This window comes from Manis pentadactyla, chromosome 19 (genome assembly GCF_030020395.1).
Source record: "Manis pentadactyla isolate mManPen7 chromosome 19, mManPen7.hap1, whole genome shotgun sequence".
Taxonomy (NCBI): Eukaryota; Metazoa; Chordata; class Mammalia; order Pholidota; family Manidae; genus Manis; species Manis pentadactyla.
In genome coordinates this window covers 18,534,891-18,606,979 of record NC_080037.1, presented here as the reverse complement: position 1 = coordinate 18,606,979, position 72,089 = coordinate 18,534,891, and the positions used below count along the sequence as shown (strand labels likewise).

The 72,089-nt window shown below is 36.5% G+C and overlaps 2 protein-coding genes across 5 annotated transcripts in view; one reads left to right on the top strand and one right to left on the bottom strand.

Annotated features, from left to right (window-relative positions):
* The first annotated feature begins 19,851 nt into the window (after positions 1 to 19,851).
* Positions 19,852 to 65,802, top strand: KCTD3 (potassium channel tetramerization domain containing 3). 4 transcript variants are annotated; one of them, XM_057494909.1, is made up of 18 exons: positions 19,852 to 20,286; positions 27,217 to 27,270; positions 27,521 to 27,566; positions 29,161 to 29,234; positions 33,424 to 33,482; positions 33,760 to 33,840; positions 35,193 to 35,333; positions 35,775 to 35,865; positions 39,760 to 39,950; positions 46,738 to 46,853; positions 53,066 to 53,153; positions 53,280 to 53,396; positions 55,279 to 55,449; positions 58,944 to 59,099; positions 60,334 to 60,430; positions 62,950 to 63,134; positions 63,220 to 63,352; positions 64,076 to 65,802. In XM_057494909.1, the coding sequence occupies exons 1-18, from the start codon at positions 20,204 to 20,206 to the stop codon at positions 64,635 to 64,637; spliced, it is 2,445 nt and encodes an 814-aa protein (XP_057350892.1). In that variant the 5' UTR covers positions 19,852 to 20,203; the 3' UTR covers positions 64,638 to 65,802. The 4 variants fall into 4 exon arrangements, with proteins under 4 accessions (XP_057350892.1, XP_036787565.2, XP_036787570.2 ...); XM_036931670.2 differs by having other exon boundaries at positions 19,857 to 20,286; positions 63,214 to 63,352; XM_036931675.2 differs by lacking the exon at positions 19,852 to 20,286 and adding an exon at positions 20,510 to 20,608 and having other exon boundaries at positions 63,214 to 63,352.
* A 3,748-nt stretch (positions 65,803 to 69,550) lies between these two features.
* USH2A (usherin) overlaps positions 69,551 to 72,089 on the bottom strand; it is a 722,977-nt gene continuing 720,438 nt past the window's right edge. Inside the window, exons 70-71 of the mRNA XM_036931704.2 lie at positions 71,448 to 71,669; positions 69,551 to 69,672 (exon numbers count right to left, since the gene is read on the bottom strand). Of these exons, the coding sequence (XP_036787599.2) occupies positions 69,583 to 69,672; positions 71,448 to 71,669 (312 nt within the window). The 3' untranslated portion in view covers positions 69,551 to 69,582. The remainder of the gene's footprint in view (positions 69,673 to 71,447; positions 71,670 to 72,089) is intronic.

Here is a 72,089-nt window from a genome sequence, read left to right as displayed (position 1 = left end):
CAGGGATGATGAGAGTGTCTCCAGTAAAAGGAGAATTTATTTCCCACTGTCAAGCAGAAAAGGGGGAGCTTTACTTGGATTCACTGCTTCTTAGCTGCCTTCAACCCAAAATCATTTTTATCTGAAAGAGGCCCGCTTTGGGGGACATTCTGGTTTCCTTCACGTATCTCTCATCCAACCAAATCTGAAACTAGATTCATTCACCGTTCAGCAGCCCTAAAATTTCTTTATTTGCTCAATTTATCTAAAGTCCATTCCTGTCATTCTCAACAGTGGGAACTATGTTGAGAACAACTGTGGTGCCTCAGCCCTGGTTTCTGTTTTTACTGTGATATTTTGGTAAAAGTAGTTTTGAGATGTCTCTTGATTATCTTCAGGTTTTTTAATTACAAGAGTATAAAAATCAAAAGAAAGAGTACTTATTAATCACCAGGGGGACTTATTTATTACTGAAGCAATGTCTGGAAAAAAATCAATTTACTGCAAATGTTCCCCCACAGCTTTGCAGATTTTAGTGATCTGCAAAAGCTGCTATAATTCACACAAAGAGAACATTCATTGTGTTGCCAATAACTCATTTTGATAAATTTGGCCTTAATTGTGTTGAATTTCATGAGAAGTGTGAGTTTAAAACTGCAGAGTAGCACAAGTACTATTTCCAGCAGTGACCTGTTGATATAAAAGCTGGCAACATAATAGCATAGTGTCTAGAAGCCGTTTGTATGTGAGGGGGACAGGGAAATGTTTTTGGGAGTTGGTTCTTGCTACTTAACACGATAATATGGATATTGAGAAACAAAAGTAGCACATCTTGCAGGAAATTAAAAATAGTTTTAAAAACTTGCCACTCCCACACTAGAGCATGGACCTGTCCCAGGACTGTGGCTGGGCCCCGCTTATCCCTTGCTGGAGAAATCTACTTCGCCTTGCCAGGGTGGACCTGGAGAGCTGGCCTGGGGACACACTAAAAAAAGACAACTTGAAACCCCGATTGCTTGGAGCAGCCTGAGACCCCATCAGGCAGCCAGTCCAAATGTGGTCTGATTATCACAAGTTAAAAACAGCTACCTCAAAGAGTTATTGGTGGGGTGGGATCCCTCTTCCCAAAGTCCAATTCATGAGTTCAGTCTAGGTCAGAGTGCCCCAAGCCTGGAAGGTCCCAGCTGCCCCAGGCTGGCCTACTGGGTACAGAATGCATTTGCAGGTGCTGCAAAGGTAAGGGAGCCCAAGGCTTGGAACTTGGCAAATATCTGCAGTGTCTGTGTCAGGGGAGTGGGTCAGAGGTCAAAACTGACATCTGCCTAGTTCCATGGTTAACCCACAGGTGGGTGTATTCCCCCTGAACTCAGAGAAGGGGGAACCTGGACTGCCTAACCAAGAAGGGGCTGGAGGGGTGAGTAGTGTACCATCCAGTAAAAGACGCCTGGGAGGCTTGGTTGCTGAAGCCGCCCGTGGCCAGCGAGGCAGCCAGGCCGAATGGAGGCGGCCTGATGCCAGTTTAAACCTCAGAAAGGTTTTTGAAAATGGGCTCACTCTTCCCCAGAGACATTCCAGGGTGGGGGTTTGCTGGCTACCCAGGACAGGAGGGCCCCCAGAAGCCCCAGGTGGGCAGTTAGGGAGTCCTCTGTACATGCACAAGCCACAGAAGTGCAGAGAGCCAGGAACCTGGATTAGGGAAAGTGCCCCATGAGTTTGTGTTTCATAAGTGGGTTATTTTGGGGTAACTGACACCACTACACCCAAGCCTTAACCCACAGATGCACGTACCCCGTGAAGGCCGAGCTGAAGGAATGTGGACATCCTTGTCAGAGTAGGGCCCAGAGGGCTGGCCAGGGACACATGAAGGCCATTATTGCTGGAGCAGCCCAGGCCCTCATGAGGCAGCCCAACAAAATAGCAAGTGACTGTCACTGGTTTACAGGGGCTGCCTCAGAATGGTCTTGGGGTTTCCTGCTGCCCCTCCCCCCATCCCTGCGGCCCCAGAGGTCACTCGAGGGCTTGGTGTCCAGCTGGAAATCTTCAGGTCTGGACGGTCCCGGCATCCTCAAACCAACCTGCCTTAGGAGGAATGTGCATGGGCAAGACGTGTGTCTTACCAATGGGTTTTAGCCCCAGGCAAGTTCACTATGGATTCAATGTGACCAAAGAAATTGACAGCAAAACATTCTTGGGGTAAAAGGGTTTTATACCCAACTTTATTTCCAGGTGGCAGGTCAGTCACTAAAATCCAGTTCACTCACAACGAGTCTGCATGCAGCAAGCCCCTCTCTGCCTCTGGGCCCCTCTGTCTGCACAGCTGTGCTCTGGGCCTCTCTGCACAGTCATCCCGCACAGCCATCCTCTGGGCTTCTGACCTCAGCGCTGCCACCACTCCAGCCTCTGCTCTGCTCTCCTGCAGCCTTGCAGCCGTGCCACCGTGTCATGCCCAGAGAACTGGGCAGAGCTCTTTATGTATAGTCAACAGCGATGTATTGCCCCCAGGTGTGCAGTAAGCTAGTCAACCAGGGCCAGGTGAGAATCCTGGCCACAAGAACTCTCATTCTATCTACAACATGCAGGTCAGTGTCCACAAGGACCTGGCACATGTCAAGTGTCCAGGGAGAGGGTATCATGGGGGCAGGCTACTGGGGCTACTTGGCATGTGCGTAATTCCAAGCTTTACACCGCACAAGTGTGCACATTCTCCCTGAAGACAGAGCTGGAGGAATCTGGATGGTCTTGCCAGGGTGCAGCTGTGAGGGGTTTTTGTCAGGTTACCCTCCAATGAGGGAGGGGCGTGGAGAAAGTGAAGGTTCCTATGGCCAGGATTCCCACCTGACCCTGGGTGGCTATCTCACTGCACATGTGTGGGCAATACATTGCTGTTGACTCTATATAAAGAGCTCCGACCAGTGATCGGGGCTGCGTGGCTGCAGGAGAGCAGGGGCTGGAGTGGTGGCAGCACCCAGGACAGAGACTGAGACGGCTGCAGGGGCAGGGAGGCCCAGAGGCAGAGACCAGCTTGCTGCGTGCAGACTCGCCCTGAGGCAGATGGGATTCTAGCGCCACAAAAATAAAACTGGGTATAAACCCATTTACCCCCAACATTCCATTGTTACTTTTCAGTCTCACCAAATCCAGAGTGAACTTGCTTGGGGCCAATGCCCCTCAAGTGAGACACCGTCTCATAACCTACACAAATGTGCACGGTCTCTGAAAGCAGAGCTGGAGGCATCTGGCCTTTCTACCAGGGTGGGCTGTGTGGGATTGTTGTCGGTCACCACCTAATAAGAGACAGACGGGAGCCTTGACTGCTGGAGAATCCCAGGACCCCTCAGGTTGCAAGTCCAAATGGGGATTGACTGTCACCAGTGTAAAGTTGCTGCATCAGAAAAATTTGTGGCTATGGCTTCCCTCTGCCCTGCAGCCACCCAGTGTTAGGGCACTCCTGGAGCTTCATGGGCCAGGAGCACCCCTTGCAGCTTAAGCCTGGCTAACTGGGTACAGACTACACTTGGCTCCCTGGTCATGAAAGTCAAGGTAACCCGGGTCCTGGAATAGGACAAGCTCAGACAAGGCCAGTTCACAGCTGGGATCTGTTGGGGGAACCTGACATCTGAGTAATTCCACACCTAACCCTATATAACTGTGCATATCCTTGAAGACAGAGCTGAAAACTGCACTGCCTTGCCAGTACTGGACCTTGCCAACTAACCAGGTTATCCTACAATAAGGGACACCTGACAGCCTTGATTTCTGGAGCAACTAAGAGCCCCTTGAGGCAGCCAGGCAAAAATTAGAGTGACTTCAGTCAGTATAAATCTGCTACCTCATAAGGTTTTTGCAGGGAGGGCTCCTTCCTCCCTGGAGATTATTTGAGGGCTTGGGGTCCTGCCAGGGCTCCACAGACCTAGAGAGCCCTAGAGCCCTTGTAGCCTCAAGCCTCTAAGAGTGTGTGGACTGAACATGTCTGTGCAGCTGAGGTCTGGGATGAGGGGGCTGAGCTAAAAGCAGGTAAGAAGAAAACAGTTGACATTTTAGCAAACTTTCATTCCTCTGGTTGGTGCTCTGGGGGAGGAGCAGGAAACCTCCCATCCTCCTGCAGGAACCAGGAAAAGATCTACTGATTCTGGGGAAAAGGTCAAAGTTAAAGCTCTTTGCCTTGCAAGAAGGCAGAAGATCCCCTTGGGCTCAGGATCTTGCATAGTTATAAAGAAAACCTAATAACCCTGGGGAAGGGGTAGGAGTGGGGATGGTCAGGAAACTCTTTCCTGCTCAAGACCTTGCATAGAAACAAAGCAGAATCGGGTGTCATGGAGGAGGTGTGGTAGGAATGCTGAGAAAATCCCACTCCCAAAGTGCACGGGTACAGGACCAGGCTAAGACTGAGGCTGAATCAGGACAACTGAGCATCACTTGCCTTCACACAGACCTACTAGAAGTAACAAACAGTAAGTTATTGCTGGAGGAGGAGTAATACACTGGAGAGAGGCTTCCTCTGAGTGCAGGCAAGCAGGGATTGCTGAAAGTGGAGGGTAGAGAGAAACTGAGAAAAACCTCTGGCGTCCCAGGTTATGTTGTTAGGTTCCTGCCTATGTCATTGCTGCCTGAATCAAGAGCTGCAGGCAGCTCCAGGAATAGCTAATGCTGGAGAAAGCCGTTCCCTGTAGGCACTCTGCATTGGAAAAAATAGGCTCCCTGAGAAGTTGAGTGGGGAGAGAGTGAATTTTCCAGGAACCTGCCCTTTCATCTCGCCATCTCTCTAGTGCCCTCTATTGATACAACTTCACTTTACACCCTTTAGCAAAGAAAAAATATATTAAGAGCCCAAATCTATTTTCACAAAAGAGACAGTAAAGCATAAATTCGGAACTGAAAGCTTATAAATTAATGATTGGTACATATGGTGAATTTTTTTTATTTTTATCTCATCTCTGTGTTTTTATTTAAGTGGGATTCTTATAGACACCATATACTTGGGTCTTGATTTTTTAAAAGCAATTGGATAATCTCTGTCATTTAATTTAAGTATTTATACAATTTATAATAATGTAATTATTGATATGATTTTATTTAACCATACTGTTTTGCTAGTTATTTTCTAGCAAATATTTTCGTAGTTGTTTAGTTGTTTTATTTTTGTTCTCATTGTTCCTTTTCCCCCTTTTCTTCTGCCTTTTTTTATATTAAACTTTATATGATTCAATTTGTGTCAATTTAGAGATATGAACTGGGTGACTACTGAAGTATTCTGTAGCAGTTCAATCAAAATGATTTCAATGTTCTCACGCTTTATCCTTAATAATGAAAAATCTTAGAGCTGGAAACATGTTTCTATTTCACACTAAGAATACTGTTCCAAAGAAATGGTCAAAGATTTGTGTTAGTAAATTGTCTGTCCCTTTGGCTCATCTAGATATATTGCTTGTGATCAATATTTGGAGCTGACTAATGCCTAGTGTTGGGAAAAACCTTGGCACTTATTTTCTACAGGAAATGAAGACTGTATTTCTAGTGTTCTGCAAGATTTACCTAAAGACTCCACCGTCATTCATTGGAGGAAAGAATAGATATAACATCCCTACTGACTCAATTTACAGGTAATCAGTTATAGTCCATTATTCTATTCACAGTATATAGACTATGCTTATCATCTGGTTATTTTTTGGATGGCATGAGAGAAATACCACCAACATATAGGATAAGTGAGATGGTACTGAACAGGAGAGCTTTTGCACTCTGTGACCACAGATCAAGATATGTTGCTAGAACAGCTGTCTGGGTATGATGTAAAATAAATAATGATGTCCACTTTCCCAGAAGTTGAATGTGTCTAGAAATTAGCCTGTGAAGGAAACAGATTTCTAATTGAATAGTTAACTGAATAATAACTAATAGAACACCATTCCCTTCAATAATGCTCTTAATGAGTTTATTATCCCCTCACCCAGGAAAAACTATTGGATATTCTAATTACTGTTGAATATTTTGTCTTTAAAAGTCAGTGGCCAGTTTGGGTAATTAAGGTAAAGAAATGAGTTTGTGTGTAAACTATGATGAACACTAAATACAGCACAACATATGACTGGACAATGAGGCCTAGTAATGTTCCATAATGAAATGACTGCCAGAAATAAAAAGAGAATTAATCATCCCTGAGATGCAAGCTGTTGGGATTGAACAGATAAAGAAACAATATGTCATACTTATGAAAGTATATGGGCCCTATTACATAATGACACCTGGGAGTTGATATCCATAAAAACATTTACTACATATGGGATATGGTTATGTACACAAACTAGATGTAATCCTGAATTCACTGAACAAGGGTGGCCTCTAGTTACCACCTGGGTCAGTGGATCGTGGTATGTGAGAAAGGTCATTCTGCTGAGAAGCAATGGAGAAGCAAGTTATTATTTAAACCTACTTGATGTCATTTATTATTTTAATCTCTGCCACAACTTTATTGTGACCAAATAATTTCCATTTAATTGATAGACTTGTGTAAACAATATCTCCATGGTGAGAAAATATTATTCAGATTAAAATTTACCACTTACTAACACTCTTAGAAAATTTTGGGACAAGTTTCCCTATATGCTATTTGTGAAATGGCTCTTAAATTGCCTTCAGAAACCTCAAAAAAGGAGCTTTGCTCTCATAACATAAAAAATTGTTTTAAAGTGATATTAAGTCTGAGCAATTTGGTCAACCACAAAAGAATAATTAGAATGTGTTTGAATGGATAAAAATTTGAAGTGATACTCTTCTCTATACCAATGGATAACAAGATAATGGTTCTGATTAATTAGAATGAATTTTTTCCAGACCAACCTTCCAGATTCTATGGAAATTTTTGATATTCAAATTGTATTTAGCATTGATATATTTATTCACATAGTCTAATACTTTAGTTGCTATGTTAACAAAAATCTTATTTGTTTTACTCACTTTTTATGTTCATCAGGTGAACTCAGTCTGAGACTCAAAGAAAAAAGATTCTCAATTTAAAAAAAAAGATATTTGGAGCTGACTAATGCCTAGTGACTAATGCCACAGTTTAAACTACAGTGATATTATTTGTTATTTAAACCATAGAATTAGGAAGTGCCTTCTCAAAAATTTCACATACAACTGTACAGATTTCTTGATGCACATGTTTTCTGCTAAATTATAAATAATGTGGATTTTTTAAGTAGTCCTTATTACAGAAACAATTTTAGTTTAAAATCCTACTGAAATGAAGTTCCCCAAGTTATTCTGCCTTATTTTTATTAAGATGCCCACTACACTAAGATTCTTAGACTTCCAGCAAACATATTAAGAAAATGTGGTACCAGTGAAATAGTGGAATTTGTTAATGTTTCTTCCAAGAATGTGAGACAGAACAAAAATTCTCTTAAATGATAATCAAGAAATAGTACCTATTGTAGGGGAAATGTTTCTATATTTTGTGTTTTTGTAGGGCAAGACTGGATCACAGGATATAATGTTAAAATGTGAATGCTTGGAGCATTCTAATTCCTTCCCTTTTTTTCAAAGTTGATTACTTAGTTGTGACAAATGTACCATATTAATATAAAATGTAAACAATAGGGAAATCTCATGAAGGTTACAGGGGAACTCTATGCTAGCTTTGCAACTTTTCTGTAAATCTAAAGCTATTCTAGAATTGAAATTTTACTTTAAATATCTTAGAAGTGCTGCAAGGATGTGGAGAAAAGGGAACCCTCATGCACTGTTGGTGGGAATGTAAACTGGTGCAGCCACCAATGAAAACAGTATGGAGATTCCTCAAAAAATTAGAAATATCTTATGATCCAATAATTCTACTTCTGGGTATTTATGCAAAGAAAACAAAACATTAATTTGAAAAGTCACATGTACTCCTATGTTCACTGAAGTATTATGTACAATAACCAAGATATGGAAGCAACCTAAGTGCCCATCAATAGATTAATGGTTAAAAAAGATGTGGTACATATACACAATGGAATATTACCATTGTGATGATGGGATGGGATTTGATTTATAGTTTTCAAAGCATTTTACATAGTATTGATATATTAATATTTAATGAAAACTCACTATATATTGGCTAGTGATTATGAGAAGTTTCTAATCATTGATAATAAAGGATTTTAAAAGTATTCTACTGAATATATCAATCAATGTCATCATCAGAGAAATAGTTCTAAAATAGAAATGTTATTTTAGCTGAAGTTGTCTAAGTTTTAGCTCTTCCTACACTTTACAGGACTGTTGGTACTCTATTTTGTATACGTAGGGACCACATATTTATATCTGGTTGTATTTAAGGTTTCAAACTTTAATGAGAAGTCCCCTATTTTACTAACTAACCCATAGTCCTCATTTAAGGTCGCACAACATCAGAGGTAGATGGGCAAAACAACCAAGGCCCTGGGAGTTTCCTTTGGACAAGGTGAATGCTTCCTTTTTGCCTATGGTGACAATGTGGGGAGAAAGTCATGTCTAAGAATTTGATGGAAGGTAAAGAAAATTTTATTTACAAAACTTCTGCCAATTATTTGTCTAAAGGTGATGAGAGCTCAGTTCTTTGGAAAGTTGCAATAATGGGCCTGATCTATTAAGCATTATTAGGCACTGGGCATGACCTAGTCCAACAAACTTTTTCTATGAAAGGCCAGGTAACAAATGTCCTGGGTTTCAAAGGCCATATGGTCTCTGTCATGACTACTCATCTCTGCTATTACAGTACAAAAGCAACCATAAACAAATAGGTGTAACTGGGTTCCAATAAAACTTTGTTGCCATAAGCCTTTATTTACAGATAGGGGGTTGGCTCAGATTTGGCCTGTGGGACATAGCTTACCAATGACTGGTTTAGAAATAAGATGAGAAAGAAAGGAGAATTGAAACAGCTTTGCCTAGTAATACAAAGTTCTATCTCCATTGTGGACTTAGGAAATTTTAGTAGATTATATCACAATTGTTATGAGTATCATCACTGAGAATATTTTATTTTACTTTATGAGGTGTATATTCTGAATACGAGTCCTTTTTCAGCTATGTTATCTGCACTGTGTTCTCCAGATCTATAGCTTCTTTCCATCCTCTTAAAAGTGTATTTAAATTTCAGAAGTTTTTAATTTTGATGAAATGCAATTTATAAACTTGTTCTCATGTGGATTTTGCTTTGGTGTTGTATTTTAGAAATCTTTGCCTACATGAAAATCACAAATTTTTTCTCCTATGTTTTCTTTTATTTTTAGGTTACATTTAGGTTTGTGGTCAATTTCAAGGTTTTGTTTTTATAGTGCAAGTTCGGGATCAAAGTTCTTTTTTTGCATATAGATCTCAAATTGTTTTAGTATAATTTGTTTAAAAAAAAGGTCTTTCTTTCTATTGAATTATTCTTATACCTTGCACTTTTGTTGAAATTTGTGTGTCTTTTCCTGGACTATATTCAATTCATTGATAGAACTGTCTATATTTACACCAATACCACACCATCTTTATTTCTATAGTTTTAAAAATCAGCCTTAAAATCAAATAGTGTTAGTCCTCTAACTAGGTTTTGCTTTTTTCTAAGTAATTTTGACTATTCTAGGACTTTTGTATATCCATGTGTATTTTAGAGTCAGTTTATATAGTTTTTATGAACAAGTGTGCTGGGATTTTGGTAAACATTCCATCAAATCTGTAGATCAATATGTGGAAAACTGGCATACAGTATTGAAGGAGATTTGTATAATCTGTCCACTAATTAGGTTCTCTTTAAGTTCTTTACAATACTGTTTTATAATAACTAGTTTAGAAGTCTTTTTTTCAAATTTTTTCAAATTTACCCTATGCCTTGTTTTATGCTATTGAAAATGGAATTTTAAAAAATGTATTAATATCTAAAAAAAATTACTCACATTTTGTGTATTGATCTTTATATACTGCTATCTGGCTATACTCACTGATATGTTCTAGTGCCTTTTTAAAAATAGATTCCATTTTCTCTATAGATCATTGTGTCATTTTTAAATAAAGATTTTTTTCTCTCCAGTCTGGAAGTCTTGTGTGTTTTTCTTACATTATTGCACTGACTGACCTCTTCAGTGCAATGTTGAGTATAAATAGCAAAGAAAGATAATCTTTGTCTTGTTCCCAGTTTTAGGAGGAAAGTTCTCAATTTTTAACTGATCCACATATCATGATGATATGTGGATTTTCAGACATGTCCTTTGTCAAGCTAAGGGTGTTTCCTTTTATTCATAGTTCGCTGAGAGTTTCCTTTTATTAAATCAGAAATGAATATTAGATTTTTTTCAAATATTTTTCTGTATCATAAAAAATGGTTTTAAGTTTTAGTTTCTTACTAAAGCCTTACATTGATTTTCAAATGTTAAGCTAACCTGGCATTCCTGGGATAAACCCAATTTTGTTATAGATATATTATTCTTTTGCATCTTGTTGTACTCAATTTGTTAATATTTTGGTAAGCATTTATATCCTCACATTCATAAAGGATATTGTTCTATAGTTTACTTGTAATGTCTTTTTCTGATTTTGGTCTCAGGTAATGCTGGCCTTAGAGAATGAGTTGGAAATTCCCCTATTCTTAAGTTTTATGAAGGAGTTATGTAAAATTGATATTAATTCTTCCTTAAACATTTGTAGGATTCACCAGTGATGCCATTTATTCCCAGATTTTTCTTTGTGGGAAGATTTTAAACTACAAATTCAAACTTTTTTACAGATATAGAACTTTCCAGGTTATCTCTTTCTTCTTGAGTCTTGGTAGATTTGTCTTTCAAGGAATTTGCCCTGCTTCATGTAAGTTGTCAAATTTATTGGCATAAAGTTGCTCATAACATCTCCTATTTTCTTTTAATATCTGTATAAGCAGTGGTGATATTACCTCTCTCATCCCTGAGATTGGTCATTTATATCTTCCCTTTTTTTTCCTAATCATTCAGGCTAGAGTTTCACCAGTTTAATTGACCTTTTCAGGTTTTAGTTATGTTGTTTTTCTGTTCTCTATTTCATTGATTTCCACTTTGATGTTTATTTATTATTCTTTCCTTCTGCTTGCTTTAAGCTTACTTAGCTCTTCTTTTCCTAGTTTCTTAACACTGACCCTATAGTCATTGATTTTAGACTTCTTTTCTAACATATAAGCTGAGTGCTAAATAATTCCTCTAAATATCATTTTAGTAGCATCTCAAAAATTTTGATATAGTTTCAGAACTCTTCAAACAATTTCTAATTTCCCTAAGATTCATATCTTATTTAGAACTGTGTTATGCAGTTTCCAAATATTTGTGGATATTCCAGATATCTTTGTGTTATTTATTTCTTACAGAATTGCATTGTGGGCAGAGCCTATAATTTGTATTACTTTTTGGATCTTTTTAAATTTACTGAGACTTTTGTTATGGCCCAGAATATAGTCTATCTTGGTAAATGCTCTGTGAGCACTTGAAAAGAATATGTATCTTGATGTTTTTAGGTAGAATGTTTTATAAATATCAACATGTTCTGTTGTTTGATAGTGTTGTTTAATCTTCTATGTTTGTATTGCTTTTCCATCTAGTTTTCAATCAACAATTATTGCAAAAGGGGTATCGAAACATCAACCTATACTGTAGGTTTATCTATTTCTCCCTGCAGTTTCATCAGTTTTTTCCTCCTGCATTTTTAAGTTCAGTTAATAGGTACATGAATGTTTTCAATTGTTATGTTGTCTTAATGACATGATTCTTTCATCATTACGAAAAGATCTTTATCCCTGGTAGTAATTTTCACTCTGAAATCTACCTTGTGAGATTCGGCTTTATTTTTGACTAATGTTAGCATGGTATCTTAGATTAGGCTGCTATGCCAAACTACTATAGAACTGGGTGACTTATAAACAGTAGAAATTATGTCTTACAGTAGTAGAATTTTGAAGTCTGAAATCAGGTTGCCAGCATGATGGGTTTCTGGTGAGAGCTCTCTTTTGGGTTGCAGAATGCCGTATTCTCATTGTATCCTCACAAAGGAAGAAAGAGAGTGAGAGAGCTCTCTGGGGCCCCTTTTATAAGAGCACTAATCCCACTCATGAGGGCTCCAGCCTCATGACCTAATTTCCCCACAAAAGCCACACTTCTTAATATCATATCAGGGCCTGAGAATTCAACATATGCATTTGGAAAGAACACAAACTTTCTGTACATTGCATAGGGTTCATCTTTTCTTATTTTTTTTACTTTTAATTTATTTGTGCCTTTATATTTAAAAAGGATCTCTTTTGGACAGTGGATTGCTAGTCTAGGTCTTGCTTTTTCATCCAGTCTGACAAAGCCTACCTTTTCATTGGAGCATTTAGACCACTTATATTTAATGTGATTATTGATATGGCTGAGTTTAAATCTACCATCTTGTTGATTGTTTTCTATTTGTCTCATCTATTCTTTGTTCTTGCCTTCTTCCTTTTATGCCTTCTTTGGATTAACTGAGTCATGTTTATGATTCTATTTTGTTTGCCTTGTTGACTTAAAAGAATGAAGGACTGAGAAGGTGATAGTTGAAGAGTCTTTAAAGAGTGAGCTCTTTGGCTATGCAGAAAAATCTTCACAAGTAGAGGTAAAAGCAAGGTGCAGGGCCCTGAAGCAGAAGCATATTTGACATGCTGGAATAAAAGCGAGGTGGCCAGTACACCTGGATAGGCAAGAACATAGAAGATAGCAGAGGGAGAGGGAAAGTTGATAGATGGGATATGAGGTCATCTCAGGCCTTGCAGGCCTTGTATTTCTTTATAAAGCCTTTGGAGACATATGTTTTGGGAAGTGTTCATTGAACTTCCTTTACTTCAGGCAAAGGCATCTGTTGTCATTCTCATCCCAAAATTAAATGAAAAATTCTCTGAATTGCCACCACAACCTGCTTAAGAGAATCTCAGGACTAACCTGCTCATGCCTATTTTTCACATTTTTTATTGTTTTGCACAAAAATCCAGCACTCTTAGGTCATTTCTCACTTTCCACTCTCTACCCCCTAAACGTAGACCATCCAATGGGAGCTTTGGAATTCATGGTCCTTCATGAAGACAATCCCTTTCATCCAAGCCCTCTTCTCTAAATGTCTGTGGCACAGACTGAAAGCGGCCACTCCTCTGTAGACAGATTCCCTTCACCTGCAGGCTATCTTTCCCCCATAATCCTCACACACATGGGTAGATGGCATCCTGACTTCCCAGTGCTGCTTCCAGATTATTGTTCTTCCATCTTCCCCTTGAATCACAACTTCTTTGATCCGTATGCCATCAAACTGGGAATGTGTATTTGTACAGGTTTGAGGGATGGGATACAGTGAAATATTAAGTGCTTTCCCTTTTTCTATGGCCTATCTTTATAAATAGTTCTGTGAGAGGAAGTTTTCCCTAATATGTTTGTAATCTCAACCCTGTGTTTTAAAAATCAGATATATAGAGCATATCATCAGGGGCATGCCCAAATAATGGGTGTGTCTACACTTAAAGTGGGTTAGAGGGTATCAGTGATAACAATGGCAAGAGCAAACACTGAGCAAATAACCTATACCTGTTGCTCAGTTTCTTTATCTTTATTTGCCTAGGTATCATCTTTCTTTACCTACCAAAGACATAACTCCAATAATTATTTCCTGCCTCTCTTGAATACCAGTTTTTGCTCTCTGCTGGATGGCTTCCATTAGCATGCTTTTTTATTTTAACTATCTTTGCAAATTCTTCTCTTGATCTTATTTCCCCTGTTTGTTACTGTTCCTTTCTTTACTCTCTTTACAGCCAAATCCCCACCAATCACGCTGTTTCTCCTATCGCTGCAATAGAACTACCCTTATTTACAAGGTCACCGATTTCCTCCATGTTGCTAAATCTAAAATCTAAGTCCATGTTAAAGCTAAATCTCAGCCCTTATTTTACGTGACCTGTTATCTCACTGGACCCCATACTCCTTTGTTTTTTTCCATCCTGCTGCTCCTCTTTCCTAGCACATTGGCTGGATCTTCTTCTTCCCTTCTCCTAATGTGGATTAGTCAAAGACTCCCTCTTGATTCCTATTCTTGTCTTATTCTACACTGACCCCCTTGTGATCTCAGGCAGTCTAAAGGCTCCAAAAGCCATCTCTCTACTGCTAATTCCCAAAGTTTTATTTCAGGACAGTAAGAGTGTTTTCAGTTTGAATCTCTCTCCCAAACTTCTGACTCCTATATACAAATGCCTACTCAACAACTCACTTGAATGTCTAGTGTGCAATTCTGCACACAATTTCACTGTAGGAAGGGGGGATTTCCCCACCAAGAAGCAACTTTAAGGACACCATCTGGGTGCCCTACAATTCAACTCAATTCTGACACTATCTACCTGGAGGCAGCCCCAGATTCTACAGGTTAAGAAATCAGTCCAACAAGACTTGCCTCTACTTTATGTGCCAATCACAAGCCCACATTTCCACCTGTGATTCTGACAGGCTGGCTGTAGATTGGAGGTTTCCAAGTCTCACTCTTGGATGCCAGATGCCAGTTGCATATTCAGGCTGTGACCTGTACTTCTGACTGACTGGCTATACATCAGTGGTTCCCACAAACCCCTACTTGGTTTTGATTAGTTTGCTAGAGCAGCTCACAGAACTCAGAAATTTATTTACTAGATTATGGGTTTATTAAAAAAGGATGTATCTCAGCAACAGCCAAGCGGAAGAGATGCATGGGGCAATGTATAGCGAAAGGGCACTGGCTTTCTATGCCTTCTCTGAGACAGCCTCTCTGAATCTCCACATATCCACCAACCTGGAAGTTCTCTGAACCCTGTCCTTTTGGGGTTTTATGGAAGCTTCATTACTTAGGCATGATTGAGTAAATCATTGGCCATTGGTGACTGACCAACCTGCACTCCTATCCCCTCCCTGGAGGTCAGGGGATTAGGACTGAAAGTCCCAACCCTCTAGCCAGGCAACCAGAACCCCATCCTTAAGTGCTTTCCACAATTCACCTCATTAACATAAACTCAGTTATAGAGGAAAGGGGCTTGCTATGGATATAACAAAACATCCATTTCACCTTTATGGCTCTGAAGTTATTTCAAGAGCTGAGGAAAATAGAAAAATATGATAAAATGTGCTCTTACTGCACTTATCACTTAGGAAACTCCAAGAGTTTTGGAAGCTGTGAGCCAGAAACAGTGGATAAAGACCAAATATATATAGGAAATATATTTTGATCATCTGAATGACCAAATATATATTTCAGTGGTCATATCTCATTGACCAGTTCAGATGTTCTCAAACTTGTGTGATAAGTTGCATATGAGTTCTAATATGCAGTAGGGCCAAATATTTACATCCAGTGAATTGGAAATGAAAAAAAACTTTTCTTTCATCTGAGATAGTTTGAGAAGTACTGGTCAGTAGATCTCTGAAATTCAACATATCCACTAAAAAAAATTATATTATTTAAATAACATTTTATTTATATTTTTACATGCATAAATATTTAAAATAAATTTAAGCTGTCATGGGGACAACCTTCAATACGCTCTATATTTATCTTTACATGCATACATACATACAAGTTATATACAAATGAAACTCACTGTAAGCAATTTAAACAATATGAAAATCCATTAAGTTAAAATGTTCTCTCTCTATTCATGGCTGCTTCCTTTCCAACACTGATTCTAATGACTGCTCTAGTGGTAACACCTCTTCAGTTTCCTAATTCACTTTTATATAGAAATATTAGTGCAGATCTAGACATAAGATTTTAGTTTTGCTTTTTTTTTAAAGAGATTGTACTCATTTTGCACTGTAACCTGATTGTTTATTCCAACAAGCAATCCTTTTCTGAACAGTTCATATAGACTTGGCCCATTATAGTCATAGTATACAACATCATTTTAAAAATCACTCCCCTATTGTTGAGCATTCTCCTTGATTCTAAGTTTTGGTCACATGACACTGGTACAACGAAAATGCATTTCTTGATATATACCTATATAATGTCTGTAAGATATGTCTGCTCACCTGACATGGTAAAGCCAAACATTGACATCAGGATGTAGTGAAAGAAAGTAGGCCTTTATTGCAGGGTGCCATGCAAGGAAAACAGGTAGTTAATGCTTAAATTTCCGAACTCACTGTTGGTTTACAAGTAAGAGTTTTTAAAGGCAAAATTATGGGATAGGGTTGAAGGTTGCATGATCAACTAGTATCCATTCTTCTGACTGGTCAGTGGTGAGGTGACGGGATTGTTTCGGGAATCTTAGCTATCAATCTGGGGTCTACATGCTCATTGTCAGGAGGTGACCCATCTGGTTGGGGATTTCCCACACCACCAAGCAATTCCAAGGTCCTATAAAACAGCTCAAAGATACAGGAGTCAAGAGTTTATCTACAGCCTTAAGGGGGAACTAAGAGTCCTATGCCTGTGTATCTGCCTTACCTTGGTTTGCAAAATCCCATTTTTAAAAAAAATCTAATTACTCAATCTAATTCCCATACTCTGGGTCATAATTGAGTGAACTGGCGTTCCTTTGTTAATGAGAAGTTTGAGGGTTTTCATCAAAAGGAAGGCACATACATGTACTGTTATGTGCCCATTAAACAGTTGAGTGTGACCATTTCAATACAAAACCTCTTAATTTTTGCCAACCTCATGAGGGAAAATTATATCTTTATCTGTTCTTTACATTAGAATTTTAGTGTTTTAATTATTCTATTACTTGCCTGTTGATATACTTTCCTTAGTTTTCACTTTTATTTTCTTGTGTTGTAGAATGATATGCACCATCATATGTTGCTGATTTTTAATCATATCATTTGTCTGATAATGCAAATGTTTTTCATTTTGCTGTTTGTCTTTGAGTTTGTTAATAGTGTTCAAGTTTATTTAGAAAAAATAAATCATCTACAAACTTCCATTTTATCAGTAAAAAGTTCTTTCTGACACGTCTCACATTGGTCTAGACACATCAAGGAGTGATGGCCATTTGTTTTATAAAATAGTGCAAACTCATCCCAACCGTGGGCAACCAGGTGAGTGCAGACTGGCGGCACTGATGAGTTTTATGGTATGTGGGTTACATTTCAATAAATCTCTGTAAAAAAAAAAAACAGTGAGAACTCTTCCATCCCCTGTTGCGATGTCTTGCTAATAGTTAATAATTACTGTGCAATGAGGTTAATGTTTCATTTATTTTAGGAAAAGGTAAGCCTTCTCACAAATATTTCTTTTAATTTATAAGGCCTAAAATTCTGATGACCAGTTTCATTATGGGTGGGGGTTTTCCCACACCACCAAGCAATTCTGAGACACCTGGTCAGTATCCTACAATTCAACTCAATTCTGACACTTTCCACCGGGAGGAAGCATCAGATTCCACAGGTTAAGGGCTCAGTCCCCGAAGACTGTGCTCTACTTCAGATGCCAATGGCAAGTCCGGGCTGTCACCTGTGCTTCTGACTTACTGGCTATAAATCAAAGGTTCTTGTAACCCTCTCCTTGGGTTCAGTGAACTTGTCGGAACTCAAGAAACTAGTTTACTCATTAGATTACTGGCTTATTACAAAGGGGTATGAATCAACAGCCAGATGAGCAACACGATAGAGCAAGGTACTCCCAAGTAAAGAAGCTTCTGACCTTGTGGAGTTCGCAATCCATCACAGGAGCATGTGGGGGAGTGTTCTCGTTCACTAATCTGGTAGCTCTCCAAACATTGTCCTTTTGGGTATTTATGGAGGCTCCATTACTGAAGGATGACTGATTAAATCATTGGCCATTGGTGACTGAATCTCCAGCCCCTCCCCTCTCCAGTACAAGTTTTCTAACCATTTTAAGTCCCAGTCTCCTCTTCCCAGAGATGGGATTTGGGACTGAAAATTCCAACTCTTTAATCACAGGGTTGGGTCCCCTGACAACAAGCCCCCATACTTAGATTACTTGAGTGCGGTCCAAAAGTTGCCCTATTAACATAACAAAAGAAACGTATTGTTCTCGTCACTTAGGACACTCCAGTGGTTTTTTTTTTGGAGCTCTGAACCAAAATTATGAAGAACAAATATATATTTCTTACTGTAAGTCACAATATCACAGGTCTTATTATAACGCCCACTTGCCTCCTGAATTCATTAAAAGCAAAAATCTCTTAGTAAATGTTCTTTTACATTCTTTCAAGGTATGGGTCTATGGAAAATTCAGTGGTCTTTTTGCCACCTAATACTATTGTGCAAATTTGAAAGCGAAGTCTCAGATCCTGATAGAAGCATATATTACCAGTTAGAGCAAAAACAGTTAACAGTTGAAAGAGTGAGGGATTCCTGGTTTTCTGCTACTTTAATCTGAACTGTCACTCATCTTCTCAGTATAAAGAAGATACGAAGTACAATGCAGAATGACCCTGAAATCAAACTGCCTGCCTTCAAATTCCTGCTTTGCCACTTGCCAGCTATGTAATTCTGTGCAAGTTTTCTTAATATCTTAAGTCACAGTTTTCTATTTGAAAAATAATGATACTTGTGAAGAAAAAAATGACATAAAATATATAAATCAACAAGCATATGATAAATCATAAATACAAATTAGCTATTATTGTTATCATTAATTGGCATATATAATATTTATCTTATAAGTGCTACTCTTTTAGGTTGAACTTGGATAAAGTCATCATATCACTTGTATATTTGCCAGAAAAAATAAAATTCTGGCAATGAAAATTAGAGCGTAACATCATATGGATCATTAGTTTGAATGCTTGTAAAACTAAAAATTCATGTCGTTAAAAAACAAAATTCAACTGAGTAAATTTGAAGATCTAATTGGTTTTACTTGATTCATGAATAAAGTAGCATCCCATCTAACAAATAGAAGGGAGCTCTGAGTTGTTTTTATAGGAGCTCTTTGAGGCAGAAGGAGGGTGGGACAAGAAATTTTTAAAAATGGCTTATTTCCAGCAAGGTTACTTCCCCAGAAAAAGCAGGGGAGTCTTACCAGGTAGGTTACCTCACTTGTGCTGACCAAGAAATTCTAGGTTGGATTAAAATACCACTTCTGGGAGATGCTGAAACTGAAATTAGGTTAGGCATTAAATCTTGGTGGGGGTTAGCAAAAGTGACTCCCATTTGAACCTTATGTTTCTTTTAAGCAGAATTTAGTAGCACAAACTAATGACCTCTGAAACATAACGCGCTGTCTTTGTTAGCTGGTGTCAGCTACTGTAGAATTACAACTTCGAAAAATATATTTTAGCAGCCATTAAGGCTTTGGGTTCCAGTTCATATTGTTTAAAGCAAAAACAACCAAATTGTTTAAAAGTGTGTTTGTGTGTCCAACCTTACTTGACCGTTCACTATATTCCAGAAACATGTTGCCCTACACAGCCTAGGGACGTTTTTGTTTTTGCCTGTTTCCTTCGCTGCTTAACAGTTAAGAACAGATAAAATGCTTGGAAGAGTAGGGATGAGGTTGAAGAAGCTAAGTAAGCGCCATGAAGTTTTTAAGTCCCCCAATTTCACTGCATTTGTACTATGTGCATTTAGGCATCACGTCTACTACCTCTAGTAAATTTTCTTTTCATCTCCCAAATCCACGTGGAGAAAAGTCGACACGAAATATGCTTAAGACACAGCCCAGCCTTGCCCTGGGAAATCTCACTCCGGGTACCAAAAAATCTTAAATGGAAAAGGAAAGGGTTGGAGCCGCGTGGGGAGGAAGGAAGAAACAGAACCCCAGCTGAAGAGGCAGCCCGCCAGGCGAACCCTCCCTGGCCGTCCTCCCGCGCCTGCCGGGCCGGACTGGGAAGCTCCTCCCCGGCCCCGCCTTCCTCCTCCTCCTGCGCGCCGGCGCGGGCGAAGGTCTGAGCGCCGCGGTAGTTTGTCCCGAGCGGCGACCCCTCCTCCCGGCGCGCTGTTGCTGCGGCGGCGGCGGCGGCAACGGTCGAAGCCCCGCGCTGAAGAGAGGCCCTGGCCGACCTGGCGGCCTGGAGGCCGCGAGAGGCGGAGGCCGGGCCGCCCTCCCGCGCCGCGGGAGCGGAGGGGAGGAGGCGGACGCCGGAGACCCCCGCCCGGTGGCCGGGAAGGTGGGGGAGGTTCCGTGCACCTCCTGCCCGCCCGCCGCCGCCGCCCCGCTGGCCCTGCGGCCGCCGCCGCCGCCACCGCCGCCGCCTCGGGTTCCCGCCGCGAGCCCGGCGGCCCCGGCCGGGGAGGGAGGGCGGCGTGCGCGCCCCGAGCCGCCCGAGATGGCGGGAGGGCACTGCGGCACCTTCGCTGCGGCGGCGGCCGGCAGCGGCGAGATCGTGCAGCTGAACGTCGGCGGGACCAGGTGAGGCGGCGAAGGGGCTCGGAGCGGGCCTGCCGCGGGCGGCCTCCGGGGGGCGCCGGGGCCCCGGGGCGGGGGTAAAGGGGCGCCCCGAGCGGGGCCCAGTAGGTGAGGAGCCGTCGCGGGAAGGGGGAGGCAGCGTGCCTCGGAATTCCGTTCAGCGCCCGTGCGCCCGAACGCTGCGGTCCTGGAGCGCCGCCCTGGGTCGCTCCCCGTCCCCGAGGTGCCGGGCTCGGAGGAACGGTGTGTAGCCCTCCCTGCACAGCCCTGCTCGTGTCGGAGGAACGTGCACGGTAGGAGCGGGCCTGTGGCACGGCTGTTGGAGGTGAGCAGGCCTGCCTGCCGTTCTCTTCGGTCAGCAAGGTTGCGACTTGCTTGGGCAAGAAAGAGCACGAGTTCTTTTTTACGCTTAATTTAGGGCTGTTTGTGATCTCGCTGATTTCAGGAGCGGGAGTGCAGTAGATTTGCAGTACAGTGTCACTCACTTTCAGACTTTTTGGGTGCGCGACTTTGAAGGATATGTTTTTAAACAGCTGGTGCTGGGAAGCTTTGGGTGTTAGCACCGCGTGGCACACACAGTAAACAAACAGAGCTCGGGGACTGTCCGCCCTCTGGCCTTCTTTTCCCTTGCTATGTTTTTTATTCAGCTTGTTGGGGAGAAAATCTTTGTGTGTGTGTGTGTGTGTGTGTGTGTGTGTGTGTGTGTGTGGATTTGCTGTGGTTTCTGAGTCACTCTTAGAAACGGGAGTTTGTTAGCTCTGTTTGAAGGAAGAGGTGGATGAGTTGTAGGCTTGGCAGGATATAAATGATGGAGTGAGTGCCCTGGAATATAGAGTATTTTGCTGTGCTGGAGAATATGAAAGTGTTTCAACGTCTAACCGGCTTTCAACTAATTAAAAAAATGCGAATAATAACAGTGTGAACCATAGGGATAAAAGTATATACACTTCTAATCCTGAACATTGAATAGTTTTCTAAGTATACCCAAGAAATTCAGCACAAGAAACAGTAAGCATTCTTTCTCTGCATTTTTCTTTTTCCTTATCCCCCAAAGCAAAATTGTTCGATAGTTTAAGAAATTATATTATTGTTATTGTCTAGGAGTCAGCTTTATGGAGGAGAAGAGTGTATTCATATTGAAGAGTAACACTATAGGCATTTAAAGTCTCTGCGCTTGTTTCTATTTGCTGTTGTTGTTGGTATGTTTGTTTAGACATTCTAAAGGACACACGGTATTATAAAAAAGAACAGTATTGTTATTTACTGTATATTAAAAGTGGATGGCTTAATGTGTGAAGTCTGTTAATGACTGCAAAATTCAGTTTAAATTTTTAAATCGTGTAAGACATTTATCTTGGAGCTGGAACATTTTAAGCAAGAAGGGATCTGGAAATCATCTAGATCTTGTACAAAATACAGATGAACACTATTAAGTCACTGTACAAGAAAAATTTCTGAAGTGAGTGTCATTAAAGTTGAATTGCCCAGGGAGAAACCACCTGTGGCATAGAATTGAAGTTGTCTCGTAAGTGACAGAGTAAAACTCAGGAGAGTTGATTATGAGCAGAGAAGCACCTGTTACAGGTAAGGCTCCCTTCTATCCCTCCCTTGCCCCCTCTCCACGCCTGACATACTGGAAGAAATTATAGGACTAATGCTGTGGTTTGTTTTACGCTATGCGGGTGATTCAGAAAATAGAGAAGATGAGGTTTCATTTAAAATCGTTAATATTGTTCATTTACAAAAGTATACGAATGAAGTGAAAGAAATCTCATATGACTCAAATTGTGATTAATTCTGGTTTGAATGAGTATGAGTTGAGGCCTCATGAAACAGAGCCGGGAACAGAGGGCGGAGGACTCAGGGACAGAGAACTTTGGAGTCAGACAGAAGGGGGTTCTAGTTCCCAGGCTTTACATCTAATTAGCTCAGCAAACCTTGTGTCAGTTATTTTTTATTTCTCAGTTTCCTAAAATGTATAATGACAATATTACCAACTTTACAGGATTGATAAAGGAAGTTGAAGTAATGAATGGGAAATGCAAGAGTTCTGGCATAGTAACATTGCAGAATAAATCATTTAAATTAGATTGCTTTTAAGTTAATTGTAGGAGGCAAGGAGCAAGGAGTATAAATATTGGATATGCTAATATTTTTTATTAATACTTTTGCTGAGACCAAATTTCACATGACCCTTTTTTGGCACGCTGTGAGTTAAAGGGTGAAAAAACAACGAACCATAGAGAAGGCTTCCATGTGTATTGCAGAGAATAAGTAATTTTAAATGTTGGAGTTTTTGTGAAGTCATATTTGGACCCAGTTTTAGAGCTCTGTGATTTTTTTCTTTTTGTCTTACTCCATTGAAAAAAGAAAATGGTGGAGATGAGAGTCCCATCCCTTTGCACAGAAATTCCAGATTACTAAACACACCCCAAACTGCTGATTTTAATTGCAATTGCCAATACGACTTTAAGCAGACCTGTGTAATTTTTTAAGTAACACAGAATTTGAATTATTTGCAAGCAGTTTTGCTGAATGAGCAGTGAACTTGAAAAGTGGTTACAATTTACAAGCGATCCTTATTTGGAATTAGTCTGATGGCCTCCAAAACACAGTGATTCATTTTTGCAGTGGATCCTGGGATCCTGAAGTTTACCATTTACTTGATTTGCTTATTTATTTGCTTATTTATCTATCTATCTACCTATCTATTTATTTATTTATTTTTCATTATGGTATAATTAATATGCAATCACATGAGCAACATTGTGGTTACCTCCATTATCAAGCCCCCACCACATACCCCATTACAGTCACTCTCCGTCACCATAATAAGATGCCATAGAGCCACACTACTTGTCTTCTCTGTGCTATACTGCCTTCCTGGTGCCTCCCCTACATTATGTGTGCTAGACATATTGCCCCTTATCCCCTTATCCTTCCCTTCCCACCCATCCTCCCCAGTCCTTTTCTCTTTGGTAACTGTTAGTCTGTTCTTGGGTTCTGTGATTCTGCTGCTGTTTTGTTGCTTCAGTTTTTGCTTTGTTGTTATGCTCCACAAATGAGTGAAATCATTTGGTACTTGTGTTTCTCCGCCTGGCTTATTTCACTGAACATAATATCCTCTAACTCCGTCCATGTTGTTGCAAATGGTAGGATTTATTTTCTTCTTATGGCTGAATAATACTCCATTGTGTATATGTACCACATCTTCTTTATCCATTCATCTACTGATGGACACTTAGGTTGCTTCCATTTCTTGGCTATTGAGAGTGGTGCTGTGATAGACATAGGGGTGCATATGTCTCTTTGAATCTGGGCTGCTGCATTCTTAGGGTAAATTCCTAGGAGTGGAATTCCTGGGTCACATGGTATTTCTATTTTGAGTTTTTGAGGAACCTACATATTGCTTTTCACAATTGTTGAACTAGTTTACATTTCCACCAGCAATGTAGGAGGGTTCCCATTTCTCTGCATCCTCGCCACCATTTGTTGTTCCTATTCTTTTTTCTATGTCGGCCATCCTTACTGGCATGAGGTGGTATCTTGTTGTGGTTTTAATATGCATTTCCCTGATGATTAGCGATGTGGAGCATCTTTTCATGTGCCTGTTGGCCATCTGAATTTCTTTTTTGGAGAAATGTCTGTTCAGATCCTCTGCCCATTTTTTAATAGGATTATTTCCTTTTTGTTTGTTGAGGCTTGTGAGCTCTTTGTATATTTTTGGATGTCAACCTCTTACTGGATATGTCATTTATGAATGTATTCTCCCATACTGTCAGAAGTCTTCTTGTTCTACTGATGGTGTCCTTTGCTGTGTAGAAGCTTTTCAGTTTGATACAGTTCCACTTGTTCATTTTTGCCTTTTTTCCCTTGCCCAGGGATATATGTTCATGAAAAAGTTGCTCATGTGTATATTCAAGAGAGTTTTGCCTATGTTTCTTCTAAGAGTTTTATGGTTTCATAACTTACATTCGAGTCTTTGATCCATTTCATGTTTACTTTTGTGTATGGAGATGGTAATCCAGGTTCATTCTCTTACATATAGCTGTCCAGTTTTTTAAACACCAGCTGTTGAACAGGCTGTCATGTCCCCATTGTATATCCATGACTTTTATCATATATTAATTGACCATAGATGCTTGGGTTAATATGTGGACTCTCTATTCTGTTCCATTGGTCTGTGGGTCTGTTCTTGTGCCAGTACCAAATTACTGTGGCTTTGTAGTAGATCTTGAAGTTGGGAAGTGTGATCCCCCCTGTTTTATTCTTCCCTCTCAAGACTGCTTTGACTATTCGGGGTCTTTGGTGGTTCCATGTGAATTTTAGAACTATTTGTTCCAGTTCGTTGAAGAACGCTGTTGGTATTTTGATAGGGATTGCATTGAATCTGTAGATTGCTTTGGGCAGGATGGCCATTTTGACAATATTAATTCTTCCTAGCCAAGAGCATGGGATGAGTTTCCATTTGTTAGTGTCCTCTTTAATTTCTCTTAGGAGTGTCTTGTAGTTTTCAGGGTATGGGTCTTTCACTTCCTTGGTTAGGTTTATTCCTAAGTATTTATTCTTTTTGATGTAATTGTGAGTGAAATTGTTTTCCTGATTTCTCTTTCTGCTAGTTCATCATTAGTGTAAAGGAATGCAACAAATTTCTGTGTATTAATTTTGTATCCTGCAACTTTGCTGTATTCTGATATCAGTTCTAGTAGTTTTGGAGTGAATTCTTTAGGGATTTTTATGTACAGTATCATGTTATCTGCAAACAGTGACAGTTTGACTTATTCCTTGCCAATCTGGATGCCTTTTATTTCTTTGTGTTGTCTGATTGCCATGGCTAGGGTCTCCAGAACTATGTTGAATAAAAGTGGTGAGAGTGGGCATCCTTGTCTTGTTCCTAATCTTAGAGGAAAAGGTTTCAGCTTTTCACTGTTAAGTATGATATTGGCTGTGGCCTTTATTATGTTGTGGTACTTGCTCTGTATACCCATTTTCTTGAGAGTTTTCATCATGAATGGGTGTTGAATTTTGTTGAATGCTTTTTCAGCATCTATGGAGTGATCATGTGGGTTTTGTCCTCTTTGTTGATGTGATAGAGGTTTGTTTATTTATTTGATTAAATCAGTTCCTGTGACTAGTAATCTGCTTCTCATTTTTTTTAAAGATTCTGCTAAGAAATACACTTGAGAAATTTTGCCATGTTTTTTTGGATAAATTGGCTCCTTTCTTAATTTGATTAATAGGCACAGGATCTTCTTTAAAACAGTCATATATACGGATTAACACATAGTCTACAGGCACACACCTGATCATCTACATTTGCTCTCTTACAACACTAAACTCTGTTTTCTACTTTTATCTCGTATCTACCTACCACTTCAGCATTTTATTAAAAATAATAATAATAGAGAAATGTGGTATCCACATATAAATCAAGTTTAAAAATCAAATGAGTATTCATATTTGAACTGACTGTGTATAGTTCATAATGCATGAACAAAACCGAAAGCTTCTGTGATGGCTGCCCTTGCACTGTTCACCATGTAACTTATTCACTATGTAAGAATTTGTTCTCCATGTAAGAATTTGTTCGTTATGCATCAGAAGATTGGAGACTGACGAAAATTAGGCTTGGGGTGGATTAATGATTGTGCATTGAGTATTGATCCCCCTATACAGAAATTTATTGTGGTTAACAACTATTTGATCAATAAATATGAGAGATGCCCTCACAATATATATATATATACATATATATATATATATATAAACACTTCCAATTGTAAAATAAATAAGTAACCGGGATGTAATGTATAGCATAAGGAATATAGTCAAAATATTGTAACAACTTGGTATGGTGATACCTGGTACCTAGAATTATCATGTATATAAATGTTGAATCACTGTGTTGTACACCTGAAACTAATGTAATGCAATACTGTTGTCAACTACCCTTCAATAAAAACAAACAAACAAACAAAAAAAAACAGTCATATAATACTAGAAAATAAGTGGAATGAAAGTAGAGTGAAAGGTTCTCTGCGTGAGGACACATGTTGATGGAGGCAGAGAGTAAAAAATACATAGGTGGTTCAGTGTGATGAGTCTTAGTGAGATAATGAGAGACAAGGCTAGATTGTATGAGCCCTGTATGGGCATTCTTTGTTATATCAGTTTACGTCAGTTACTTAATTTTTTTGTTCCAGTCTGTTACACTAGGCTTTGATGAAGTTCCCCCCAGAATTGGTAATAAGCCAATTTGATTAAATGACAAGCTGAAAACAATGATATATTGAGTGATTTTTGAAAGATTAAATGCAACAGTGATGGATAGCCCAAGGCTACATATAAAGTGTTAAATGAAGTATGTAAAATGGAATTACTGTAAGCTCCAAGATAATGTAGGGTAGAATATTTGGAAAAACCATTAAAAGAAGGTAAAACCTGAGTGATATCAAGATGGATGGCACTTGGATTTTTGGACATGAGGAAGTCATCTAGCTGGGATAAATAAAGATATGGAAATGGTAGTGAGCAGGAATTGTTTGGGCATATTAAGAAGTACTCTTATTAGAGGCGTAAACAGTTTGTGTTGGAGAGGTGAACAAGACTTGGTAATTTTGAATGTTATGTTGAGAAGTTTATACTTGGTATGATGGGCTTAACATTTATTCTTCAGCATATTGGCATGCTGGAAAGCAGTGATTTAGGAAACATCTATCAGTGAATTACTTATTTAATTTTGTTGGGAGCTGTTTGAATATTCTTAACTGAATCAAAGTAGCAAAATTTAAAAACATTAAATGTAATAAGTTGGTAATAGCTATACCTGTGCAACAACTTGTAAAAGATGAGCCAGCATATTAAAGCAAGTTAATTAACATTCAAATTTCAAATCATGTTCTCATTTATAATCCAGGTAAATTTTAATTGCAGATTTAGTACCTCAAGGCAGACTCTCATGTGGATTCCAGATTCGTTTTTTTCCAGGTATTTCATGTAGTTTTTTAGTAATATTTTTAATAGATTTGATTATCAAGGTAATAAAAATTTTGTCAGTTAAATTAATATCTTTATTTCTTGAATAAAATTTTATAACTCTTAAAATAGAATTTTTAAGTTTTATTTTACTTTGGAGATAGAATGATTCATTTGTATTAGTCTGATATTTGATAAAGAATTAGCACTTAATTCATACTCAGATTTTAAAAACTAACTATAGTTTATTATTGACTTCTAGCTTGTTGAGTGGAAGAATTTCAACACTTCGAGACGAAACTGGTGCAGTGAGTATAATATTTACGTATTCTAAACTAGATCAGTTAGTGCTTAGCAATGCTTGATCCTTATTATATAGTGACTCTAAGAAGATAGGAAACCTGAATTTTTAATAACCACTAAATGAAAGTGACATATATGTGCCTAAAATGTTGTATTTCTTGTTACATATGGAGTGTTCCATAATTATAGAGGAGAGTGTAATTCTCAAAACAGGGAATACTGCATGTGGCAATTAAGTATTCATGACTGTAGAGACTATAGGATATGAGCTTACGTTGTCAATAGAGGAAATACTTCTTTTAATCACTAACAAACTTTAACAGTAAGTAGAGGACTGTAAATACTGAATTATTTTGACATTGAATTAGAATGGTAAGATGTTGGAAATGAGTAAAGCCCTACAGTTTTTTATTTTGGAGAATAAGAACTTATGCAGCAATAGTGGAGTCATGGAAGTAAAGAACTATTAAATTTCAGTGCAAAAACACGGGTTTATAAAAGTAGGTATAATGTGCACAACAGCATGTAAGGTAGATGTCTAGCACTCACAAAATGAAAAGGGCTTTCTGTTTGGAGACAACGAGTGACCAGAGGTGTTGTTTTGCTGTGATAGGATTAGCAGATGAAATAAAGCAGCAAAAGCAGGTATGCCCATATGAAATCATAAAAAAGATATCAGTAGTGAGGTCTCCACAAATCTGTGGTGTTTCTTCAACTTCTGACTGGTTCCAATAAAAACAAAAGCAAGCATGTATGAAGCTAGAAAACTTCATTCAGTGTAGAAACATAACTGATCATTGTATAAAGGTGTTTATTCATTGCTACATTCTCCTATCTAATTGACCTACATAAGCTCTAAAAGATGTTCGATTTTATGGTTAGAGCTTTTGTAATTTATTCAAAACAGTGTTACTACACATTCCTATAAAAAGTTATCAGTTATGCATTTCATATTTTTAAAGCATTTTATTTTCCACTTTGTTGCTGTATTTTTATATTTTTAAGAAATGTTTTTTGTCATCATCCCCTACCCACCAGCGCTTGAGGAAATTGAGATAGTGGGATGTAAAGTGTTAATGGGAATAGTGTTCTTTTCAAGTTTGGATAGTGGCATGCAGTATTTACTTTTTTGGTTTATCTGTGTGTATTATAAAAGTATGTTGTTGTTTTAAGGATTCACATATGAATCACGAATTATTCAAGTCACAATCACTGTTAACAATAATTAATGATCAGGTAATAGAAGAAGTATTATTTACGTAAATTTTTGAAGTGTTTACTGAATTCTAGAATATTTCAGAGAAAAATTTCCCTTGGGTGTCACTTTTACCAAAGTTATCCATAAATAGATACCATATTTCCTACATGTTAAAATATTATCAATCTAATAATAGTTTTTTTATGGGGGAAACACAGCATATTACATTAATTGCACACAGTTATTTATAACTGCATTCCAATTTTACAAACAATAAAATATAAAAGTGAAATCAATGAAATGTAGTGTTTACATAATTTAACATTTGTTCCCTAATTTAGTGTTACAGATATTAAAGTTAGAAGTTAAAAATTGAAAATAAAACAGTTCTTCATTTACAGATATTTATAGATCGAGACCCAGCAGCATTTGCACCCATTTTAAATTTTCTTCGGACAAAAGAACTGGACTTACGGTAAGAAATACATCCTTTTAAAGTAAATTCTTATTGATAGACATGTATTTTGATATATTTTATGAAGAAGAGGGCTTTGTTCTGTTTTGTTTTTTTCCAAGATTGTTTTTGCTTGAAAGTTTCCTCAGAATTGAACTCTCACAGATAGAGGCCACTGTCCTGTCTTCCTCCGGACTACCGCAACAGCTTCCCAGCCAGTTTCCTGCCTTCATTCTTACATCCTTCCAACTTACTTTCCACACTGCAGCCGTAGTTATCTTCTAAAAACATAAATCTGATCTGGTTGCTATTCTGCTTAAAACACTTATTTAATAGTACTGATTAACGGCTAAGGATTTTGTACTTGGTATTGTTTCTTAACACTGTCTATAATAATCTTGCCCCCACTTAATTTCTTTTGCTTCAATACTTTCTTCCTTTCTGGTCTTAGTCCTGACTTCAGTGATCTCTGCTCATTCCCCCGATAAATGTCTCTGTAGTTTCCTGTACTGTCACCATCACAACATTCATTATACTTACTCCTTTTCAGTAGTCTTGTCTTCCTTTAGACTTTAAATTCCAAAAGGCAAGCACTGTTTACTGTATATCCCCAGGAGCTAGCATTAGGCTTGATGCATAGTAAGGGTTCAGTACATGATTTTCTTTGGGCATAAGTGAATGACCATTTAAATCAGCCAGAGTCTGTTTTCGGAACAGGAAGCTACAGTCTACTTTGTATTTTACTGTTCTTTTATTCTACATATTCCTAGTGAACTTTGACTTAGGATCTACTAATACTCTTTCTATGTACAGCTTTTAAAATTCTAATTGTTTATTTGAGGTACTTCTTTTTAATATTATATAATTTTTGGCTTGTATTCATTAGAATATGAGCTCCTTTGAAGGCAAAGATTTTTTAGATCTGGTTTGTTCCCTGCTATACTCCCAGTGTTAAAATTGTGCTGTAGTAGCTGCTCAGTAGACGTTTGTTGAATGAATAAAAGATTTTGTTGAGGCTTTTTGTCTGTCTGTGTTTTGGCCTGGGATTGGGTGGAGGTGAGAAGTTTTTACTTACTGCTTTTTCTTGAGTAAAACTATTTTGACCCATAGCATTTGATCTTTAGTCAATCAAATCATGCCTAAATTTACTTCTAGTCTGTGTTCCTATGACTAATCCACAGCTAGATAACCCATGAAAGGCTGAATTAAATATCTGTATTTACTGACCACTTTTCTTAGAAATTGCTGCCTTATTTCATTAAGAGGTCTAGCAAATTAAAATCTATTCGCAGTATCTTCCAAAAGAAGGTGGGAAGGAGCTAAAAAAACACTGTGTTCTGATTCTGTTCCTTCCGTAATATTCTGGAATTGCTCTTACGTTATGTGTTATAATTACCATATTTGTTTGCCTGTCTTCCCGGGAGACTGGGGCTCCTTCAGAACTGCTGTGTCCTGTGCCGTCTTGTAGTTAGCCAGTATTTCTGTGCGGTTAACACAGATGGCTTTGAAGTAGAATAAGTAAGTTTTAACTGTTCTTATGTTAAACTAGTCACAACCAATTTCATAAATAAAAATGATTTAATGTAACACTTGCATGTGTTTATTAATCAGGGAAATTTTTTTCCTCTCCCTTTCTTTTAAAGAATTTTTTTAGAGTAGGTTTAGATTTATAACAGTTCTTGAGAGAGGTACAGAGATTTCTCGTACACTCCTTGCCCCTCCACATGCGGTCTCCCTCATTATCAACATCACTTACCAGAACGGTACATTTTTTACCGAGGATGAACCTACATTGACGCATGGTTATCACCCAAACTCTATAGCTTACATTATGATTAACTGTCAGTGGAGTCCATCCTGTGGATTTGAACACATGTATAATGACATGTATTCATCATTATAATAGCATACAGAGTATTTTCACTACCCTAAAATCCTGTTGCTCTGCCTTTTCATCCCTACCCTACCACAAAAAATCCTATTAATTCCATAATTCTGGAAACTGTCATATACTTGGAATCGTAAAGTATGTAGGCTTTTCATATTGTCTTTCTTTTCACCAATACCACACCGCCTTGATTAATTTTTATGTTGGGTAGTGGCAGTCATCCAGTATTGTTCTCCTTCAGTATTGTGTTGGCTATTCTGGGTCTTTTGACTCTCACATAAACTTTAGAAACAGTTTGTCAATATCCATAAAATAACTTGGTAGAATCTTGATCGGGATTACATTGAATTACTTAGCTCAAGCTGGGAAGAACAGACATCTTAACAATACTGAGTCTTCCTATCATGAACATGGAATAATTCTCTATTTATTTAGTTCTTTGATCAGAGTTACGTAGTTTTCCTCATATAGATTGTGTATATATTTTGTTAAATTAATACCTAAGTATTTTGGAGGGGGTGCTAATGTAAATGGTGTTGTGTTTTTAATTTCAAATTCTATTTGTTCATTATTGGTACATAGGAAAGCGATTGATTTTTGTACATTGTGACCTTGTGTCCTGCCATCTTGCTGTAATCACTTATTAGTTCCAAGAGTTTTTTGTTGATTCTTTTAGGTTTTCTACATAGACAGTCATATGTTATCTGTGAACAACAGTTTTATGTCTTCCTTCACAATCTGTGTCCTTTTATTTCCTTTTTTGCCTCACTGCTTTAATAAGATTGCTAGTATGATGGTGAGAGGAGCTGCGAGAGGAGACATCGCTGCCGTACTTGATCTTGGGGGAAAGCTTCAAGTTTCTCAACGTCAAGTATGATGTTGGCATTAGGTTGGTTTTTTGTTGTTGTTTGTTTTTAAAGGTATCTTACCAAGTTGAGAACGTTCCCCTCTTACTAGTTTACTGAGTTTTTGATCATGAGTGTGTGCTTGATATTTTCAGTTGGTTTTTCCACATCTATTGATACGGTCATATGATTTTTCTTTTTTAGGCGTTGGTACACTTGATTACGTTAAGTGGCTTTCAAATGTTGAGCCAGCCTTCCACTTGGTTGTCATGTATGATTCTATTTATATGTTGTTGGATTTGATTTACTAATAATTTTTTTAGATTTTTCAATATATGTTCATGGGAGATACTACTCTCTAGTTTTCTTTTGTTGTAATGTTTTTGTCTGGTTTGGGTATTAATGTTATGGTGGTCTCAGAATGAGTTAAAAACTTCCTTCTGCATCTGTCCTCTGAAAGAGAATGTAGAGAATTGGTATAATTTCTTCCTTAAATGTTTCATAGAGTTCACCAACGAGTTCTTCTGGCCTGTTGCCTTCTATTTTGGAAGATTATTTGTTTATTCAATTTATTTAATAGACATAGTCTATTGAGATTGTGTCTGTGTGATTTTGGCAGATTGTACTTTTCAAGGTACACATTTCACCTAGGTTATCACATTTGTGGGCATAAGAGGAATTCATAGTATTCCTTTATTATCCTTCTAATTACCATGGGATCTGTAGTAATGTCCCCTATTATTGTTGCCCAGGCAACATTTTAAAAATAAGAACATGGTACAACTGAAACCTAAAATGAATCATTAGTATTGTAAATTCTTAAACTTCTGTTCTCCTTTTTATTTTCATATTATTTAACTGTACTGTAACATCTTCATCTGGATAACATAGCCCTTCCTAAGGATGGTCTTTTTGTCCTCTACTGTCTGTTTTACTCTTGTTTTTGGTTTCTGATGAGAAGATAGTCATTTATCTGATTTTCTTCTACAAATATTTGTTGCATAACTATTATATACAAGCACTGTGCAAGGTACTGTGTGAGGTATACAAAAATAGATTTGAAGTAGATCATGCTTGCAGGGAGCGTATGGTTTAGTTGGGGAGGTTAAAATAAGGACAGAAATGACTGTGAAAGATACTTGAAAGCAAGGAATGCCATATAAGAAGGATCTCCACTCTTGTTTGCCTTATTTGATACTTCTTGATAATTTACTTGTTGTAACCCTATAAAGTCTTAATCTCTCATTTAGTATCCAGTTCATTTATATGTGAGTGATTTTTAAGTTAGAAAATGTTTTTGTTGGAATGCTGTTTTTTTTTTCTTTAATTTAGGCCTTTTGAAATGATTAAGGATATTAGAAGAAAAGTGAGTTTTAAAGCCTTTTGACTATTCACATTAAGAACCTATTTTTCCTTCTGCTTCAGATGATAATCCACATTGCCAGAGGATTTACATTATTTGTTTGTTTCTTTGTAGAGGAGTGAGTATTAATGTTCTCAGGCATGAAGCCGAATTTTATGGGATCACTCCATTAGGTATGTATTCTCCTAATTTATATTTATGATTTGACTCTCTTTGCACTGACCTTGCCCAGATGAACTGTGTTTCATACCAGGTGCTAATTTGTAATGGACTAGTTCAGTGCTTTTTGTGGATTTTCAAAGTAAAAAGGTGTTGTCAAGTGATTGCACTTAAATTAAATTTTCCTATTCTTCCCTTATCCTCTTTAACTAGAGATGGTTAAAATGGAGTACTATTTTTCTGTTTGCATGTGCTCTTGCTCTTGACAAGTTTCCTTTGAAATGTTTTTAGTACGAAGGCTTCTCTTATGTGAAGAACTGGAGCGGTCATCTTGTGGCAGTGTGCTTTTTCATGGCTACTTGCCTCCACCAGGTACCTTCTGTGTTATTTACTTACTCTTTTTTTTTTTTTGAGAGGGCATCTCTCATATTTATTGATCAAATGGTTGTTAACAACAATAAAATTCTGTATAGGGGACTCAATGCACAATCATTAGTCAACCCCAAGCCTAATTCTCAACAGTCTCCAATCTTCTGAAGCATAACGAACAAGTTCTTACACGGTGAACAAGTTCTTACATAGTGAATAAGTTCTTACATGGTGAACAGTGCAAGGGTAGTCATGTCACAGAAACTTTCGGTTTTGATCACGCATCATGAACTATAAACAATCAAGTCAGATATGATTATTCATTTGATTTTTATACTTGATTTATATGTGAATCCCACATTTCTCCCTTATTTTTTTTTTTAATGAAATGCTAAAGTGGTAGGTAGATGCATATTTACTTACTCTTTTTAAAAATTGTTTTTATCATTAAGGAAATACAAATGCATAAATAGGAAAATGTATTCCTTGATTAGTGTGAGTTTCATTTGTAAATCTACTAGAAATGATGAAAATTTTAATTTTAACAAAAGTTAAGTAACACTGTATGTTAGAGCAGGGATGTGCCAAACCTCTTCTGTAAAAGGCTGGATAGGCTTGTGAGCTAGAAGATCTCAGTGTCAACTGCCTAGCCCTGCCCTGCACCCGATGAATGGATATGTGTGTGACCAGTGCAACTTTATTTACATAAATAGCAGCTGGGCTAGATTGGGCTGTGGCACATAGTTTGCCAGCACTTGTGTTAAAGGACTGGTTGTGAGTGTCCTTTTTGTAGAACCCCAGGAATTCTGCAGAGATACGTCAGTGTACAGGACAGAGCCAGGTGAGGTGCATTCCTCTTCAGTCAGAACAGTTTTGCTTTTACCTGTGTTACAGTGGGCTTCTGAGCAAGATTTCATTCCAAAAAAGGCTTCCTTGCCAAATAAAAAGACATGTGAAAGTTAAGGGGCAATTCAACTCTAAAGCAGGTGAAATGAGTATGTAGTACCTAATACATAATAACTGTACCGTTAATGTAAATACAGTGTCAGACTGAAAGAATTAATGGTTGATTTCAATAACCTATAGCTAGGTAGAAATGGATTACAATATATAAACCTTAATCTTATTTATTGTATGTAATGTGATAAATGCCAGAAATCTGTTGAAAGAATTTATTACCTTTTCATTTTATTGGTTTTTTGTTGTAATTACATTATTTGCAGTAAATCACTATATTGGGAGATACATTTTGGCCCTAGTGAAGTTTACAATTTTATGTTTCTTTGTTATAATGTGGAATTTTTAATTTTTAGTAGGTGAACTTAGAAGTAAATTTATCTTATTTCCTTTTATAGGTATTCCTAGTCGAAAAATAAACAACGCAACTAGATCCTCTACTGATTCTAGGAATGGACTAAATTCTACAGAGGGTGAAGCTCGAGGAAATGGTACCCAGCCCATTCTCTCTGGAACTGGAGAAGAGACTGTTAAGTTAGGTGAGCAAAGATAACACAAAAAGAAAAAGAAAAATGTGTATTTTTTAGTTCTAGGTGATACTGAATAATTATTTTAAGAGAGTTTTTGCCTCATCTTTCTTTTTAATGCAGGTTTATAATTTATATCTTGAGAAGTCTCATTTAACATACAGTTTTTATTTAAGAAGTATGTGACCCTTCGTTTGCTCTAAATTGTTAACACAGGAGTTGGCAAACTTCTCATGTTAAGGGCATAGGCTTTGTGGGCCGTACACGTTCTTTGAGAACTCAGCTCTGCCGCTGTAGCATGAAAGCAGCGTGCACAGTATGTGAACAAGTGTACATGGCTGTGTTCCCACAAAACTTTATCAGAACAGGCAGAGGGCTTGAATTGGCCCATGGACAAAAGTTTGCCAATCCCTGCTTTAGAACATAAAATACTTCTTTTTGTAAAAATGACAGGATTTCCCGTGGATCCACGGAAGGTGCTGATAGTAGCTGGCCATCACAACTGGATTGTAGCTGCATATGCCCATTTTGCTGTATGTTACAGGTACTGTATAATTGATTATTTGCTTTTTATTTTGGAGGGGTAGTTTTTAGTAATTGTGATTTTATGTATAGATTTGAGTTGTTTCTTTTAGTCACCAAGTTTTTTTCTTGTATATTTCTTACCCACTTATCTTCTGATTTAGATTTAGTTTCCTTTTATTTTCATGGCTTATTGGTAAGTATTCATAATAGCCTCAGTATGTCTTAAATATTTCCCACATGATATGAACTGTGATGTAACTGAAATACCTTGAAGATATTCTTGTTTATTATACCCAGATTCTGAATCACTCACCTATTTTATTAAATGACGAGCCAGGATTGGTAACATGAGCCCTGTGATTTCCTGTCTAATGATGGAGCCTTTTGTCCTCTGTAGTTGGGGAAAGTAAGACTACATTGGTCGTGACTACCACATAGTGGGGAGTGAGGTACTGAAGCAGGACTGTTGGGGGCAGAAGTGATTATCTGTATAATGTGTGAGACTTACACAGAGGTAGTTTGGTTTTACTAATTCTTGCATCCTCAGAAACTAAATGAGAAGTCTAGACCTGTGATTTTTTTTTTTAATTGAAGAAAGTATAGGGTTCTTAGTTCAAAGTCACTATATACAGTGAGAAATGTTGATGATGTGTAGAAGCACAAAAATAGTTGGGATATACTAGTTTAGACTCCCATTTAAGTGCTGGAAAAAAACAAAGAATATATAAGTATTTTGTTACTATTGAGTTTAAGAAGAAATAGCCAAAATAGATTAGACATATTTAAAATGTCTTCTACCGATATATTTAAAGAATCCCAAATGTATTAAAAAAATCTCAATTTGTGATAGATTCGCTGCATATGGTAGAAAAACCCAATGATTATATCAGTATTCTCCACATTCTATTTTCATTGAAGTAGAGATTAGAGATTCAGATTTCCTCAAAAGTGAAAAAGCCAATTCTGTGTATTTTTTTGATTATTGAATAATATGGAAATGACTTTTTGGATGATTTCTTTTGGGGAATGACTTCTGTATATGTAGAAGCAAGACTGATTTGGAAAATAATTTTGTTTTAGGAGTATTGTTTTGAATTTACCAACTTACATAAATTGAGAAAACTGTTTTAAACTTTACTTTTTTGTTTTCTTAAGTATTATGTACATATTTTTATTAATAAGGGATTCCAGAGGAGTTTGAAACAACCATGATAACAGGTGTAACAGCATAATTTATGTAATGAACAACAGTGCTGAAGATTGCCACTTGCCAGCCACACACAATATTGCACAAAATTGCATTCATTTAGTGACAAATTAAAGAATGATGCTGTTAACATTTTCCATTCTTTGTGTTTGCTTTTGACCATGATGTTTGTTTGCTTTCACTGAATGTCAGTGATGTCAGAGCAATGTGCCAGGCAAAATGACAAAGGAAAAGAAGTGAGGACATACTGGATTTCCTCATGTGCAGTTTAAATCATTCAACACAATGACAATAAAAAGATTTCAAAGGAAAGGATAGTATTCAAACTATTTTAATAGTGTAGTCTTTCCTACAAGTTGTTTCTCCATAGCTTTTTATATCAGTAAGTTTAAAAACCTTAAAAAAAATGAAAGAATAGAACAGTGAACCCCTTGTATGTCTTTCATCTAAATTCACTAATTTTCTGAATTGTTAGGCTTTGGTTTTGTTTTTTCTTGCTGAGTTTACGACAGTATTATATTAGCAAGAGTAGTTGTATAATCACTAGCCTCCTGGGGTTTATATTCCATTTTAGATCTTGAATCCATATGTAGTTTACTTTTTATATAAGGTGTGAGATTTAGGTATATATTTTATTTTCTTATAAGTGGGTAATTTTATTCTGATTATTTGTCCTCCTTTCTGAAGTTGAAAGCCCCTTTTATCATGCTTTATATGTATGCTTGGGTATAATATTAGACTCTTTCGTGTTCTTCTGACATATTTATCTCTACTCATACAACTTGAGGTACAGTATGCTTATAGTAAGTTTCAGAATCCTGTAGGGCTTGTCCCCCCCGCTGTATTTCTGTGTGATACCAACATGTAAGATAACCACATTCTTTGCATATCTGTCCTGATGGCAGACTGTGGTTTACTCAGCAGAAGTAAGGAGATAGAGTGCTGAAGTAGCAGAGCTCATTTTGTCTTGTTTTACATATTTAAAGTTTTTATTGTATGGGAAACTATAGAGCAAATATGTTTTTCTTTCTTTGTACTTAATTTTGATTTAAAAATAGGAGGAAATGTCACATCCTACTGACTTAAATTCTGTAATTATATAATTACTCTCACATATGCTGCCCGATTATTTTACACTTTTTGGCATCTCTTTATTTTATATTATCCCAAATTCTATAGAGAAAAATAACTTAGAAGTATGATCTTTGTAAAAGATTAGATCACATCTAGTTTTATTATTTGTAGTCCTAAATTTATGATCATAGGACTGCAACATTCACCTCATTAAATCAATACATCTCTTTATTGAACATTAATATGAACCTAGTATATTTCTACATCCACATAGCAGCGTAGTATCATTATCCTTGAAGTATCAGCAGTCCGATTTGTGTCCAGTCTGATAGTCCCTAAGAGGATCTCTTATTTTATTTCTCAATGTTTGTTATTTTTAGAAGTTTATTAGATAATTATTTCCATTTGTGTATCTTAACACATGAATCCCACCTGGTGGCTGACGTGGGTAATTACAATGCTTAGGAAAAAATGATACATTTTTTCTATGTATTGCTTTGAAGTTTAATTAAGGAAATCCTTAATTGTTAAAATTAGTAAGGGTTAATTGTATATTTTTTTGTGAATTATAACTGTATTCCTTTAGTGTACAATTAAAAAAAAATGGAGCTAAAGTGATTTCATTAGGTCTTAGGTAATCATTTATGAATACTAAAGTCTTGATTTTTGTGATGACTGTGTCAGGTAGTATGTAAAGGAGCAACTTTCTTCGTATTCTTTTTATCCTCTTTAGGTAAGCCAAAGCGAAGTTTTACAGTTTTGTTTGCATTGGTTACTGTAACATTAGAAATAGGTGTTTGGTAGTTAAAGTTCAGGTCATTCGTTGTCATGATTAGATAACTGTGTAGTTTCTAAATGAATAAAGGCTTGCTACATAATGAGACAGAATACATGTCTGAAAGACTTGAATTCAGATAGGGCAGAAAAAATTATTTAAAAATTATAAGTATGCTTATCAGAAATTAAATATTAAAGAAAGCATTTATATTCAGTCAACTACAAATCTAAACCCTTGTGACCCTTTATTTATGGGAAGTGAATAGGTTCATGAGGTTTTTTTTTTTAAAAGAAACTTTTTAAATATAAGGGTTTCCAGAGCCTTCATTTTATCCATTTGATTGTATCAGGGTATTGTACTATATATAGTATACTAGATTACTTAGTTAATCTTTGTTTGCTTGGATAGGCTATCATCTAAAGTATCAAAACACAACAGATTGAATGCATGTAGTTTCAGTTAATAATACCTGAATAACTGATTAACAACTGAGAGGAAAAATAATTATCCAAAAATTTTTATTTTGATGACTACTCCTACCCATAGATAATGACAACGGCATTTTCTTTTGTAGAGAAGTGAAAGGTACAACCATCTTTTAAAAGATTTAAAATGTGAAGAACATTCCTAAGTAATTCTTTGGTGAAATATGTAACTCCAGTCTCTTTTTTTTAAGTGATTTATGTGCCCAATGTATATAAATTTATTTAAGGAACAGTATTGTATATCAACAAAATTTTATACTTGATACACATAAAGGTAAAAAGTAGCTGTGATAATTTTTTATTAAGTACATTCATTGGTATTCTGTTTGCTTATTTATGTGTCTAACTTAGCGTGTCTGTTCTTAACAGAATCAAAGAATCTTCAGGATGGCAACAAGTGTTCACAAGCCCGTACTTAGACTGGACTATTGAACGAGTAGCTTTGAATGCAAAAGTGGTCGGAGGGCCACATGGGGACAAGGACAAAATGGTTGCTGTTGCCTCGGAGAGTAGCATCATCTTATGGAGTGTCCAAGATGGAGGAAGTGGAAGTGAAATTGGTAGGAAAAATCTTGTTTGTGCTGCATTTTGCTAGCACATATAATATTCTGAAGTTAAGAGGAATTGCTCATCAATATCAAAACTAACTTGGACTGTTAGCTATAGTTTACATATCTTCTTTCCACGGTCCAGTGGTAGATAACAGGACCAGTGTGGGAGGAGTGATCTGATAAAGAGGGGAAAAAATTGATGTTTTAGGAGAGAGAGCAGACAGGCTCCACCTGTAACCTGGCTGTTCTCTGAGAATGTTCTTCCTGGATCCCATTCAGTGGTGGCTGCTCAATCCCTCATACCACTGGCCCTGAAGATGGGATAAGTAATTTTCTTGCTTCTCTTCGTTTGCTGCTTCTAGACCAGAAATTCTCAAACTTTTTCACCTCAGAACCACTTCACACTCTTAAAAAGTCATTCAGAGCCATTAGAGTTTCTGTTCGTATAGGTTATATTAGTATTTACCACAATATGGATTAAAACTGAAAATTTATAAATATTAATTTGAAAATAATAATAACAGACCTATTGCATAATAACATGAATAACATTTTCAGTGAAAAGTAATTATATTTTCCAAAAATTTTTGTGAGAAGAGTAGCATTGGATCGCAGTTTTGTAATTTTATTGAATTCTGATACCTGTTTCTGTGTTCATTCTGCTGCATTGTTTTGTTTTGGTTGAACTATATGAAGAAAATTTGGCTTCACACAGATAAGTAGTTGGAAAAAAATATCTTTATAATCATTTCATATAATTGTAGATATTATTTGCTACCATCCCCAAATTTTGAAATCATGTCAATGAATTTTTCATACTTTGTTAAATTGAAATCCCTCAGTCTGTTTTGTACTTTTTGATATGTACTTTATGTACATAAACATCTTTTATCCATGCATGATCTTGTAACATCATGTGTTGGTTATTTAGAAAATGTTGGATTACTGAATTACATAGATCTTTCAAATGTTGATACCTTTCGTTGTACAATATAAAAAATTGCATTTATTACTATAACCACTGATCACATCTCTAAACTTGAATGTATTAGGAAGTTGTCACACCTCATTGGCAGATAAAAGTTTTCCAAAATACCAATTTTTACACATAACATTGAATTTTTATCATTGAAGTTAAAAACTGAAATATCGGTGAAACAGACTTGCTTACTCACTTTTGAGGAAAGTGTTTTTGAATTTGAATTAACCCAAATTTGAATTAACCTGTCAGTCTTCTTTTCAAATAAAAATGGTATTTTTGCTCTCAGCTCCAGCAATCCAGAAAATGCTTTTTCTCAGCACAGGACATAGTACTTAGTCACACAGAGTATTAAGACATACACTCAAAAAAAGAGATACTCAGTACAAATCCTTATACAGATCGCTCCAATGAGGACATTCTTAATTTAAACTGGCCTTTTTTTTGTTTCCCTGAAAGTGTGTGGCAAATAATTTAATGACCACTAGTACGATTTTGTGCCACGGCTTTGATTCTTGCTACAGTGTCTTTTTACCCAACATTGCCTTGCACCGTCAGTGCAAATGTCAACACAGGTATTCTAGGATATTATGAGATTCGTAAGTTTTGAACACTTTGAAACTTTGACTATTTCAACACTGTATGTGTTTGTGGCTAAACATTCATGTAAAAAATGTTGAATTGTTTGGTGCTGTTACCAGATGAATAAATGCAAAACACCAGGTCCTGCTACATCTGTATATTCATGTGTTTGTTAATACAGAAGTGCAGTCCTGCTGACAAGATACTGTCACCATATCTTTAATTCCAGGATTTACTGGTCATTGAAAACTAGCAGTGTTATGATGTCCTCTGCTGACTTTTCATGTGTTAGGCATTCAGCATTGTGATCTGATCAGGGCCTCTTTTTTTGTCTCCGAGCAATTGGGCATACTTCTCTGGCCCCTGCAGTGCCACGTACGATGCTTGAGGAGCTTTTCTGTTTCCAGTTTGAATTTCTGTAACAGTCAATTTCAGACTTTTAGAGTTTTTCACATCTTTATTTAAAATATTTATTTTTCTTTAAACTCTGAATGTAGGTCTCAGTGAACCTACAACTGGCATCATAATACTATTCAAAAATGTTCTGTTGCATAGGCACAATAAGGCAAGTTATTAGTATTTATAAAGTTAAAGGCAAGATAATTTTTGTAATTTTTTACTTTTTACATACAGTTTTGCCCAGTTTCATTAGGGTTCTCCTTTTCATGTCATGTATTTGTGATATGTCATATATGTTTTTGTTAGCATCTTTAGACTTACATGCTGCAGCTCTAGGTCGAGCAGGTGTGTTCTGATTTTCCCATTTTGAAGGCAGTGATACATCAATAAGTATATGAAAGATAAATTATGAATAAATTTGTTTCAGAATAAAATTAAACAGTTTTAGGTAAAATTCTAAAAATTTAGAAAGGTTTTTCAGAACAATAATGTTGCAAAACACAGCAAAGTGTACTTCATATGTTTCTTTGTATGCTCAAGGAAAATTTGGAATCTAAAATAATTTATTGGACAATAATGAGGTTACAGAGGTTATAGCAGACATAACTGAAAACAGCTAGGAAGAGCATAGTGGAGGTTTTTAGAAAAAACTAAGTCAATCTTGGGCAACCTGCAAAGTTAGTTTTACTCTAAACCTACCACCATACACAATTCTAGAAAACACAAGAATATATACAGAGATTCTATTGTTACAATGATGACCTCATCACATCATGTGCCCTCTGAAAGAGTCTGTACACTCTTGAGATCATGAGAATAAAAAAGGCAAATAATTTTTTAATATTACCATGAAAATGATCTTGAGATCTCAGGCTTCCATGAAGGTCCCACAGACCCGCCAAGATTCCCAGCCTACACCCACATCTCCCTCCCTCCAGCTCATCCCTTCTCTTTCTCTCCCCCTCTCTTTCTCTTTGTCTTTTGAAACTCAGTTTTGTGTTAGACCCCTTCATGCTGGCCTAGAGGTCACTGAAGAACTATGTTATTTCCAATTTCTTTTCTCTCCATTCTTAACTGCAGTTAAGATAAATTTTCTCGATTAATGTCTTATATCCTCTTTCTGCAGTACTCAATCTTCAATTAAGCCCATCTAGTAAAGTTTTTCACTTGAGGTATTGGACTTTTCAGCTCTAATTTTGTCTCTTGATTTCATTTTAGTTTCTTTGCTGACATTTCTTGTTTTTTACTCTTTATGTCCTAGTTTTTAATAAGTCCAACTTGCTCATTATAACTTTTTGACTGCTAATTCCAGTATCTGGGTCATCTCATGGTTTTATTTTGGGTCACATTTTCTTGCTTCTTCACATGTCCAGAAAATTTTAATGATAATGCTGAACATGTACATGATACATTATGTAGGGAGTATGGATTATTTTGTCTTTAAAAGATGGGAGTTTTGTTCTGGCAGGCAATTAAATAACCGGAGGGTCTGCTTGATTTGCTGGGCCAGTTTTATGCTTTGTTCCGGGGCGGTAGCCTCTGTCGGCTTTCTGTGGGACTTGGCTCCCGCTCAGTGTGGTCCTTACTCCTGAAGGGTTGCTGTTCTGGAGTCCTCACCGAATGCCTGAAGTGCCCGGCAGGGACTCTCCACGGTCACTGAGCTGGAACTATTGCATCTACCTGTGCATGACCTCTGATGTCTCCACTCTCTCTCAGTCCTGCAGCAACCCCTCTCCTTTACTCCTTGGGGATTCTCACCCTGCCCAGGTGCAGTTTGGCCTCAGCCATGGCCACTTTGTGTTATCTCCACTCCGTCCTGGTGCAGTTCCCTCTTTTCTTACAACTTGCCTGCAGATTTTAGCTACCCCAGCAGTCTAGACTCTGACTCAGCCTCTTCAGTTCAGGGAAACTGTCACTGTTCACTTGAGTTTTACCAACCTGTGGTATGGTCAGGAAGGTGTCCTTAATGTAGGAAGCCCAGGTGAACATGGGGCTTATCTTGTGTATTTCCTGTCTTTCAAGCCTCTGCTGCTTGTTTTCCAGTGCTTGAAAATAGTTGCCTCATATATTTTGGTCGGTTTCTTCTTCTTGTTTCACAGTTTGGAATATTCTGATGCCATTTAGTCTGCCCTAATTGGCAGTGGAAGTCCTCCCTAATAGCCAGAAAAAAATACTTTAACGTTCAAGTCTTGGAATTAAATATACTGGTAATTACACAGAAAGAAGATGAGTTGTGATTTTTTTTTTCTTTTTTCAAATAGCCACTTGTAACATATCAGTAAGTGAAGGAAATTATATGCTTCACTTTGTTTTCCAAGGCTACTATAGTAGGTTGCTCTGTCATGGTTTAGTATATAGTGATTTGTAAAAGAGAGTATTTGTTACAAATGTTCTTCAGAACTTGACACCACCATCCAAAGAAAATTGTTAGGGTTGGTATATATATCCATGATAGAGCTCTCCCAGAGGCTTACGTACCTGCTTCATTATAACTAGTGTGTAAGGCCAGTACTACTGGATTGCTGCTATAAACATGATTGTTCCGAGAGGGACCCTTAAGATAGGAACTCGTCATTATCCTGTTGTCGTCCCTGTGGATAGTGGCCAAGATTGTTCAGCCTAAGCAGGAGTGACACTAAATTTCTTGAGATAATTCAGAATGTCTTCCTTGATTCCCTAGAATTTTATCTTGAGAGTAATCAGTGTTAGTTGGTTTTCTTGTTTTTATTGCTACCTTTCATGCCCTTGTTTTTATTGCTACCTTTCATACCATTCAGCACATAGTACAGAATATAGTTGGCTTCACATGTTCTGTAAAACTGTTTGGCGTCAAAATTAAAATACTATTACATAAAAATCCCTAAAATTGTGCATGAAGTAATGATTTTCTGCTTTGAAGTGGCAAGTTATTTCTCAACCAGTTCTAGTCAGAGAGCTTAGCTTTGTGTGTGGTATGGTGCTAGCTCTGGTGTTTTGTTTGACAGGTTGGGCTAAGATGGTGTATTCATGTGTGTAAGTATGTATTTCTGCATACAAATTAAAATGTGTATGTAGAAGACATTCTTAACAATACTTACCAGTTTTTTTCTTTTTGTCTGTTGTATATCATTTTTCTTCCTGCTAGATCCCTGGCCTTTTCAAGACTGGTTAGGAATTTTCAAGGTATTTATTCCCACTGGTCTTAATATATAGTGCTGTTCTGAACAGAAAGAAAAATACCCACACTGGTGTAATATTCAAAAGAAACCAGTTACCATTTCTGGCTTATGCTTCTAATACATGCTGCAATTGCATTTAATTGGTTTGTTTTCTCCTTTGAGTTCTTCAAAGCCTTGTGCACCATTGTTTTTCTTGGCTAGATGCCAAGAAAATTGTTCATGTTATCACATAGTATGTACTTTTTCAAAAAAATGAAAACCTGGTACCCGAAACAGCTAAAGATCACATAAAAACAATATTTTTAGGTGAGACTTATTATCAGCATTATTAGATAAAAAAATATTTTTCATAAGGTGCTTTTCAAATAAGATAGTACTATTTAAGTGTCAAATTTAATTACAACATTTTTAAGGTGAAAGTGAGCATTGAGACATGCAGCTTGGACCCTATTTTATTGAAGCGATAAGATCGAGAAAGATGACAAGAGTTACTTTCAGAGCCAGGATTCCAACTCACATTCACCTGGCTGCTAATGCAGTATTCTGCTAACAAACTATATGGGGCCATGAATGCCATACTGAGGTGAGCCTAGAATTCTCTGCTTCAGCCATTCTTGTCTCTTCTGCTGTTAATGTGGGATATTTGTGCCTACAGCCTCCCTCATCTATATCCCCACTTCCCTTTTCTCAGATTCCCTGGGCTTACCTATTTCCAACCCCTCAATTTGATAAATGATTCACCTTTTAAAAAACCCAGCACAGATGGCTGCTTTTCTAAGAAATAATTCTCAAACCTCTCCTCCTACCCTCTCTCACTCTCCTTTATATTACAATACCTTGTGCATCCTTCTGTTATTGTTGCAGTGTTGTAATTGTTTGCATTTTTCCTCTGTTAAACTTAACTTCATAGCAACATCCTGTTTTCTCATGCTTTTAATCCCACAGCTGTAAATGTAGTGCCTTTTGAATGAGTTCAGTTGAGATCTGCAATGGTGGGAAATAAGGGATTTAAAATAAATTCTGAGCAAAGGCTTGAATGTTTTGAGTATGGTATGCCATACTGAGGTGAGCCTAGAATTCTCTGCCTTAGCCATTCTTGTCTCTTTTGCTACTAATGTGGGATATTTGCACCTACAGCCTCCCTCATCTATATCCCCACGAGCTGGAAAAAAGTATCTGTGAACCAAAATACCTTTCCTTGTTTCCTGATTTGTAGACACATTCTGGATAGTTGAGGTTGCCAAATCTTTGTATCTTCAGATCCGTGGTTCCCAAATAGCTGGTCCACAGCTGCTAAATCTCTTAATAGATTTTATTAAAATGTAGTAGGTTTTCTGATTGGGCAGACCTGGCATGAATCTTAGGATCCTTTTTATTTTTGTTCACTTTAAATCTACCAGGTTTGTTTGATAATCAATTTAGGTATCAGAACTACAGCTTCAGATAACAAGGTGTTCTATCATTGTGAGGTTACTCAGTGCAGACTTATCTGGGATAGGAGTTGTGTAAGCAGCTTAAGAGCTTACAAGCTTCTTATTTCTTGTCTCTAACATGTCTAGCATATAATTTGTAGAAGTGACAGTAGGTTTAGTCACCTTTAAGAAGTCTTTAATCTGTGTTTTGATTAATTCTAAAGATGGTGACTGTTTAACCTCTTTATTTTTCATTATTATTTAAGGAGTGTTCAGCCTTGGCGTTCCTGTAGATGCTCTCTTCTTTATTGGTAACCAGTTGGTGGCCACGAGTCACACAGGGAAAGTGGGAGTGTGGAATGCCGTCACTCAGCACTGGCAGGTTAGTTTTAACTAAAGCATATACAGAAATGAAAATATGCTGATTATGTGTCTGCTTTGTTCTTGTGGAATTCATATTTCTGTTTTGCTCTTTTTTATTGCAGTATTACTGGCATGCATTTTATTAGTTTCAGATACACAATGATTTGATATTTGTGTATATTGAGAAATGGTCACCATAAGTCTAGTTAATGTTCTTCACCATATGTAGTTACAAAATATTTTTTTCTTGTGTTGAGAACTTTTAAGATTTACTCTCTTAGCAACTTTCATACATACATACAGCATTATTGACTATATTATTGCCATGTTGTACCTTACATCCCCGTGGCTTATTTATTTTATATCTGGATTTTTAACCTTTTGACTCTCTTCACCCATTTGGCCCACTTTTCTACCTTCTGCCTCTTCTCTGTGTCTGTGAGTTTGGTTTTTATTTTAGATTCCTTTTATAAGTGAGATCATATGGTATTTGTCTGCCTTTGTCTAACATTTATTTTAGCATAATGCTCTCAAGGTCCTTCCATGTTGCAAATTGCAAAATCGTATTCTTTCTTATGGCTGAATAATATTCCATTACACACACTCACACACCCCACATCTTTATTCATTCATCAGTCCATGGGCACTTGGGTTGTTTCCATATCTTGGCTACTATAAATAATGCTGCATTGAACATGGGGGTACATGTATCTTTTCAAGTTAATGTTTTTATTTTCTTTGGATAAATGCCCAGAAGTGGAATTGCTGAATCCTAACAGTTTAATTTTTTGAGAAGCTTCCGTACTGTTTTCCATAGTGGCTATACCAATTTGCACTCCCACCAACAATGCCCAGGGGTTCCCTTTCCTCCACATCCTCATCAGCACTTACTTGTCTTGATAATAGTAATTCTGACAGGTATGAGGTGATACTTAATTGTGGTTTTGATTTGCATTTCCCTCATGATTGGTGAAGTTGAGCATGTTGTCATGTATCTGTTGGCTATTTGTATTATCCTCTTTTGAAAAATGTCTGTTCCGACCCTCTGCCCATCTTTTTGTTTATGTTTTTGATACTATAGAGCATTGAATATATTTAGTGATAAATTTGCTTCAAGGTACAAATTTGACTATGTTTTCAAGAATTTTTTTTAAGTTACTTTGGAAAGTTGTGAGTTTTTAAACTGTGGTTTGATGTTTCTTTATTTCCTTCAAGTTCTGAGACTTGAGAATAGTAGTCCATGCATACTCTTTTTCCTTTGTGAAAATACATAGCCTGGTCAGAGAAGGTAGCACGATAGATCATCTCAGGTACTTGAAGGAACAAGAAGGTTTAAGACTAAAAAATTAATACCTGGTTCTGAAGGAGAGAAGAAAAACTAAAGGATTTCAAGCAGAGAATTGCATGATTAGATCTATGTTTTAGAAAGATGACAGTGGGCACTAATATCAAAATAGTACTGGAGATCAAAGGCATAATCCAGCCAAAGAGGCAGAGAGATTTAACTGGAGGCAGTGATGGAGATGACAAAGACGGCATCATGTGAAAAAGCCTCAAAGGCCTTTTCCTAAGATTACGGGGCTGATGTCCAGTTAGAGTGGGAGATTGAGAAGAAAGAGATGTAGTTCTAGTTTTAGATTCTAGTTTTGACAATCAAGTGACTAGTAATAGTTTAAATTCACAGTAACATAGGAAGAGAAACAGAGATGCTGGAAGATAGTGTAAGGAGCAATTAGATTAATTACATATGTTTACTTAGAGATTCCTGTGGGCAATCCAAGTGTAATTATTCAGCGTATAGTTGGGAATACCCCTTTGGAGTTTATGTAAGAGGAAAGGGCTGGAAAAAAAGTATCTGTGAACCAAAACACCTTTGTGGTAATTATAAAATTAGAAATACTAAAATGGTCCATTGAAAGCATATACATGAAAAGAAAAGCCAAAATTAAAACTCTAAAGAACATTGACGTTTGAGGGGCTAAAATAGGAAACGAGAACCAAAGGGACGTATATGATATAATTGAGAAATGACACTAGTTTAGGATGTCAGTTGCAAATGTAAATTAATTAGTTTTTGGTCCATGTTGTAAGGGGAAGTCAGATGGCAGGAACTGAGGACTTAAAAGATCAGAGGTAAGAGACAGCAGGTTCAGTTATCTTTTAAGAAGTTTAGTGGCAAAAGAAAGCAGAGAAGCAAAGTGATAGCTTAAGGATCAAAGCTAGATTGAAGAGATGTTCGGTGCTTTACTTTTTCTCCAGGATGAGAGAAGCTTGAGCACTCATGTAGTCGGAGAGGGGAGTTGTCAAGAGAAAGCATACAAAGAGTGAAAAAATGGAGATAATTTCTAGTCCCTTAGAAGTCTCAGTAGAATGTGTGCCCTAGCACACAGTAGGGGGGGTTCACCCGGCAGAGAGTAAAGACACTTCTTTCTCTCCTCTGTCTTAGACAGAAGAGTGAGGAAGTAATACTGAAGAACATAAGTTAAGTGGAAGAGAAGAATATTTGAAGTATGCGTCAAGGATTGCAGAGATTACAAATGGTACATTTGTAGTGGGCCTGGGTGATAAGTTACAAGTCTCTCCAGGACTAGGTAGAGGAGCAAAGGAAAGAGAACAGTCTTGACCTGATTCGGGATGGAGATGTACTAAAATCCGTCTGACACACTGGGTATGAAAAACATAAAGATGGCGAAGTAGTTGAAATTGTGAGGTCATGAAGTGATGAAGCGCCAGGTAGGGGAGAAGGATGCAGAGATGTCAGGGGACTAGAGGGAAGTTAAAGCTGACTGATGACTCATAAGGAATGAGAACTGTTTGGAAAGATAGGAAGTTGTGGAAAATGATTTAATTTAAGATTTTGGAGTTGAAGTAGTTCTCAGTGATATAACCATTGAAATCATACATTGAACTGACTTAAAAATGAAAAGTTAATGGTTAGAGAATTATAAATATGGACATTTATATTCCAGGAGTGAAGTAGAGAATGGGATAAAAATAAACTGTGATCCAGGTGCCCAGATCTTCAGCAGAGATGATGGGTTGGTTGATCTGGAAGTTACAGTCTGGGCAGAGATAATGGGGATTGAATGTCATAACTGAGTTGAACTTGGAGAGGAACATTCTTGAGATCTTTCTGCCCCTGAGATACTGGGGAAATGGTGGGAGAAAAAATGTCTTCAGTGGAAAAGGATATACTCAGGGAAAGTTAGGTCTCACTTTAGGTGAAGAATAGAAGTCATGTTTGTGGAAAAAATATATTATTTCCAATGGGCCTCTGTATAGGCAGAGAAAAAGGCACAGTGGTTGTCACTGTAAATGTGATGGGCCAGGGGATGGGAAAGAAGTGGTCTGGCTGGGTCTAAAGTTCAGGTAGAGGGAAGCCAATCAGAGGATTCTTCAGCTGGTGATATTTCTATAAAGAGGAATGTGAATTTTAAGAATTTATGGAAGATCTGCTCTTCAGTGCGTTATCTGACTAATTATGTCAAATCCGAGCTTTTAGTACCTGGGAAACGCTATACTATCTGTGTAATAGAACTGCTAAGGTAAAATTGGATTTCTAAAGGATTATGCTCATTACCATTTTTTTTTACTAACATTTTCAGAACTACAAATTAAAGTTTTCATATTTTTGAGATCTTGAAAACTGTACTAGTGCCCTCAAAATGCCCTCAAGGTCGATACTTCCTCTTAAGCTTTTTGTCCCATATGTATAACCTGATGTTTCTTGTTTGGTATATACATGAATTGAAAACCATATCTGACAAAGTGGGTTTGTTACTACATTTCAGGAAGACCCTGGGAAACTTGAGCATTCATGCAGCAAACATGCGCTCTATAAACCAGCTAGATGAATTTCTTTGCAGTAAAATACAGAAACTTTGTCATGAAATCTCAAGTCTCTGAAATGCAAATTCGAACAGACAATTCTGACCTGGGGGTGACTTCTGTGATTGCTGGGATACTGATTGAGTAGGCTGTGATTTGGCCTTTAGCAGCAGTTCTGCCCATGAATAACACACAAGAGTACACAGGACCACTGTTGTAGTTCAGTACAACTCTTTTTGTATGATCAAGATTGATTTGAAGTATCTGAGAGAGAGAGAGAGAGAGAGAGAGAGAGAGAGAGAGAGAGAGTATGTGTGTGTGTTATGAAGCCTAAAAGCTGTTGTGAATTTTTTGTTGGTGTGTCATTTCTTTTTAGGACAGCTTCAAGAAAATGTTAATGAAAATTTGATAAACCCATTGTATCCAATTTGGGTAAGAAGAAAAGTTAGTTTTTAAAAAATGTTTCATTTTTTGTTCTCTGTTGCTTAAACTTGTAACCCTTAATGTAACCAGCTACTAAAGAAATATCCTTTGATAAGAAGGATATGTATACTTTGTTGGGGAAGGAGTGGAATGAAATAAACATTTTTAACAAAGAAGGGTAGATATGTTGGTAAATCTAAATAAGTGATTATTTTTAAAGTAATAGATGGGAATGAAACACAGTGTTAAAAACTGATAATTATCCAGGTAGAGATTGTGGTTAAAAATTCTGGGGGTTTTGTATTTCTAGAGAAGACAAACTATTTTCAAATTGTGAACCATTTAAATTTGCACATAGAAATTAATGGTAATCGCTGTGTGTACTACCTTAGAGAAAATCCACTTCCATCCTGGATTTGTGACCATGACTGAACCAAACATACTCATCAGTACAGTTTCTCGGTTTCTTCAATGAAGTTTAAAGAAGAGGAGCGCACATAATGACTGACTCCTCGCTTATGCTTGGAGAGCAGAACTAAGCAGTACTAATTTCTCTGTAACTTTCCTTAACTTCTACTTGCTCTCTCCTCATACTGAGGAGTAGGTAGGCATGAAAAAAAAAGCAGGACTTGAACAAGGGTTACAGAAAAAGGTAGGAAGGCTGTAATCCTAGATTATATTGATTCTGGTGAAACAGAAATCTGACCTGGACTTAGTGGGGGGTGTTAATCGAGTCTTTGCAGAGATTCTTCTCTGCATGACACCAGCAGGCACCTACAGAAATTGGGGTCATATACATGGACAGCTTACAGGAATCATTTCCAAGTTTTCACTCTTAGTTACGTGTATGTGTATGGTTTTGTCTGTTTTTAGCTACAGGTTATAGCTTCTTTGCTTTTATACTTGCTGTCCTGTCAGACGTGCCCTTCTTCTACCTTACAGTTAAATTTTTCAGTTTTCTAGCTTTGTTTCTTCTCTGAATTTTTCCTTGATACTTTGCCCTTCTCCTCACACTGGATTGAGATGAGCATCCTTTCTTGCTCCTCTGATTATATTGCACACCCTATTTTAATGCCTATCACACTGTAATTGTCTTTATTTTTCTTTCTCACCTACAAGTTTGCAAGTTCCTACAGACCAAAAGTGGCAGTTCACATCCCTTATGAAGTCCATTACTTGTTCTCTTGGATAATATCCAGTACATAAAAAGTAATTCATTAAAATGTCATCTGTGAAGTTTCTTATGCATCCTTGGCCTGGCTATACATAGGGAAGATTCATTTTGATCTTACTTATTGCCAGTACTCTAACACTTTGTGATTTATTTTGTTTTGTAGTATACATCATACTTATTTTGTTTTTCTTTTAGCAGAATTACAGTTTTTTATTTGTAACGACTGATTTGCTTGGAAAACTGATTTTTTTTTTATTTTACTGCTTGAGGGAAAAAAGGCATATGAGAACTTACTTGCTTTGGAGAATGAAAACAGAAAATACTGCCTTTTCAAAGAAATGATTATAAATTACCAAGGGATGCAAGTATTGTCTGTAAATTGGTTGATCTGTTTTATAGTTCTAATCCTGTCCCTTATTTATTCTGTGACTCTGGACAAGTCATTTAATCTCTTATTAAAGACAGAAAATAGGAAGAAAGGGACCTACCTGCTCAGACATGACCTTCCCATTGTAATGTGTACTGTGATCTCAGAATGAAGTGCAAAAAGAAGATATAATCCATCTAAATTCCTAAAGGGAAGTGCTGATGTTGAAAATACATAATTTTTTTAAAAAAGCTTTAGAAGGAACTATATGGGTAGTTGCTTGCGGGAAATGTATGTGTATAAAGAAAGTCCATTTTCTGAACTCTATTTAAGTTGGATATTCATGTCCTTTTTATTGAATCAAAATTTTGAGGAAATTGAGTAGAAAATATAAGTTGTAACTAATATCTAACATGTAATAATCATCTCCCTACATCAGGTTCAAGATGTTGTTCCTATAACTAGTTATGACACTGCTGGGTCATTCCTGCTACTGGGATGTAATAATGGATCAATATACTACATAGGTAAGGGTACTTAACATGGTCCTATTTAATATCATTTTTTAAATGAGAATAAGGAAACATCACCTTTTTCATTTTTAAAAAGTGAGCTATTTAATTTTAATATTAGTTACATTTTTTATTTTTTAGATATGCAGAAGTTCCCTTTGAGAATGAAGGATAATGATCTTCTTGTAACTGAACTTTACCATGATCCTTCAAATGATGCTATTACTGCTCTGAGTGTTTACCTCACACCCAAAACAAGTTAGTACATGGCAAAATTATTAAAATTCTTGAAGTTTTTTGATGGTGTGTTTTTTCATTGATTTATTCTAAAACTAATCTGGTCTTTTCTTTTTGAGAATTGCGTTGCTAAGTATATCACCTCTATTAGTCTAAAGTTTTATTTGGTTTTATATTGAAATCAAACATGACTAATAAGCATAACTTGAGGTAGGTAATTAGAAGTTTTCCTCTTTTGACTTGTATGTTAAGCCATATGATAATATTAACAATGTTACTATTATAATATTAATAAAAATTATTTAAAAATTACCCACATATTTACATATATATTACAATAGCTGATTTTGTTTTGAAATTTTTTAAAAAATAAAAACAAGAAAGCTCTGACTATTAATCTTTATTGGAAAGTGAGCTTATTTCCTTTGGAAATTTTAAATTCAAGTTGTGGGAAAGACATTTTATTGGAAATTTAATATCTATTACTTTGCCTTTCAAAGACTATTATAATGAAATTAACAAACTAGTCTGTAAATTATTAAGAATTTTTATATATTCTAGAGTGAAAAATAAACATATATGGAAAATTTTAAATTTATCTCTAATGAAAGGAATTTTAGTAAATATTAATGTGTCCAGTAATATTAATAGTTGCACATGTGTTACTTGTATAAAATCAACATTTCATAGAATTCCTTAAAGGAAATCAGTGTCTTCAGTATGAAAGACACATTCTAATGTACACAGATGATTTTGATTGAAATTTATGGTAGGATTTCAGCTATATTGTGCTAGAATGGGTCAGCAAACCATGCTGTTTATATTAATAGTTTTAATATTACTATCTTTCCTTTTGGGCAACAGTAATAGAGTTGAGTGATTGTGACAGAATATCACATGGCAAGAAAAGTTTAAAGTATTGCTATCTAGCCTTTTAGAGAAAGTTTGCTGACCCCTAGAATGAGATGCGCTCTTTTTTTGGCAAACTAATTAAAAAGGAAGGCTAATACTTCTATTGCAGTGACGGGAGAATGGAGTCACCTTTTAGTATATGAGAAGTGTTTTCCATGGCATGCTCTTTCTCGTTTGATTAAGAATATTTTCAGGTGAATCGGGAAAAAGAGCTATTAAAGCCAAAAGGCTCTTATCTGTGAAGCTTTTAACAATATAGGTTACTGAAGCCATACTACCTTTATATATGTGATGGAGTCTGGGCACTTGTTTTGGAAAAAAACACAGATGAACTTGATGAAATGATGAGGTCTATGCAATTAGAAGAGACAGCTTAGATTAAGTATGGTGTAATTGATGTAATGGATGATGTAATGGAAGTGTTTTGCAACTGCTAAATTGTATATATAGGACTTGATTATTTAAAGAAGGTTCAATATTGTAGCCAAAGTAAAACAAACCAGGTGGTCATTCTTGGCTAGAGGTAATATGGAATATTTCTTTAGGAATACTATGTTGTGTCAGTGGCATTCTTAGTATGCCTGATTTATTAAGTCTAACATTTATTGAGTAGCTGCTATGTCTCAGGCACTCTGTGCAGTGTCACAGATAAAAAGGTGATTATGATTCAGTCTCTCAATAAGGAGTACAAGTAGACAGATGTGGGAACAGAGAATTAGTGTATTCTGGTTGGTGTGATAGAACCTAATGGTACAGTACACCAGAGAGGGTGAACAGTTTTGTCTGGGAGTGAGGGCTAGGAAAAGACCTGTAAAGGAAATAATGATTTTAAGATGGTGAGGAAAATCTTAGGATTGCACTTAGCTGGATTTGGGGCTGATAAAAGCTTTGAATCTAGCTCTGCCTCTTTTGTCACAGGGAAGCTTTGCAAGGACGGTTTTCTTTTTGTCATCAACTAATATACCACCTTTCAACTTTTGACTTTGTGTAGGTGTCAGTGGTAACTGGATTGAGATTGCCTATGGTACGAGCTCTGGAGCAGTACGAGTAATTGTACAGCACCCAGAGACAGTTGGGTCAGGCCCTCAGCTTTTCCAGACTTTCACGGTTCACCGAAGTCCTGTTACAAAAATCATGCTATCAGAGAAGCATCTTGTATCAGGTAAAGTGAGTTTATTAGTACTGGTAAAGAGATCTACCTCATCTAAAACTCTGCCTTGTGTGTAACTTCCCACACTCCTGCAGATTGAAAGAATATAAAAGCAGTGCTACATATGAGAAAAACATACCTACAAGAAATGGAAGAAAAGTTTAATAACTAAGGAAATGTTATGATTGTCTTTTAAGAATTTCTTTGATTTTGCCTGGTTGTATGTAGTACATCAATTTAGAAGGTATATCTTTTATTTCTTCTCTATTCTAATATTTTGTTCTCATGGCATGTTTTATTTCAGACTATTTACATAATCCTGTTGAGAAAGAATTCTTATTAGAGAAATTTTCCAAGTATGCATTTAATATAAATTTGATTATATTGTCTTAAAGTTAAAGCTAAATTTGTAGATTTAGATTGTATTTGATCACCTAACAATATTAAAAACTACTAGAATGTATAAAGAGAATACTTCAATAATTTAACTTTTTTGTGGGTTTGTTGTTCCTCATAATCATATGAAACTTTTTAAAATGTAGATACTAGATACTTAGAACATAGATTCTCAAGATTAATGAGTGTGTCCCACAAAGGAAAATGATCACAAAGTAAAATTTCATTGATGAGATTCATTGTGCATGATGGATGATTTCTAAAAGCCCTTATGAGAATTGAATTCTGAGTCAGGTATATCTGTAGGGCTTGCTTTTACATTAAATCTTTTGTATATCACTTCCTGCCCAAGTTAAGTTTTTTATAAACATCATTTTCATATATCAGGTTTGTTTATATTAAGACTACATAATATTGAAGAGTGATAAATTTTTCCCTCTGCTCTAGTCTGATTAAACACCAAATGGAGCTGAAATACCTTGTCCATGGATGGATGTGCTTTTAGTGAATGTCTAACTGTTTTGGATGTATTTATGCCTTCTGAAACAATCTCTTTAGGTATACAAAAGCAGTAGTCACCTAATACCTGCTTCACCGAGGAGTCTTTCTCCCTGTCATTGGTTCCTCCTCTCTTGCCTCATTCCTAAGTGTTGGATTGCCTTGGAGCTCTGCCTAGGTCCTCTGCTCTTCCTTGTGCCTTCCCTGGTGATTGACTGTGTGCCAGTGACTCCCAGGCTTTTCTTTGACCTGTGACCGTCTACAAGTTCTCTGCTTGTGTATCCAGTGCCTATGTCTGGTTGTATGTTTAATAGGCATCTCAAAATTAACCTGGATAAAATAGTGTTTTTGATTTCTCTCTCAAATGCCCTCTTTAGTACACGATGTCTGCATCTGTTCATTTTTCAAGTTGAATATCTAGGCATCACATGTGGTTCCTCCCTTTCTCTCAGCCCTTCACGTAGGTGTGATCCGCAGTAGGTCCTACGTTAGCTTTGCTTCAACGTACCTCACAAATCTGATACTTCACTTTGTGTCCATTGCTGTCAACCTGATAAGCTCAAATCATTGTTTGTCCCCTGGATTACTGAGCTGCTCAGGTCTTTCCCTGTTTCTTGTGTCTCTGCAGTACATGTTCCACGCACCAGCCTGAAATATCTTCTGAAAATGTGAAACATGTCTGATTTCCAGTGGCTTCCTATTGTATATAGAAAAAATAAATTTGCATGGCTCCTGTTCTGGCTCCTGGCTATCTTTCAAGCTTCTTTTCCACCCTCCCCTACATGTCACTTTTCTTATTGCTTATGACATCCTAACCCTTTGGCTTCACTGTTTCTTAGAAGTGCCTCAGAACCTTTGCTCTTGTTTTTTTTTTTTGAAATATTTCACCCCTAGGTATTTGTTACACTGCCCTCTCCTTGTCATTCAAGTCCCATTTCAAATACCTCCTCAGTGAGGCCTCCTTGCCAGACCTATCCAATAATCATCATAGGCTTAACACACAATCATTTATTTTCTTGTTTTATCATCTGTCCCTCTTTTAGAATATAGTATAAAGTTCTACAGTAGCAGAAATTTTGTTTTTTTACCCTATTTTTAGCACTTTATATTATTCTTGACACATAAAAGATGCTGAATAAAATGTGTAAAATGAGATAATTTGATCCTGTGAGAAAATTAATTTTGCAGGGTCATTGTAATTAAATGACAGTGCTTAGAGAGAATCGTTAAGTAATTGCAGTTATTTTGAAGGCAATGTTATTGTCAGATGTAGTGCCAAAGAATTACTTAGTAAAATTTATATTTTATTTGAGAATATTTCATGTAGGTTTGAAATTTAAATAAATTTGATAGGAAAAATGTCCAGTCTAGCCAAAAATCTGGAGTGTTTTATGTATATTCAGTTTTGCTGTTCTGCCACCTGGTGGGTATCAGCATATGTGTAATGACATTTTTTTCCCCATAGTTTTAGCTTTCATGTTGTAGTAAAAAAGTTTAGATAATGATTAATATAAACAAAATCACCATAATGGCCAATGTGTATCAACTAAAAATATTTGAATCCTAGAAAGCTTAGCAGTGAAGTCAAGAAATTATTTCCCATGAAGCTGATTAAACCACCTAGAATTAAACATCTCCTTTTTCTCAGAAAAGTGGCATTCTGAGGATTGAAAATTTTGTTACATAACTAACATACATTTTATTCTTACTGCTATTTGCTAAAATTAAATTTCTCAAGTTTTGTTTAAAATATTTAACTATGGTATTTTACCTAGTAGGGAATGTATGTTTATATAAAAATTTGGATACTTATATACTGATGAGTTCACAGTGCATTGTTAATAATAACAAATTTTCTGAAGTCATAATAAATGGCAAATTAGTATACTATTTTACTTAAGGCATGTCGTAAAAGTAGTTCTTGCATTAATGATACCATTTCTTAAAATTTTATTTCCCAATAGGGTATCTATTCATACAAAACAACAGATAGGTTACTTATTAGGAGATATCTTAATATATATATCAATATTATCTGCTTGAAAAAATAATTGGATTATGTTTCTTAAATAAAGACTCTCATATAAAAATAATTCTTAACTACAGAATTTTAATTTTCCTTAACATAATAACTATAGTGGTCAATAAACAACTGGTTCCTACAAGCTTTTTGACAAATGTTATTTGTGCCACTAAAGTTTCAACTCCTGATTTAGGTTGTTTTAATATTTGAATAATACAAGCAAAAACAGTTTCTGTGTTTGAAAAAATAAGCTAGGCACCTAATGTTTGCTGTGTAGTTCAGCCACGGAACAAAACAATACTCATCATCTTCTCTTTTACATACACCTTTTTTACATTTATACCCTGCAGGCTACTTGTATAAGAATCTATAGATTTATTCATATACCTTATTTTTCGGCAAGGTTAACCATATTCAGTTCTTTCATTTTTGTTGTCTAGGTTCAGATTAAGTATAATTTCAGGGTAAATTTACCATTTGACTCTCAGGATATGCTATGATCTAATATAGATCATAGTGAAAAAAATAAAAGTGGTTTCCTGTGTGCTTTTATCTATATTTAACAACTTATGTTCTCTTTCTTTCCTAGTCTGTGCAGATAATAATCATGTCCGGACATGGACAGTAACACGATTCAGAGGAATGATCTCTACTCAGCCAGGTTCTACTCCTTTAGCATCATTCAAGATACTGTCTCTGGAGGAAACAGAAAGTCATGGAAGCTATTCCTCTGGAAATGACATAGGTGGGTTCGATCATTTTGGGGCATTTTCAAATACTGTGTAGGCAATGCAGAAGTGTTATTAACTATAGTAGAAATCTGAAAATGGGTTTAAAATATAAATTTTTCATTTAAATTGTGAAGCTCATTTAAAAGTTTTAGTGCATCTTGTTAAATTCTGTTTATGTAGTTATATTCTAGCATCGTTTTTCATTTTTTTAAATTGATTTTTCATCTTATTCACATTTCCTCATTTAAATAACATGAGCTAATGCTAACTATTTTTGTTTATAAATAAAAGTTATGGTGGCTATACACATTTGAAACTTGAGTATTTTTTCGTTTATTGCTAATAATCTGAAAATAAAATTTCAAAGCTTTTAGAAAAGGGCTGTTGTTCTTACATACTAAGAGTCTTATTGTAATATACATTAGAAAATATTATAGCATGTCTCCATTGATGTGCTCTGATTTTCAGCCAAAAAGTATGTAAAGTCGATTTGATTGTCTCTACATATACCATACATACATGCACATGGGGAGCAGGGGTTGTGTGCATGGAGACAGGCACGTGCACATGCACACACACATACACACGGAGTCTTCACGTAAACAGGTTATTTTCCCCAAGAACCCATTTGAAAGAATCTAATGTGTACACATTGTATCTCACCATACTTTTATTTTTAGTACTGAAGAATCTGTTGGTTAACTACTGTACCTATGTGATCAGTCACCTGCCTTGCCAAGTACAATAAAGTAAAAAAATTGAATCTTTCTTTTTTAGATTAAAAACCTTACAGGAATCAACAGGCTTCTAATTAATTAAATTCTGTTTAATGAAGTTCCACTGTAAGAATTTGCATATTGGCTTTTTAGAAAAAAGATCAATACGTAAAGTAATTTCATTTGTACACACTTTTTTTTAAGTTATGAGAAATTGAGCACATTTTCAAAGATAGGACATACAGAGTTTATACAGAGTCTCTAATACTGTTAATGTTTAGCATTACGTGAATTACTACCTTCAGCTTTTACAGCCTTAGTACATAAAATATGAATTCCTTAAAAAAAAAGCTTTTAATGCAAGATGAAATACTCGCAGAACAGCATTTTGTGTCTGATTTTGGCTGAATGTGATGCCTTATTGATAGGCATGAAAAATTCTTTATTTGGGGGTATTAATATTAATGTTGCTTTTGTTAAATGATACCAGTTAATATTAACTAACTTGTGACATTTTCTCATTTTGACCAAGGGCCTTTTGGAGAACGAGATGATCAACAGGTATTTATCCAGAAAGTTGTTCCCATCACAAACAAACTGTTTGTAAGACTCTCATCTACTGGGAAAAGGTAAACTTTACTGTGAAGATACTCATATTCATAAGTCACATTTGTCTTTTGAAATGTATTGAATAATTTGAAATATGATGAAAGGTGCTCCCAGAAACACATTGTTGAGAGAAAAGTCTTCATTGTCTTGTGATAATTTTAACTTGAAGGTAAGACACTACTTAGTGCTTATTCTCTAGGATGTATTAAAGATTTTCATTGATACTGTGGACAGTTTGGAAGACTGGTTATATTATAGAATAAAGACATAATGAATTTGATGGCAGCCGAAGTGAATTCTGATTCCGGCACTTCGTCTTTTAGTTATGTAAATTCAACCTAAGTTACTTTATTTCTCTGATTTCTAGTTTCTTTATAAAATAAAGTTCAACTACCTTGGCAGGATGTCATAAGATAAAATGAGTTGAAAACATAAAATATCTTGCTGAAACCCTGACTATAATACATGCTGAGTAGAAGTTAAGTTTTCCTTTTCCATTTGTCTGAAATTTTACTTCTTTTAAAATTATTATTTACAACCTCAAACATTGAGCTGTTATATTTCTTCTCTTTAAAAACATACAATTTTTTGCATGTCAAACAAATGAAAAAAGTAAACTTCCTATTAGTCATTGAAGGAGGTTATGGATTTTCAAATTAATGCTTTTGCTGGTATTTTTAATAATTTCTTGGTTACTTTTCAGCAAGTTTTCTTTAATAATATTTTAATGAGTAAACTCTGAGATAAGTTTTCTTTCCATCAAAGTTTATCATATGTAGTCATCAGCAATTATTAAATGAATTGATTCCAGAAAATGACTTTTATGTAAAACTATTAGCTTGTTTTAAATAAAATGAATAAGAAGGCTATAATGTAGTTAGAGGCCAAATTATCTTAAGAAATGTTGTAAATCACTGTGATGAAGTATTCTTTGAATATTCAGTAAAGAAGCTGCAAGTGTTTATTAAAACTGTCATAACATCTAACAATGTAGTGTTTAATATCCTTATTCAGTTATGTCTTTCCTCTTCTGTTACTTTAAGCAGTAGTAATGTGTTATAATCAATTAAAATATCCTCACAATAAAACAAATTTTACAATTTTAAGTTGACAATTCCAGAGGAAAAAGCTATAGCTATAAAAATAACAAGCAGAAATTACTTTATAGAGTTAAGTAGAAATCAACCCTGAATGAAGCCAGTGTGTAAAGTAAAAGCTTTTTGTTTAATGACAGTTCAGGTTCTTAATAGTGAGAACTGAAATGAAAGGGCTTAATCGAAAGTGGGGAGGGAAAAAAACCTTGTAAAACATTTTAAAGGAAAGAAGTAATTCCAAAGACTCCCATAGGAAAATAAAAAGAGCAGAGTCATGTTTGTTTTCATGCACATGTTTATTTTGTTTTTATTTTGCCTTAATCATAAATAGGAATCTAGATTTTAAAAACTACTGTATCAATTTATAGGTGTTATTAAAAGTGTAATTCACTATATTAACAAAAGGAGAAAAATTGTGATCATTCTGATAAACCCGAAAATGTATTTGACAGTTCAAAAAAAAAAATCCTCACACTTAAAGGGCATATTCCTTAATTTGGTAAATGATGTCTACAAAAATAAGTGTGGTAAACCTCATCCTCAGTGATGAAATACTGAGTTTTTCCCTTAGATTGGGAAGAAGGAAACTAGGATAATTTCTCACTATATGTAGACATCCAGGAGTTAACATCCCCTTCTAGCCCCCAGCCACTTTCTGCATTGCCTGCTAGGAAGCTCATCTAAGCTTCATATTCTATTCCTATAATGTTTCTCATATTAATATAAATTGTATTTCTTCTTCCTTTATTTTTTTTATCTTGCATTCTCCTAGTACTAATTGTTTCTTTTTTCTTGAATTAAACCCCCTCAAATCTGTTTTAAAGTAGGTTGAGGATATGTAATTCAGTCAAGTAAAGTTCACCTAACCTTTACTAGACTTTGGCAAGTACTGACATCATTCTTTGGTTTTTTCACTTGTCAGATGTGGATAATAATTACTCTTTCCCAGGTTCTTATTATCGTTAAAACAAAAATTAATGAAATAACTATAAAAATGCTTTGAAAAAATTAAGAGTGTTAATTTAATGGAGGATATTATTTAATCTCCAGCTATACATTTATTCTGGTTTCAGGCTTTTTAAATATACACATACATTTTAATGACTTTTCAGAATCTTTTCTGGTTTCTTTCTTTCTGCCTTGTTAATTTCATAACTTCCTTTTAAAGAATTATTGATTCCCACCAAGACTTTTTGTATTTTATTTTTAAGGTTGACTTAAATTATTTACTTTATTTCAGTTATTTAATACGTTGTCTTATAAGAGCCTTTTCTCTAGATTCAAAAAAACAAGGCTTGTATTTTATTCTGTTGACTTGTCTCCTTTAAATATGTTTTATACATTGGCTCTTCAACTATAACTTTGCAAATAAACAATTTTAAAAACCCAAACTATAAAATCTTATTTGCTCCCCGTGGTTCACATCTGTACGATATCTTTTGCAGAATCTGTGAGATCCAGGCTGTTGACTGTACTACAATATCCTCATTTACAGTCAGAGAATGTGAGGGATCCAGTAGAATGGGCTCAAGGCCAAGGCGCTACTTGTTCACAGGCCACACTAACGGCAGCATCCAAATGTGGGATCTGACCACCGCTATGGATATGGTTAACAAAAGTGAAGATAAGGGTAGGTTCCCTGTGGAACGATGTTTGTCATGGGGAAGCTTTTGATGTAAGGGGTAATAATGAGTGTATGTTTTCCCAAGATGTAGGTGGTCCGACTGAAGAAGAGCTACTCAAATTACTGGATCAGTGCGATTTGAGCACATCTCGCTGTGCTACCCCGAACATCAGTCCCGCCCCGTCAGTGCTTCAGCAGAGCCGTCTGCGTGAGTCAAACTCTAGGTAGGTCAGGAGCTGAATGTAGTAAGTTGAACTGATTGCCCTGGGGCAAATAGGCTGAGGTGCTAAAATCATGTAGTTTCTTAAAAGCCATACTTTTCAAAGTACATTTTCAGTTCAGACTTTGTATTGATACTCAGATGTTTAAAATTTTTTACTGAATTGCTACGTCTCAATTTAGATGCCTATTATGTGATCAAGAATTTATTCAAAGGAAATAAGAAAAATCACGTCACTTTGGATAGTATGTGTAACTTTTGTTCCTTTTGCCTTAGGGGGATGTATTAATTAAAGTGATTACATTATCTTGTCCAATCTTACATTTAAGCATTACATATTTTTAATACAATGACATAAATCTTTTAGCTACTGTATTTTAAAAAAAATTCTAAAGTCTGAACAGAGGACCAATTAATTACTGAATTATACTAGTTCCACATTGGTTTTAAAGTTGTTTTTTCCTCCTCCCCAGCTTTTTTCAATTATTCAAAAATCCAGCTTGACTGTGAATATATGTATGTGATATTATTTACATTGGTAATTTCATACACACAGAAATATATAAATATGGATTCTTAATAAGTGTATTTTAATATATAGAAATAAAGTATAGTATTCTTGACATATTTATGTAATGTGTTTTTATTGGTAGTTTAATGAGATGTGGTCCTGAAAAATCCCAGAAGGAAATCTGAAGTATAATTTTTAAATACAATTGTATTTCAGCCTTCAGCTCCAGCACCATGATACCATCCATGAAGCTGCTACTTACGGTTCCATGAGGCCTTACAGAGAGAGTCCTTTGTTAGCAAGAGCAAGAAGGACTGAGAGCTTTCACAGTTACAGGGACTTCCAGACTATTAATTTAAACAGAAATGTAGAGAGAGCTGTCCCTGAAAATGGTAGCTTGGGTCCAATACAAGCTGAAGTAAAGCGGGGAACAGCGGAATGTAATGTGTCTGAGAAAAAGTCTCCTGGCCCAGAAATAAAAAGTTTCAGAGAATCAGATAGTGGATTGGATGTGCATAAAGTAGCTGAAGGTTTTATAGAATCCAAGAAAAAGTCATCAGAAGATGAAAATGACAGTAAAGTGGAATTAAGGAAGAAAGGAGGACTTGAAGGAGGAGGATTCCTTGGAAGAAGGAAAGTTCCCTACCTGGCGTCATCACCAAGTACGTCTGACGGAGGGACCGACTCGCCTGGTACTGCATCCCCGTCTCCTACAAAGACCACTCCATCTCCTCGGCATAAAAAAGGTGATTTTTCAGGTCAAGAGTACAGCTTGTGAAAACTCACCAAAATGAATAGCTGTTTTCTTAAGTTAGATGAAGGTTAAGCTTCACTGGATTTCAATACATTAGTTTTTACACCAAAACTTTACAAATTAAAAATGGACTTCACTTAGTATCTTTTTAACAGAATTATCTGGAATAAGAAGATAGAATATATCTCTTTTGACCTTTTGGAAAATTATTTTTAGTTTTTCAAGTACATGTGACAGATCATTTGTAAAGCAGGAGTCCATTTCAATATTTAGTTACTTTGTGGATTTTGGAAGCATAGTACCCCCTCAGGTGGTGCACACAGAGATGAGCACCCCTTACAGGGCGTGAGCCAGCAGGCTGCGTTCCTGACCTTGATGATGCTTGAGACTTACTTTGAAATGTTATGTTCAACAAATCACATACTTGTCTTTGGAACTTAGTCTCTGAACCCTTATTGTAATTGCAGAGTGTTTACCAGATATCTGATGAGGTGCTATGTTGTGAAAAAATACGTAATTCAAAAACACTATCGATGTTGAATACCAGATTACACTGCATATAGTAGTCAAGTCCCTTAGTGTAATTTTGTTTTAATTGTCGGTCATTTTCTGATTCTTGTTGTTGGAGTTCTTACATCTTAGAATCACTAATATTAAATGCCAAAAATCTATTTAAACTCTCTTTAAAGTTGGAGCAATTGTCTGTGTTTGAACAGATGGAATAAAAACAATCAGGAAAGAGCTGTGTGTCCAGAAGAGAAAACTGTACCAGTTGCTAGTATGTCTTGCGTTAGGAGCCACTGTATTTTTTTGTGTATGTTAATAATTGATGTTATTATATTAGAATGTGACCATTTTGTTGAGCTTATGAGAATGCGATTCTGAATTTTGGTTAAATGTTTTGGCTACTGTTAAAATGTTATTTTAAATATATTTTGAATTGTAAGAACAAAAGGAAAATTTTTGTACAACTTTTTTCATTTAGTTGGAATGATTTTCAAGTTTCTGCAAATAGGGTAATTGTAAATTTAAAACATTAAGCATTTATTGGTGAATAATATATATATTCCCATTCCAAGAAATATAAGTGAAGTTGAAATAAATTCTTTAAAGTTTACTATATTGCTAATGGTTTCACAACAGTTCTCTTGTATTTATTTATCAAGTCAAATAAAAATGATCGAGACTATGTGTTTCCTGTTATTTAAGGAACAGTTATCCTGTTTAAAGTGCACCTGCATGCGTTTGTTCATGTCTGCTTCTTACAGTAAAAGTGGGGGAGGGAGGAAATATGGAAACCAACATATTTGTCAATGAGTGAAATATTAAGCAAAGCATAATTTCAGTATTTCTAAGGGTTTTTATTTATCTCATACTGTTCTTTCTTGTTTTCACAGTCATGTAAAAGTTGGGTGGGCAAGAAAACTAAAGAGAAGAAATTCAGTTTTTATCCAGCCTTTTCAAGAGTGTTAAGTTCATTTAGGAAAAGAAAAACACAAAAATCTAGTATATAGTAAAGTGCCATAAAAAGGCAACTCACTATACCACAGTTTGCATTATACTACAAGTTAAATCTTTTTTTACTTCTTTCATTTACAAGAGGTTGAAAGTTTGAACCTTGATGTTTTTTTTTAGTAGGGGTTTGAGTTTCCCCTGGCACTTAACTTTGTAACATTGAGCAGATTATCCTTGCTATGCCTAAATTCTTTCATTATTATACCTACCTCATTAGGGTTTTTGTGACTGAAAGAGGAAAAAATGAATAAATGTACTTGTGTAATTGGTAAGAAATGAGAACAGAATTATAATTCTGATGATGAGAGTTTTTCAAGTAGTCCTGTTCTTCAGAGCAGCACTCATAAGTATCGTCACACCAACTGGGTGGGTCGTGATGTCCTCATTTCACAGATCACTGAGACCCACTGAGGATAAGTAACGTAGCCACAAGGCTCCTCAGTCACTGAGTCCAACTTTTCAACCCAAGTCTGTCTGTTGCAGGAGCCTGTGGTCTTGTTTCTGACTTTCTCATCCAGGCTTATATGTCAGAATCACCTGAGATGATATGTGTATAGTTATCTGACATCCCTCCAGATCTGCTCAGTTTGAATCTCTGGTGGTTGGGACTCGTGTTTTGAAAAAAGCACCACAGTTGACTAATGTATATTCTTTGGCGGTTGACAGTATTATCCAGAACATCCTATTTTCCTAAATGGCCTCACTTTTATTATTATTCATAAATTGTACATACATTTTGGAGCTGTTGTGTTTTTTCATAAATGTGTTAAACATGGTTTACATTAAAATGTTAAGCAAACCATCTTTAGGCAGTTTACATGATATTTGTGTGTTGGAAATAAAATAATTTGTGACATAACTAAGTTCTTCATCACTGAATTAACTCCACCTGGCCTGTATTTTATTTGCAGGTTACTCAGGTTGAATTGATGCCAGTATGATTTTTAGATCAGCATAGGTACAGATTCAAATTTAGGTTTTCCATTTAGTGGAAATGAATAGATCACCTGTAAATACATTGGTTAGTAGAGCTTATAAAAACATCACTATGTACTCTTAGCAAACAGTTATATTAGGAATAACAAAATATTCCTAATGGTTCTTAGAAAATGTGGTCTCTTCAAGTGACGAGTTGGTAGATTTAGAGCAGATTTAAAGGGGTTCGTAGGGAGCTGCTCATTGTTTGTAAAGGAGAAGTGGTAGATCAAGGAATATAATACCTGTGCACAGCATATGGCTCCTGTACACTAGTCCTTCAGGTTGTTTTACATCACTGCTCCTCAACATTAGGAACACCTGGAAGCTTTATTTAAAGGTACTGATGCCTCAGCCCCACCCAAGACCAACTGAGTCAGAATCTAGGGGTGAGTCTGTAGTGTTTAATGGAGACTTGACACACAGTACCACATAAAATAGCAGGACAAAATCTTGGGCTTCTCTGAACTCAATACAAGTAAGGTTAAGAGCATTGCACAGGGCATTGTTCTTGGTGAAAGCCTTACAGGCTTCTGTCCATTCTGATCTGTGGGATCAAAATGTAAATGATTCAGCTAGATCATATAATGGCTAAGTGGAAAATGATTTAAGTGATAAAGGTACCTAAAGTGAGGATGAGTTCAATCTAAATCCACCTGTGACTAGCAAATCCGATGTGCAGAAGAGTAGACCAAGGATAGGGGTGTAAGATGGGAAAAGAGAACTTCCATATATACCTTAAATAGCTTACGTAAATCAGAAACTCAGCCTTGATGAAGGCTCATTTGTGCCAGCTTTAAACTACTAACTGACCCAGAATTAACAAATGGGAATTAAAACCGATAAACTCTGTCAATCCTCAGTTTCCATTTCAGGAGGCATAAAACTTCTGGCGAGAAAAAAACTACCTCCACTGCTAACTGCACAATTATTTCAGATTTGTTTGCTGAAAGTTCTAACCAGGGGACAGAACTGCTTAATACTGATTGTACTTTTGACACTAGCAAGCTTTGTCTGTAAGTTGGTTAATCTCAGGAGCTGCTTGTCCACAGATCTGGTTCAAGTCTCAGTATCCCCAAACTGTCCACAGTCCTTATTGAACAGTGGACTAATTAATCGTTTACAGACAGAATAAGTAAAATTATCCCTTTATTTTACAAGTTTTTGCTGGCTCAAGCTGTGGGAAGACCCACCTACCTGTGAATGTAACTCACTATGAGAAAGATTCAAAAACACTTCTTGGAATCGTTTAAGACCTTTAAGAAGAAGGAAGAGAGGTTTTCTTATATTGTTTTCCATGAAGAACAAACTTAAATATCTTTGATTTTATGTTGATGACTTGGGACAAAATGTTTCCGACTGTAGGACTTCCACCAGTGACTTTTTAATCCAAATAGAGCAATGACAAACTTGACCCATGGAAACTGGTACTGCTGAATATCATCTGCTCTTGGTGATTCTAGGGCTAAAATAGGGAGTAGTTCTCTGAGATGAAGGGCTATGTACACAATATTGCATGGCTATATGTATCTGATATATTTGCATATGTATAATGTGTTTACATATAAACGTTAATTTCAAAGCTGGTAGCACAATGTTTTGCTTTTTTAATTCCACATAGTCTAGTTAAATACTACAAATAGAAGAGAAGTTTCCATGTGAAATGTGCAAAGTTGAAGATGTCACTATTACGGGGTATTAGGTGAACTGACAGTTTTATAAAAAGCATATTGATTGAAATTTCAAGACTGTAAAATAGGTGGAGATGTTTCTATTGGAAGATTTCATTTTCTCTCTGAAATATATAAATAAGCTGCTAATTAGATTTTCAGAAGAGTCATAAATGTAAGAACAGACACTTACTGATGAGTTTATGTGGTGCTCTGTCAAAACTTTTGGTGAATCTTTATCCCTCAACATTGGGATTAAATAGAACCTTCAGCTAAGCCTGCACCCTCAGTATGGAGTTTTTCTCCAAGTGATGCGGCTTGGCCTGAAATTGGGACTTTTGAAATGATCACTGTAAGAAATGATCATTCCTTACAGGATCATATCACTTCCAGGGAAATAGGGAATTGAAAGAAACAGCAGTGACACCCTTCCAGAAAAATCCCTTTGTTTTAAACTAGTAACTTCTTTTCACTTGTAACCACTGTGGGCCAATTTGAAATTGGCATTGATCACTCATCAGTGGTGTTACTGGCAGGCAGAATCAAGTGAAAATTACATGCTTGTTTATCTTCCACACACAAGTAGAGCAAAGTAAGTATTTTCATTTGGCTAGTACCCCTCGTTTCAGATATCCAGAAAAATAACATTTCTTAGACCTCTTTTAGGAACACTTTTTGCTTAAATCCTCATTTTTTTAAAAGTACAGAATAACAAGCCATTTTTAGCATCTACGATATGTCAGTCACTAATACTGGAATGGGATGTGGAGCCTTCACCCCAGATTTACGCCTTACAAGTTTCCATCCTTCTATAGGTGGGTGTCGGTGAATGTGGTGTGTTCCTTGGTCACAGAGTTGAAACCCTTGATGGCATTCATCAGATCCTCTTCATCCACATACTGAAAAATAAGCCAGTTGTCATTGGTTAGGATGTTTGTTGTCAGTAGTGTGTGCCGTCAATCCATAGTTCTATCAGTTCAATGTAAAAGGTACTCAGTATTTTGTTAAAAGGCTAATTTCCTGTGCTCAACACTGTAAGATGTGCTTTGAGACTTGAGGTCCTTGCTTTAAGTTTACTTTATGGAAAAGATCCACATGATACGCACACATAAACTGTAGACTAATCTAAAACATGTCTTTTGAGTGTTACATTGTGCTATACCAATCTTTCTAAACCTCAGTTTTCTCATCTGTGAAGTGGAGTTCTGTCTCTTATCTATCATCTATATCTACCTACCTACCTATCTGTAGCTGTACAGATTTAAGATTTACTTCAAAATGTAAGAACTGCCAGAATGGAAGCTGTTGTGCTCCATTTCTTACTACTCTCTTACTGCATTTTGTATGTATTGAATTGGACCAGTAATGTTGATTATAATGCTATAAGGAACATGATTCACCAACTACTGGCATCTTCAAAAGCTTTTACTGAATAGCTTTGCATACTGCCTACCGCTAGTACTATAAAAATAAGCAAAAATGGTAATATAGAATAATAGTGAAGAATGGGGCTTGGTAATCAGACTCTATTTTTAAGATCTCAATTCCACAAGAAAATTACTAGTTGTGTGTCTTGTTAAGGAGACACATGCATCTGAGTTCTCAATGTGTTTTGTTGAACCATATGAAACTGCCATTTTGCATGTCAATTGTGATCAGTTGATAATTCCTTATATTCCAACCTAATATAATTATTCCTGTTATTTAGAAACTTTAGAACTGAAATGGAATCATGGAGCTTGATAGTCAACAACATCAACAAGCCCGTGATTTTAAAATGTATTCAATGTCATCATCCTGAATAAGCCAGACAGACTGTGTATTTTATTTTTCACTGTGCGATTGGGACCTGGAGCCAGGCAACCTGCTTTACTGGCCGGAAGTGAAGAAGGCTTCATGGAAGTACAGGGACACAGAACTTAGAGAGAAACGTGAGTGAGAGTCCCAAAGCAGAAGCAGATGGTTGGAAGAAATGGTGAATAATTCTGCCTCAGAGGAGTGAGCAGAGGAGCTGAGTTCTCAGTTGGCTGTTTATTATCCAGCCATGCGAAGGAACGGTTCTCCAGCAGATATCTAGGAAGTTGGATGGTTGGTAAAAACTCTAGGATTTTATTCATTTTGGCCATTGGAAGCACAAATGTTAGGTAATGATGAGGTTAACTTTCCAAGAGTCAATTATTTGTACCCACTGGACTGAAATTCTGAAAGATGCAGATCATAAACAGTAATACCCTTAGTTATCATGATTGAGTTTCTTGGAAAGGAACCAATTAGCCTGTTGTGAGAAAGACTCTTTCTCTTCTAACCACAAACCAGCACGAAGAAGCGATGCGGCCCTCCACCCCCTTTTATAAAACAGGTGCTTGTGCATTATGCCTTCTTTTAGACCAGTTCCAGTGTTCCCCAGTCGCCTTCTGTTCAAGTGAATGAAATAGAGCTTGTCTTTTATTCATGAATTTATTTTTTGAGCATCTGTTACGTGCTAAAGACAGTGTCCAACTTACTCATCAAACGTCTGTAGTACCACTAGTAACCAGGTCATTACAAAATACTCCGGCAGGTGCCAGAGTGTTGTGGGGCACGTTCAGGGAGGGACGAGGAGCCCCCCACCATCTCTTGACCAATATTCTTTTTGGCTGTTCAGCTAAGGCTCTGGGTGAGGAAATGGACTCACCAATCCACTGTCATGGCCCATGACGGTTTCCCACAGGGAGTCGTCAGTCGAGGCTTTCTCGTCTTGAATGCCCGTGAGTTGGCTGGCGCTGCGGTGCAGAGAGCCGTGGGACTGGGCTTGGCTGATTCGGCGCCGACTCGGGATCCGAAGCACAGACATGCTCCGGCTGCTCCTAATGCTCACAGGAGTCCCAGCCCGGGGGATTTTGGTATCGGCTAATCCCTGAAAAGAAGTTGCTGTTGGTGATCAATGTCGAAAGAAAACAGGTTTGAAATAGGGCAGAAAATTGTGTCACACATTAATGAAGAGGACACTGTCTCCACATCCTTCTACAGAAGGTAGCTTGCCTGGAATGCGGTGGCCCCTGGTTTCTTGGCAAGGGTGAGATAACAAACTGGCAGTCGTATCAGACGCCCAGTGTTCTTAGCACCTAGCGAGCTCGTGTACTAGTGCTCTGGTTATTGTTCCCTGTCCACGAGGGCTTGCTGCTCTGCAAAGTGGTGGGGTGGGTGACAGGGTGGGTTGACAAAGTAATTTTTTCATGAGTGTCACCACAGAGCCTCTTTCTTGAGACCCCCGATTTCCCTGAACAGAGTTAACCATGTTCTCTGGTGGTTGCCCTCTAAGTGAACGCTGTTGTAT

What these genes read in the sequence shown, in the direction of transcription:
- KCTD3 (XM_036931670.2), top strand. Translation starts at nt 20,204, where the DNA reads ATGGCGGGAGGGCACTGCGGCACCTTCGCTGCGGCGGCGGCCGGCAGC. An exon ending in AGAAGAGACTGTTAAGTTAG is followed by an intron (nt 35,334 to 35,774) that starts GTGAGCAAAGAT and finishes TAAAAATGACAG; the next exon opens with GATTTCCCGTGGATCCACGG. An exon ending in AGAGAAGCATCTTGTATCAG is followed by an intron (nt 55,450 to 58,943) that starts GTAAAGTGAGTT and finishes TTTCTTTCCTAG; the next exon opens with TCTGTGCAGATAATAATCAT.